This window comes from Simochromis diagramma, unplaced genomic scaffold, assembly GCF_900408965.1.
Source record: "Simochromis diagramma unplaced genomic scaffold, fSimDia1.1 OVJJ01000252.1, whole genome shotgun sequence".
In the NCBI taxonomy this organism is placed as follows: domain Eukaryota; kingdom Metazoa; phylum Chordata; class Actinopteri; order Cichliformes; family Cichlidae; genus Simochromis; species Simochromis diagramma.
The window spans coordinates 367-72,455 of NW_024386879.1; the positions used below are offsets into that span (position 1 = coordinate 367).

General features: G+C 40.6%; 4 protein-coding genes and 1 pseudogene across 5 annotated transcripts; 1 reads left to right on the forward strand and 4 right to left on the reverse strand.

Annotated features, from left to right (window-relative positions):
* Window positions 1–1,906: 1,906 nt before the first annotated feature.
* LOC120733575 (coiled-coil domain-containing protein 186-like) lies at window positions 1,907–9,026 on the forward strand. Its single transcript, XM_040031873.1, has 2 exons — window positions 1,907–1,918; window positions 7,298–9,026. Exon 2 carries the CDS (start codon window positions 7,981–7,983, stop codon window positions 8,998–9,000), a length of 1,020 nt encoding a protein of 339 aa, XP_039887807.1. The 5' UTR covers window positions 1,907–1,918; window positions 7,298–7,980; the 3' UTR covers window positions 9,001–9,026.
* A 4,181-nt stretch (window positions 9,027–13,207) lies between these two features.
* On the reverse strand, window positions 13,208–14,986 carry LOC120733573 (tripartite motif-containing protein 16-like). Its single transcript, XM_040031872.1, has one exon. The coding sequence runs from the start codon at window positions 14,984–14,986 to the stop codon at window positions 13,334–13,336; it is 1,653 nt and encodes a 550-aa protein (XP_039887806.1). The 3' UTR covers window positions 13,208–13,333.
* A 12,141-nt stretch (window positions 14,987–27,127) lies between these two features.
* LOC120733574 lies at window positions 27,128–44,661 on the reverse strand (annotated as a pseudogene).
* A 10,617-nt stretch (window positions 44,662–55,278) lies between these two features.
* Window positions 55,279–57,556, reverse strand: LOC120733577 (tripartite motif-containing protein 16-like). The gene is made up of 2 exons (XM_040031876.1): window positions 57,545–57,556; window positions 55,279–57,108 (listed from the first exon to the last, which is right to left on the reverse strand). Exons 1-2 carry the CDS (start codon window positions 57,554–57,556, stop codon window positions 55,405–55,407), a joined length of 1,716 nt encoding a protein of 571 aa, XP_039887810.1. The 3' UTR covers window positions 55,279–55,404.
* A 6,824-nt stretch (window positions 57,557–64,380) lies between these two features.
* On the reverse strand, window positions 64,381–67,748 carry LOC120733576 (tripartite motif-containing protein 16-like). Of its 2 annotated transcripts, XM_040031875.1 has the most exons (3): window positions 66,096–67,748; window positions 65,253–65,273; window positions 64,381–64,675 (listed from the first exon to the last, which is right to left on the reverse strand). In XM_040031875.1, exons 1-3 carry the CDS (start codon window positions 67,725–67,727, stop codon window positions 64,652–64,654), a joined length of 1,677 nt encoding a protein of 558 aa, XP_039887809.1. In that variant the 5' UTR covers window positions 67,728–67,748; the 3' UTR covers window positions 64,381–64,651. The 2 variants fall into 2 exon arrangements, with proteins under 2 accessions (XP_039887809.1, XP_039887808.1); XM_040031874.1 differs by lacking the exons at window positions 64,381–64,675; window positions 65,253–65,273 and having other exon boundaries at window positions 65,923–67,727.
* Window positions 67,749–72,089: the final 4,341 nt, after the last annotated feature.

Here is a 72,089-nt window from a genome sequence, read left to right on the forward strand (position 1 = left end):
GTTTCTGGTTTCTGAGAGCAGAGCTAAAAACAAAACAAACACAAAACAAACAAAAAAAAACAAGCACAACACAAAACCCCCAAAATCTAATTCAAACCATAGTCATGCACAAAACCAACCATATGTGCAAAGTTGTTGATGCTCTCTGTATGGTTGCCACTCAAACTCCTCACCGTATCTCAAAGACTGAACCCTTCAGGAGAAATTCATTTCTGCTGCTTGCATCTGTGATTTCTTCACTACTCAACGTTTCTGAGATCTGGAATGCAGATCGACTAGTAAATCAAAACGTTCACCTTCTGGCTCAGTTCTCCCGTCACCACCACAGTCTAGTGCAACACCTGAGGTGTCGGATGTCAGCTTCAAATTGCTCTTTCTCTTATAACTGAGCTTAAATTGGACTTTTCTACTAAAAAAAAACCCTGTAAAAATCACTGTCACATGACCCAGAAAAAGATTTCCGTTATCATCTAGCTTCAATGACTTTTGGACCTCATACCATTAAACACTGTTTACACTGTCTTTGTTTTAAGGAACTGAAACCAGTTGTGCTTTTGCTTTAACTGTCAGCTGCTCTGATACACAGAAAGAAAAAGGCAGGATGGAAACGTGATTTGTACAGTCTGGTCCCAGCAGGTTTTCTCTGGTGATGTGGTTTCACAGTCTTGTGACTTTCATGTTTTACATGAATTAGTCTTTTGGTTCACAAAATGCATCTATTTTAGGGCTTTAGTCAGGTTTTAAATGACTGTTAATTACCTGAAAAATAAATCTGTTAAAAGAACCAGTCACACTTTGTAATGGGACGTATCTTCAGCACAATCGTATGTACTGTGCACCTGAAACTAATATCGTTCACCATTTGGGCTTCCTTCTCACATGCCAGAGAGCTTTACAGTTACACCGCAGATGGTGTCTAAAACGATTTAACCCTCAACTTCCTCGCAGTTGCATCATTACATTATTTCAGCATTTGCAGTCATTCCAGCTGTTTTAATCCTTAACATACTTTTCATTTACTTGTTCAACTTTACAAAATGCCAGTCAAAAAAAAAAAAAACCCCAGAAAGTATACAGGACATTGACTGTCATCAAACCTGAACTTTACCCAGTATTTTCCACATAAATCAGCTAGCACCAACATTAAAACCAATTACATTTGCCACGCTGCAATGGATCCTGGTTTTTATGTGGGTGTTGTTTTCACACAGACTGCCCTACTTAATTATTACAGCCAAATTACACCTCCCAATGGCAATGGCACTCCCTGACGGCTGCAGCTTCCCTTGGAAGTCTAATGCGTCAGACTGGAGCTTAATTACTCAGGAACAACAACAACAAAAAAGATAAATCCACATATATATTAGCGTCTGAGTTGCAAGGGCCACAGTCAAGCAATCACTTTATAAGCACACTGTACCCATCTTTTGATGGCTACTTCCAGCTCAAATCATCTCAAACTGGTTTCTTGAACATGAAGATGAGTTCACTGTACTCCACTAGAGCATCTTTGGGATGAGGTGGAACGGCAGATTCAAGTCAACAATTAATAAACATGACTTCATGACGCAGTTCTGTCAGCAACAGGGTCATACCTGCTGTAAACAAGGTGTACCTAACAAAGTGACCAGTAATTGCATATATGCTGTTATGATGGTGTTATAATAAATATTAACTGAGAGAGAAAAGATACACCAAAGCTACTCTAGGTAATAACAAAACGAGGGAAATTAACAACACTACATCTAACTGTTTTGGATTCAGAACAATATTTTCAGCCTTTTGGAGGATTAAAATTTAATTCTGGATTTATTTTGGCAGCTTGTGAGGAGAAAACTATTAGGAGGTAAAGAAACACAGACTCAAAGATTTTACATGTACATGCGCGATGCCCCGACACTGCACCAACGTGTGCACTGTGTGTGTGTCACAGAGGAATCGCTCCGGGGCTCCCAGTACATTCTTTATTTATACCAAACAAGCTTTCACAGCAATAGGTGTGGCATGTATGGAACTGATAACAACTCCTTAAAAGGAGGGACCGTTAGCTTATCTGTTGAAACAGAAAAAAAGGCGTTTAACCCTTTAAGACCTACCATAGAACCAAGTCCGCCAGAGCTATATATATTTTTACATGCTGTGGAGCCATTTTTGGGAGCATTTCAAGTTGCTATACATCAATACAACAATAAGCCCAGATTTTAATAATATGTATTCATTAGTGCATAGTAATTACATAAATTGCAAAACAGTGCAATAAACTAAAAAAAATCGTTTTTGCTTGTTTAACATATATTTCTAGTTAGAGAAATTTAAGAGGCTTATCCGTCAAAACTGTAAATACAAAAAAGTTGCACAAAATAGTTTCCTAACAGGAAATTTATTTTGAGTGTCTTCAGAGTTTTTATTTTTTAAATACACCAATTTTTATACACTGCAGGAAAAACGAAAATAAATATTATACTGTATATTTGCAAAAAAGCAGCATATGCATCAAAATAAACTATTTCCAGCAGTGCAATATGAGTCCTAAGCATCCCAGAAACGACACAGAAAAGTTCATAAAGTCAAGATAACTTTTAAAAAACACCCAGTATAGGCCCGGAGGCCACTGATGGTAAAAAAAAAAACTACATTCTCCGTTAAAAAATGACGTCACCTTCCGGTTCCGGGGCAGGTAATGGCGGATATGACAAAAGTTAGCGCTGACGTCTATGCCAACGTAGAAGTGTTTGATGAAAAACTGATCGATCGCAAAGCGTGTTTCTGGAATATTATGTTTTTGTTGCTGCAAGTGCTTTTTATGCAGTTTTTTTGCAAATCTATATGTGGAAGGAAACCGTGACCGAGGACAAGCTGAATGCATAAGATGTAAGTACAACTCCTCCGGTTTCATATGCAAAAAAAATTATTGCGCTAGCTTTACGTGGTTGCAGAGCTACCGGGATTTAAAAATAGTTACGCAAAACAGAGCGTGCCCGCTCCGACCAGGCTCTAAAGGGTTAACGGTCATAGCACATATTTCTGCACACAGTGTCTCACTTCCCTTTCCTGCAGTTGTACAACTCATAAGCTCTTCTTCCTTTAAATGAAGCTACAAATAAACATAACACAAAACTCAAAATCTCCCAACACAGCTTGAACTAGTTAAAGAAGATGCTGCCTATCCTGACATTTACATGAAAAGTCAAAACTACTATTTAAAGACAAATGACGACAGACTCCAGGCAGCAATACTTAGTAAAACATGGAAATATGAAGCATCTCTGAATGGCTTCAACACAGGAAGAAGAAGGGATGGAAATGATGTATAACTAGTTGAATACTGGAATCAGGGTTTTAAGCCTGTGATGTATAAACTAGTGCTGGGAAATGAAAAAGAAAGAAGACAAATGTGTGCCCGTTTTGTGTTTTTCCCGAGTATGTGTCCGATATATTTGAAAAAAAAAACAACTATCTATCATGTACAAAACTCTTAACAGGGAATAAACCTGAAACCAATTGTTCTGCTGGGGAAGTTTCGTAAGCGGTACGAAGTATTAAAAAACAACATTCACCTGAGGGAGGCCCCCAGGAGCTCAGGTCTGACTGGTTTCAGCGACCAGAAACTGGAATGTACGGTGAGCAAACTGTGTTAAAATGCAGTGACTGATAAAAGACGGATGAGCACCATCACCATCACAATAGTTGATCAATATTCTCAAGATATAACAAAAGGCTTTCTTACAGACTGTATTATAATACAAATACAAACCACACATGGATTATTGCATGGTCCTGAAGCCAGCAGCGCCCTTGGTCATGGAGATTTGTTTTAAATGTTTGCTGTATTATTGTTTTAAATCATTGGAAATAAAGATTTTAAAAGTGTTTTATGATTACAATAGTTCGTAAAGTAGCAGAGTATTCACACATCACAGTGTCTGTGCCTAATGTCGAGTCATAGTCATGTAGTTTCTCTTTTCAGTTATTCTTGATGAAAATCACAACTTTAACCTTTGACTTTCATAAATGATGTGACAGACTTAACACCATGTTAAGTCTATTGGCAAATTCTGATCAATTATGAAGGATTATCCAGAAGTCTGACCGGCTACCTTTGATAACGCAGAAACAGAACTCTTGAGTTGTGGTATCAGGGTGCTCAGCCCACAGATATTGAACTTCACATACCCCATCTGCCTCCATTTGGGGACTGCAATGGCCTTAAAAACCCTACACATATCTTCCCTACAAGTGCAGCAGCCTTTTTTCTAATGGAATTACAATATCGGCATCTGGTCTCTGACTTCTCATCAATTGTGTGGGCGTCCTTTAGAGGACATTTCATCGGAATAAAGGCAAATACGGTGGTGCCTTATCTGCAGAAATATGTGGCCTGTAGCCAGTGGGTGGGGGCACCACATGCTCGCTCTCACTGTTAGATTGGATAGAAAAGTCTGCAGCAGGACGAGCGAATATTAATGACGTTTCTGAGTGTTTCGATTCCATCAAGAACAAAAACAAATCTTAGCTAACCAACACTCACTGGGTTTTAGTGGATTACTATATTTCACAGAAATATTACAGAAACAGTTTCTTTGGTACAATAATCCAGCTGTGCAGAAATCAGGGAGTCGGGAAGAAGCAGCTCATTAAATTCTGTGCTTGTTTAAGACTGAAGCACATATTATATTATCATAAATACCAGAGCTGAACGGGATGACTCATTCCTCATTAAATTACTTCAGATGTTATTTAAAAAAATTAATATTTTTATGCAAGTGAAGCTGCTTGTGCTGCCACCTAAACCAATCATAACGTGGCCTCAAATGTTAAAGTAACCTTATGAGCAGAATCTGATAAGAGACTATCAGTTATGGAGACAAAGATAAAGGCAAAAAAAAAACTGTATTAAATTAAATAAGCAAACTGATATGAATGAACCTTACATTTAGATAATACAAATCATCAGCAAGAATAATAAAAAACAAGCAAAAACAAATAATAAAACAACCTCAGCTAACGTGGAAGCTACACTGCAAGGTGGTCTGTTTAATAAATAAAATGTGACAGGTCACATACAGGACCACTAACATCTCTGTAAACAGAACTCAGCTCCCACAAAGCTCCAAATGAAGAAAAAAACTGCATCTGCATGCAGAGAACTGTTTTGTGGAGACATCCAGCATATCGACGCACCAGTGAGTGAATGATGAAGAACAAACCATAACGAGGGGCAGGGCTACTACACTGCATTGTGTCCATCAGGTAAAAAAAAAAAAGAAATCTGTTGGCTAATCTACACCATATCAATAAACAGCTTCCTTAAGGTTTTAAAATGCACTGCAGCTGCATTTTAAAACACATCTACAAGCAATGCCAAAGAAACACACAGGTATGAGTACAGAGGTACTATGAAGGTAGCTCACTTCTTACTGGAGTATCACCATAGTGACTTAAACTGTAGAGCAAACCTGCTTCAGAGCAGGTTTGTTTGAGATTACGGATCAACAAGTATGAAATCACCACTTAGCTACCAATCAGTTCTCTGGAAAACTGCTTTACAAACAAGTACCTGAAAGATCCCTTTGGACTGCTGTGCCATGGATTGTGGAGGATCTTTCCATTGATGACATCAGTAGTCTAATCGTTTAGATTCTTAAATTCAACTTCATTCTTTGACTTTTCCCATTTGTCTGCAGAACAATTTCACAACATTTAACAGAAAGATTTCTTGAGTATGATGAACAATGAATTTAACTCCTAAATATGACTTCCTAACACAGAATGTGATACGTCATACACTTTTGTACTTTGATGTGTGGTGATTGGAAGTGTCTGTGTGGTGCAGGCCTGGACAGACCAGACCAGCTGCACCACACAGACACTTCAAACCTCACCGAGGACAAAAAGCACAAGAACAACAACAAAAAAAGAAAGAAAACAAACATTAGAAACATGCAGGGTTACAGGAGAAGCCAGTCGTGCAGAGGTGAGCCTGTGCGAGTCTGAATTTAACTCCTATTTGGGACTTCTACCAAAGAATGATGATGGGAGAATTTCGATTGATTTCTTAACAGATTTATTACGCGTTAGTTTTATAAGTCTGTTCCACTTAAGGTCAGATTGGTGTCTATGAACCAAAATGAGTTTCACACCAAGACTAAACTCGTGTCATGGTTGCATTATGCAGTGGTTACAGTGGTGACATTTATTAGACTCTGAAGTCTGTGCACCAGTTTTTCAGGGTCCTATAGGTGCAATTGTTGCGACCACTGTAAATGTGACACCATCACAGAAAAATTGTATAAAATCAGAAGAAGAAAGAGAACTCTAATATGATGGCTGCACACCAGCTGGATCATTATAACAACATCACATCACATGAGTAACTTCAACATGACGAGACTTCAAGGACTCCAACAATGTTCATACAGTGAGGATAAATAATGTTTTTATTATTTATTATAAAAAGGACACAATATAGATATATAAATGCAGCCAGAACTCCAATAACTAACATGTCCGTTATTTTGACACGTTGGTTTATATATAATTTCTTTTTCTCTCTTAGCTTTTCAGCGCCACATTTTTGCCATTTCTTCCACACTCAACTCTTTTCTACAAGCTGAGCACACAGTGAAGGTAGGGGAGGGCTGGTGGCATTAAGAGATTTGATTGGGCAATCTAGGGGCCAGTTATGTTCTTTCCTTTGGTGAAAGTTGGGCTCTTCAATTCAGCATGGTACAACTCCATAGATTCTGCAACATCAAAACCCTCTGTCTGCTAATATTACATCCAGTTACAAGATGAGCTTCCCGACCCCCTGAACTACGGATGCCCTACATGACTGTTAGGACAACTTATGTATTGCAAGTATGCAGTACTAAGAATAACTTGATGTTTCTGACCTTGCATTATGAATTGTTTACCCACTGACAAACATTTCAAGTTCTACTAATTAAAAAACAATTTGTGGTAACCTGATTAGGATTCAAAAAGAATAATTAACAACACTTCTTGTAATGGTGTTAAAATCAGCCCAGCTTTATTTTCATATGCAAAAAGTAAAAGAAAATCAGCCAACATACTGGACACATATAATTGTCAATTATACTGTCACCATTGTTACTGGTATTGAAAGCTTATTGATAATTTGTCCAAGTAAGAATGCCCTCCCACAAATGTCATGTGACAACCTCATTGGCTTACGGAACGGTGATGTCACACACATTTAGAATCTTACCACCACTGTGATCCTTCGATCCTTTGATCCTAAAACCTATAAATAGGGGTGAGACGCAAGAACTTTTAGTCCGTTATTCGCAGCATTTATGTTTGCAGCATTCAAACGAACGTTCGCCAGAGAAGCCCTTTTTGGATCCTTTTCAGAGTCACTGTTAACAGATTCCAACATGTCTCCAAGAAAGCAGAAAAAAAGAGAAACGTAAAGCCCAGCGCTCCTCTTTGCAATCGAGAAGACGATACTCAACTGCAGAAGATGTGCTTGGAAGAAATGCATGAGGAAAATCTCATGAACAATCACAATACGCGACACCCGCCCCAGCCAGAGTACACCAATTACATCTGGGAAAGTTTTTTTAAACAACGAACGGAGATTATCTTACTGAGAGAGCACTGTGAGAGAAGGACCGCTGAAGCAGATAAACTGTTCAGACAGCTTCTCGATAAGGAAGATATTATAAAGGAGAAAGAAATGGAACTCCTAGACATGCGGGGAAGGATCTTTGAGCTCCAAGCAAAGCTCAATAAAGTACAAGAAAAACCAACAGAAGAAATCCTCCAACAGAAGAAAAACGAGAAAGAGAGGGAAAAAAAGATTCAGGAGCTGCAAGTAAAGCTGGATGAAGCTCTGCAAAAAAATCAAGAACTCCTCCAAGAGAAGAAACAACTGGTCATAAAACTCCAAGGCACTGAGATAAATGAAAAAGTGCTGAAAGGAAGGGTTGAGTTTCTTCGAAGAAAGCGCAACAGACCATGAAAAAGGAAGATATGGATTGCAAGCTTCAGGACAGCGAGAAACACAAGGAAGCCTTGCAAATAAAGCTTGAAGAAGCTCTGCGAAGAAATCAAGAACTCCTCCAAGAAAAAGAACAAATGGACATAAAGCAGCGCAAACTGCAAGGCATGGAGGGAAAGTACAAAGCACTGCAGGCGAAGCTTGATAAAACACTGAACAAAAATAAAGAGTTGCTTCAAGAAAAAAAGCAACTAGAAATTAAACAGAAAGAAACGGACTCCAAGCTTGAAGGCGTGGAGGAAAACTACACCGCGCTGAAAATAAAGCTTGATAAAACAGTGCAAAGAAATAAGGATTTCCTACAAGACAAAGAACAATGGGAAATAAAGCAGAAAGAAGAAAAACAAATTCTCCAGGACTTTGAGAGGAAAAACCAACAACTGCAAGACCGTTATAACAAACTGAACTCCAAAACAACTGAGCTGGAGGGGGAAAAGAAAAAAGTGCAAAAACAATGCTCAGAGATGCAGAGTAAGCTCAGTGACATGCTGAGAAAAAACACAGAACTGGAGAAACTTTCCAACAATTTGAAGTGCAAAAACACTGAGGTGCAGATGTTAAAGCAGCAAGTAGAGAAAACAAACAAAGACCTGCAGTGTACACTTCAAGAACTCGAGAGAAGTCAGCAGCTACAAGACGCACACAACAAATTACAACACAGTTATACAGAGATGCACGAGGCAAAGCTTATGCAGGAGGCCAAATGTAAAGAACTGAAAGAAAGGCTCGAAGGAAAACAAGCCAAATTAGAAGAAGTGGAGACAACATGCAGGAAACTTGAGAAGGAAAACACACAAACAATTGATGAGTTACGAACCCTCATCCTAGAGAAAAGAGTGCTCGTGGAAAAGATCACGGAGAAGAAGAAAAAACGCTTCCGCTTCTTCTGGAGAAAGAGCACTCCTGCTTTTTCTACTTTTTCTACTTTTCCTTCTGCTGATGTCACCCCATCTTCCTCCTCCACCGTTGCATCGTAATTTTCACCTTAACTCCTAACACCTGCCCCATCTCCCCCTCTCTCTCTCCTTCACCCTCACCCCCCAACCAGTCCCGACAGTTGACTGGCCCCTCTAGAGCCTGGTTCTGTCATAGGTTTCTTCCTTTAAAGGGAGTTGTTCCTATCCACTGTCGCACCCAGTGCTTGCTCAGAGGGCATAGTTGGGGTTCTCTCTCCTCTCTTTCCTCCTTTCTATCCATTTCCTTTACCCTCTTCTTTACACCCCACCCCTCCCCCCTTTCTATTCCCCCGCTTTTCTATTTCCTTAATAATTTAATAATAAACACAATTGGCTACATTTTAAATGTGTCTGATCAACGTCTTCATTCAAGAATGAATTGTCTTCCTCACGGAGTCATGTGTATTTTGTGTTTTCCTCGGGCTGGTGATCCCCGCGGTCGTTCAGCCCCGGAGTCCAGAGTTTTAGTGTTTTAATCACATTTAGTGTTACATTTTAGATCACCACAATAGGATATCCATAATTTAGGATTCAGGCATTTGTTTTAGTTCAATATCGTAATCATTCTATGACTGAGTAGTTTACAGAACCTTCAGTCTGCAGCAATAACTTCTGTTGGAGCTATTTGTTCTTATTTTTTATTATTTTGAAATTAGTTAAAGTTTGTTGTTAGTTTACTTATATTTTGGCGTTTATTTACAAGTTTATTTGTAGGTTAATATTTGTTTCAATGTTTTGTTTGTTTGATGTTACCTTGTTAAATTAGTCAGTAAAAGCTGTAGGGCCATTTTGTTTCTATGAATAAAGAGACTGGTATAGGACCAGCATGCACTGGGGTGAGCCTATGGTTTTTGACTAGAGCAGGAGAAGCAGCAGGACGTAACTAAAAATGGATCTTGTTATTGCTTGCCAAACTGGATAAAATAAACCATAAAAACGCAACTTTAAAGTTTGGACAGTGGACTTCTGCTGCCTGCGTACGAAATATTATCTCAGTGCAGCAGTGGCTTGTGGACTTTTAATTGTGGGATGTTTGGTTTGTCAAACAAAAGGAATTGCCACTACAAAAAGTAAAAAACCTGCCCGTGGATAAAGGAATAATCCTTCATTAATGGATATGTTGGATATATGGATTTCAAGGATCACCGTCGAACTCGAATAAAAGTTACTGGATCGTCTGTAAGTACTCCAGACGGATTTGATGTTGAAGCCTGGATCAACATGTCACTCGTTCATCAAAGCTGGTGAGTGACAATATTGTTTAAGCCGTAAAGGAAAACGGTGAAGCTATTGGAGTTTAAAGACATTATTTCACTACAAAGACTGATGAACTGAGTTTTGATGTACTAAATTTGTGCATAATAGGATCACTAATTGAAACATGCCAACGCCCTCTGTGGAAATGTTTGTTCACTGCAATCATGTTTGCGCTTTATGCTATGGATTCTCAGTGTGCTGTGCATCTTTAGAATGTTTGAAATAATCCAAGAGGACAATAAAAATGTCGGATATTAAGAGTAAACAAGAGAGTAAACAAGAGGATGACACTCAGATGCAAGCAGAGAAAAGAAGCATCAAATTTACGCCAAAAGGTTTGGATTTGTATATAAAGACATGCCAAGAAAAGCGGAGTTCAATGTGTAAGCAAGCATCTAAGTACATGGGGAAAATTTCTGCTTTAATGACCTCACATGAGAACGTTAAGGAAGTGTCTTCTGAATTTGGGAAGTTTATTAAATGCTATCAAGATGCAAATGCTTTGCAAGAATCCTTTTTAAGTTTGCCACTGCCAGAAGATGAAGTGAAAAGGCAAAGCGCACATTTTCAGTCTAAGGTGACAGCATTCTCTGTTTTTATGGACAAAGTAAAGGTTTGGTTGCAGGAAGCAGGCGAGCCGTATACTGAACAAAGCAATACTGCTCTTAATGATCAAGCTGTTGAAAGTTTGGATGAAATAAATCCTGAAGACAGTGTCTCTAATATCTCAAGTGTAAAGCCACCTTCGAAAACATTGTCACAGCAAAGTCGAATTTCATCAACATCTTCCGCACGCATTAAAGCTGCGGCTGACAAGGCAGCGCTCATGGAGCGACTCGCTGCATTAAAGAAAAACATTCTATTGAAGCGCAAGAGGAAAAACTGAGAAAAGAAAAGGAGAAATTATCCTTGGAAACAGAGTTGGCAGCAACTAAGGCAAAGCTTCGTGTCTTAAAAATAAACTCAGCTTGTAGCTCTGAGCGTTCTGATGGAATGAACTCTTATTTTGAAAGAGGGCACGTACAAGAAGCGCCTTGTGCTGATACATTTGTTCCGGCAGAAAGAGATTACTCTGGTACAAATTCTGCATCTGAATCACAAGTAATCATACCTAGACAAAGTCAAAACCAACATCAGGTGGATGAGGTGATGGTAAAAGTTGATGATTCAGCTCAAGTGACGCAGCAAACACAGCCTCAGTCTCCTACTTTGACTGAGAATTGCACGAAGGAGATTGTAAATATTATGCAAAAACAAAATGACATCACTACTTTGCTTGAAAAACAAAACTTATCTTCTGTCCTTCCAGCTAGAAACATCCCTATGTTTGATGGAGACCCTTTACAGTACAGATCATTTATGAATGCCTTTGAAAATGGAGTGGAAGCTAAAACTGATAACTGGAGCGACTGTTTGCATCTTTTAGAGCAGTTCACTAGGGGGCAGCCTAAAGACTTGGTGCATAGTTGTCAGCATTTACCTCCTGAGCAGGGCTATTCCACAGCCAAATATCTTCTTGAAGAACATTTTGGGAACGGAAATAAAATTGCCTCTGCATATATGGAGAGGATTGTGAGTTGGGCACCTATTAAAAGTGAGGATGTGAAAGGTCTACAGTCATTCTCTCTTTTTCTTCAAGGATGTTTGAATCTAACACAGCAAGTTGTTTATATGAAGGAGTTGGATTTGCCCTCAAATATGAGAATGATTGTTATGAAACTTTCATACAAATTGAGGGGAAAATGGAGAGTTGTTGCCTATGAACTGCAGGAACAAAATGGTCACAGAGCAGTGTTCACTGATCTGGTTGCCTTCATAATAAAACAGGTGAAAGTAGCATAAGATCCAGTGTTTGGCAACATCCAAGACTCACAATCTGGAAGCAGCTTTAAAGTTTCAAGTTCCACCAAGCAAAGAAAAAAGGGAAGTAGTTTTGCCACTAATGTCAGTACGGTTCCAGGAGTCAAAACTCAATCAACTGGAAGCAGAACAAATTCCACTGTTCTGCATAGTTGTTTGTTTTGTTCACACAGCAATCATTTACTAGAGAATTGTAAGCAGTTTAAAGCTAAAATGCATCGAGATAAGTTGACTTTTATCAAGGAAAGGGGAATTTGTTTTGGTTGTTTAAAAGTTGGTCACATAAGCAAAGACTGTAGGAGTCGTTTGAGACACAGCAGCTGAGCAAATGATCATTTCATGCTGAAGACATCCTCAGACAGAATTAAACACATACATAAACACAGCCTGGTGCCAATAACACAGCTAATGAAACTGCTGTATCACTGGCTTTACTGATTAAAGACCATATCTGAAGGAAATCTTTGAACACAACAGAAAGTGACCTTTTAAACCTGCGACACTGATGCTGCATTCAAGGACCATTACAAACATTTTAAAGGACTTAAGAACATGTAGAAAATGTGACTTGTTTCTCTGTAATGAAGCTGTTTTAGTGAAGAAAGTTGAAAGGTCACAGAGCGACTGCTGAATCTTCTGCTCTAAACATGAACTCTGAACTTTGTGATGCTTCAGGAGGAAAACTGCTTCAGTTATTCTCTCAGATTAGTTTCATATTTTCTGCATCAGATTTGAGTGAGATCCTGGAATGAAGACAGAAGAAAAGACTTTGTTCAAAGTTTGATTTATAGTCAAACCTTCCAGTTTATTCACACAATAAAACATCAACACAATATATGAATTCATTCATTAAAATCACACTTTTTCCTCATTTGTTTGATTATTTTGACAAAATCAAACACAAACACACACACATGGTCTGCCATACTCATGAAGAGAAATGTCGACATTTTTCAGTACAAATATTCCAGAAACATTTAGAGGATAGAGAAGTTTACATTTTCATGTGGAGAAATATTTTAGTAAATCAAAATGATGATGAGCAGTGATAGCCTCCATAAACAGTCACAGGAAAGATCTCCTTTAAAAACTCAGAAACATCAAGAGAACAACTAGAAGATGTGGAGGTACCACCCATAATGTTTGACTGACAGCTGATCTCTGTGCAGAAATGATGGAGAGAAAATAAAATGAAACTAAAATACAGATTTAAACCCACAATATGAAAGACTTCAGTCTATTTGAGCTTAATCAACTCAGCAGTGGCTCGATAATTGTAAACCCTCAGTCCAGCATAGAGCGGCTGAGTGAATGTGGTCTGGACTCTGTGGAGGAGAGTCATGGTTTCAGAGACGCTGTAGAAGGACAAAATACCTGCTCTGTGATCCAGGTACACTCCTACTCTGGAGGAACGAGGATCTGAGACACGAGTTTCAATGTTGTTGTACAAAAATGTATAACTGTTGTTGTAACAATCTAATGCCCAAGATTTGTCATTACGTCCAAATAAACATTCATAACCCCCTCCTTTTCTGCTGATATTCTTGTATGCGACTGCTACATAAACTCCCCCTCTCCACTCCACCTCCCAGTAGCAACGTCCAGTCAGACTCTCTCTACTCAGGACCTGCCACCTGTTAGTGAATCTGTCTGGATGATCAGAATAAGACTGTTGTTGTTCCACTGCTGTTACTTTTCTGTTCCCCTCTGATAATAACAGCTGTTTGTTTGCTGTGTTTGGATCCAGTGTGATTTCACATGAATATTTTAAGAATCCAGCTCTGGTCTTTGGCTCTGGTGGATCTGACAGTAAAACATCCACTTCAGTGACTGTCAGTGAGATGTTTGTCCATTCCTCTCTCAGAATGTCCTGTAGTTTATCTCTGACCTCTGACACAGCTGCTGTCACATCCTCAAAGTAGCTCAGAGGACGGATATTGATGCTGGATGAGTCTGTAGACTCACTGAGTGCTGACAGTGAGGGGTAGTTGTGTAGAAACTGGATGTGATCCTCTGTGTGTGAGAGCTGCTTCAGCTCAGCATCTTTCCTCTTCAGCTCAGTGATCTCCTGCTCCAGCTTCTCCTGAAGCTCTTTGACTCGACTCACTTCAGTTTCCTGCTGGGATCTGATCTGCTGCTTCACATCAGAGCTTCTTTTCTGGATGAGATGGATCAGCTCAGTGAAGATCTTCTCACTGTGCTCCACTGTTTGATCAGCAGACTGATTGATGGCCTCCACCTCCTGTTGAAGCAGCTTCACATCTTTCTCTCTGTCCTGGATTCTCTGCTGGATGTTTTGTCGACTCACCTCCAGCTCTCTCTGCCTCTCAGTCCTTTCTGCTGCAGCTGAGACTGTGTCGTGGCCTTTATGTTCATCCACAGAGCAGAGATAACAGATACTCTGCTGATCAGTACGGCAGAACATCTTCATCACCTCATCATGACGAGAGCAGATGTTCTCCTGGAGCTTCTTGGAGGGCTCCACCAGCTTGTGTTTCTTTAATTGAACCACATCATAATGAGTCTGAAGGTGTTTCTCACAGTAAGATGCCAGACAGAATAAACAGGACTTGAAGGCTTTCATTTTTCTCCCAGTGCAGATATCACAGGCCACATCTTCAGGTCCAGCATAGCAGTGATCAGCAGGAGCAGCTTGGAGTCCAGTCTTCTTCAGCTCCTCCACTAAATCTGCTAACATGGTGTTTTTCATCAGGACAGGCCTCGCTGTGAAAGTCTGTCTGCACTGAGGGCAGCTGTAGATTTTCTTCTTTTCCTCTCCATCCCAGAAGCTTTTAATACAGTTCATGCAGTAGCTGTGTCCACAGGGAATAGTCACCGGATCCTTCAGTAGATCCAAACAGACTGAACAGCAGAATTTTATTTGATCCATTTGATTCATGTGCTGTGCCGTTTCACCGTCTCTCAGTGACTGTCAGACAGTTTGACTTCCTCTGAACAGAAACAACCTCTGTGCTCTGAAGGGAAACAGATCTCTGCTCTTGTTCACCTCCTACAGGAAATGAGGCTCACCAGCAACTGCATTTACACCATGTTGTTTAGACCCATCCTGATACAGACACATCTGTGAAGGGAGGCACTAAAGAAATATTCTTACAGAGCAACCAAGAGCCAATCACATGATGCAGGGTGTGGTATGTTTGGCTACAACATGCAGTAACAAGTCTGACCCAGTTAAAGTTTAATAGTTTATCTTTACTTGGTGCTTTGAAATGTGACAGTCAACACTCAGTGAGTTCATTTTATATTTCAAAAAGTTCAGCAAAGTTTAGGATGCTGTGATGAATAAAAATAAATGACACTTTATATTTTGACATTTTCTAATCTTAGTTCATTCTCACACTTACAGAATGATGCATGGGAACAACTGACTCCACTAAATCAAACCTATGTTCAAATGAGATTACTGTACAAGACAGGCAGCAAGCTTGATGTCTTGATTATTTTTTTAAATAGTAAAATATATGTAAAACTATTTAAAAAACAAATACATATAGTGTTCTAATTCTACATTCTTTAGTATTTTTTCCTTTGTACCACCATGGATTTCGAAACAATACATTAATATGTGCTTTAAATGCAGACACTCAAGTATAACTCAACATTCACACTGAAGATACACAGTAGACATAAGAATCAGTTTTCATGCCCTTTGTTTATTCTTTCATTTAAAATCTTTGTGGTGAAGATCATCATAATTACACATTAACTTTCATGTACAGCTTAAATGTTTCACTACACTGTTGGCAGCAAAGATTACACAGCAAAGCCGATTAAACTAGAAGCGAAATGACTCTTCAGTCCTCTTTTGGAAGCAGTCTTTAAATGGGGACAAGCATTAACTTTTGTCATAAACTGTATAACCACCAGATGGCGATATTAGCTTGTAAGTAATAAAACGGCATCAAAACAAACCTCTAGTCCGACCTGAGACACAGCTCCTGATCGAATGATTATTTCATGGTGAGGAGATCCTCAGACAAAATGAACTTAAATACAGATTAATAACAGTTTGCTAAAGATGGAAACTCACTGCAAGGACAGAGTACTGCGTTTTTTTCACTTTAACATTTTTGTTTTCACATTGAACTTGAACATTTTTCTGTTATTTTGCAAATTCCCCTATTTTATATATTTCAATAGAAAACTGGGTACATCTCAGGCCCTCCAAAGTATGGAGGCCTATCTCCCCTCACCACACTCCCTGCCGGTGGCTGATGCCCTCAGACGTTGGTGTGTTGGTGGTTCTTGGCGTCTGGGGCTGGACGCTCATGTATGTACCGGCTCACTCCTGGTGGCCGATTGGCGGGGCCTGGCGCCTGTGGCCCGGCTGGGCCCCTTCCGGGGGGTGGGGTGCCCTCAGGCCTCTGGCCTCTGGGCCTGAAGCTCGGTCCTCTCTGGCACAGCTGGCTGCCGGCAGAGCCCACGGGCACGCCACTGCAACCCCCTCTGGCCTCTGCTCCGTAGCTGCTGGGTGACCTCTCGTTTGGGGCTCTCCTTAGCTCTTCCCAGGAGGGTGGCACGGTTCCCCCCCTTTGGTGGTCCTCCTCGGGTCCTCGTACTCTGGGGCCTCTGGATATCTGGGGCGTGGATCTCCTCCATACCTGCTTCATACCCTGGTGGACGGGGCTATGGCTCCCCACACTCCCTAGCAGATCGTTACATGGAGAAACCTTTGGAATACAAGCATGCTGATCCACACAGGTGTACACACGGGTGTTCACAGACGCGGACTACACCTTTCTTGGCTGCTGCCTCAAAGCACATTGTGCGCTGTCTATCTTGCGTGTTGCACAATAGCGTTTAATATTTAGTACGTACTGTTATCTACTGCTAGCTAGTTTATTGTGATGGTGCTGTATTTATTATGTTGCTCTTTTTTGTTTGTTTTCTCTTCTGTTTTTTTTTCTCCATACAGGTGATCCAGGTGTTTTGTTTGTTTTTCTTTCTTTCTTCCCCCCTTTCTCACCGTCTCTTTCTTTCATTCTTTCTCCCTGTCCTATCCCCCAGTCATCAATCAATCAAAGCTTTACTCGTCACATGCAGGTTGCCCTGCAGTGAAATGGGACCCCCCCCCCCCCCCCCCCCCCCCCGACCTTACACATATAGCACAAACATTACATGGGGATACAGGTCGGAGATTGGTAGAATCAGAGAAAAAACATTGAAATGTACACTACAGTGGGGAAAGTACAAGAGGAAAAAAGAGACCCCTACTCACGCTGTGCTTCCATGGTAGGACAGCATGAGAACAGGAAACAAAAAACTCCTTTGCACAAAAAAGCACATAAATGTCCACAGCAAAACATTGTGAAGACATGACTAGCCACAGGGGTGGGTGGGGGGTGAGGAGTAATCCGAAGAAACACAGCAGCCACCCTGCACAGCGCTATCATTCCAGCGCAGCACACAGACCCGCCGTGTTCCCTCGCAGGAAACAAGCATCGAAGGCGTTGGAAAGGGAGGGGGGATGAGTGAGTGCCTATCAGTGTAAGTGTATGTGTGTGCGTGTCCATAGTTCAGCTGAGACAGTGTCCTTCGGGCTATCAGGCTAAGTAAACAGTCCTCCAGCCAATCCAGGTGTCCTTGCATGGGATGGGAAGAATAGCCGTAACACAGTCGTTATCAGGGAGTGATTGTTCGGCTCCAGCCTTGGGCCTGCAGCTGGCGCGTTATGGGGGTCCATAATGTTCATGTTGATTTTGTTAATTTTCATGTGAGCAGCCCAGGAGAATTTTTCAGGCTGCTCTTTCACACTCCGACACTGGTCTCTCGATCTCCCGTTGGAGAGTTGCGAGCCTCCCCATGATGGTATCAAACTTCTGTTCCATGGTGTTATCATTCTTTTGATTCTCAGACCTCACAACTGCAGTGATCCGTTCCGCGATGTTTTCCAACTGTCGCTCAAGGGTCTCATTTTGAGCAGGCCTCTCTCTGATGTTTCCCCTCATACGCTCAATGGTGTTGTTTTGAGCCTTCACAGCAGCTGCAAGCGTCTCCAAGGTGTTGACCATATTACGTTCGTTGTGAGAGGTTGCGCCTCGTTCCATTCCGATTCCAGCGGGCAGCCTTGGGGGGGTTTGAACAGCCGGTTCCGCTCTCTTATTTCTCCGATAAACGAGGGCTAAGCCAACTCCGATCAGCATGAACCCTGTTATCACGGTTCCGAATAGATAGATATCTTCAGCGTCCTCGATCGACAGTCCCGCCAGGCACATGATCCTCCAGTTCTGCCACCCGTCCATCGTGTATCCGGCAGGGAAAGTCCCTCCAGGGCACTCAGGCTCTCCTGAGCCCAGATTTCTCGTTGAGAAAAGGGTGTCAATAGCATTCAGAGACCAGTTGATCAAATCCATAGTTCTCTTTTAGGTTTAGAGAACGACAGTGGGAGGCTATTCCAGGGAAAGTCATGTCTGTCCTGTTTGTAGCAACTGAAAATAAAATAAAAATAAATACATAATTATAATAAAGGTCAATCAAATGGACAATTATGGCAAGGCCATGATGATCCACTTGGTAAAATAAATCCGCTTGGCATCTTTCTTGGCCTTAAGACAACAATTCTGATGGCTAAAGATCCAAACGGGACAAAAAAATAAAAAAAGAAAACTGAGGAGAAATTCTTTGGTAAGTTAAACATTTTTTGGCAATAAAACTGTTTCTGAGGGCAAAGCCAAATATTCATCCAATTTCACCACCTGAGAAACATCCCCATAGCAAACAGGTTTCACAAATTCTCATTTCTCAAAAACCTCCCAAAAGTCTTTACACGTCTCTTCTGTTAATCAGTGTCTAAAAGTGAATCGACACTTTTAAGGTGTATTGCTACTCTCAAGTGTCAGTGAAATATTTAATCTATTTTTACATGTTTTTGTTTTATGAAAGTATGTTTTGTGACCTTCAGTAACTCCATATTGTGGACAAAACCTCCACCAACAGCAGGGAACAGTTTCAATAATTTAACACTGTCTTGGTCATGATGTGCTGTGCAGCAGACAGAGGCATAAACCCAACATGCAGATACTCAGATGCAGAAGTGAACCTAAAAGGCAGCTTTATTGCTGGACTTGCAGGCAACCATAGTACAAAGAACTTCACTAGGAAGCTAGACTACAACACAGACAAGACACACAGCAAGCGTGAGCGCATGACAAGGGCTGTGTCCCAATTCAGGTTCTGCAGCCTTAAAGTACGCAGCCTTAATGCTACTCAAGGTCCGCGTACTCAAAGACCGCTAAGACCGGAAGTGCGAGGCTTGTAGGCTTGTTAAAGCCTCCGTCGCGCTGCCCAGGTTGCCTAGCAACCATGATACTAACAGCTGGAAACGTTTCATTCAGCTTTGTTTGACAGAAATGAAGGAGAACATATTTTGTTCATTTGTTTCTACATGAGCTCTGTGTGATTTGATAAGTATCTGAGGCTGAGACCACAGGACTGTAAAACATGATTGTTGGGCTTCATTTCTGTACTGAACGGTCATTTTAAGATTAGCTAGTAAATAACAATTAGCTAATGTTGTTCATGAGACTAAAGTCATCTTACTTTGGTAATGTAAATATAATATGGCCAATATTATAGTTATTATATTTATCATTATTAGTTATTACAGCAGTGAGTTTGAACTCTGTGTCAAATACTGAGCTTCAGTAAAGATTCAAGTTGCAGTTATTTATATTTCCTATCACCTTAAATCTTCACTCAAAGACAAGTATCTTTGACAGTGTATATATAGATGTATCATATAAGAGACAAATATTGTTCATTTAATATGTTGGCATTACTAAATGTGGCTCAGCTATAGAAGACAAAAAACGAACAAAATAAAGCAGCAAGTGATGCACACTGAGACTCAGACATGTAAGCTTGATACTGGGGAATAAACAGACCTGGAGACAAAAGGACAAAACACAGATGATAGAGAGACAGAGAGACGACAACAGGAGAGACTAAAGACAACACAAAGATGAGACAAATACAGACTAGACATGAAAAGGGGACAAACATGAACAGAAACAAGAACCAAAACCTAGAAACATAAGCAACAAAACTCAGAGGCTCTCAAAACCTGAACATAACTATTTCATAATTCTGAAAAATGAATAAAATGTCCAACAAACTCAAAAACCTGGGTCAAATTCCCAGGAGCATGACAGTCAGACATTAACCTTTTTCATTGAAAGGTATTCTGTAAAGTTCAGTTTTCAGATTCCACTTGAAGAGTCTCTTAAAAGCACTTTGAAGGTAACTTCAGATTATCTTCCTGTTTCTAGGGCAGAATGATGGTCTTGTGTTATCAAACCTCAGGCTGGTGCCTCCAGTGTCCATGCATGCAGAAGCTTCTGGTTCATGTGTCAAACCATCCAAAACAGGAGTTTCCAAAGCTGCCGGGGTGCAGTCTGTTCAATGTTTCATGTCATCCCTGCAGAGCCAGAGCACCAGGCCTCCTATTTTCAGTCAAGGAAGGTGAGACAAGTAACCTGTAACCATAGTGCTCTGTGTCAAATATTTTCTATTCTATTGTTTCTTTTCTATTCTGTCACTGTGTGTTAACCCTGTGCAGGGTGAACGCTGCCTTTTGCCCAGTGAAACCCGAGGTTGATGGATGTTACTGAGTATTACTAATCATGTCACAGAATCTATAAGACAAACTCATTTTACACTGTGGGCCACTTACAGGTAACTTTGATCATAAGTGGGTCGGACATGTGAAGCTGCACGATTAATGTGTAAAATTACAGACAAGTTCTTTTAGTTGATTCCCCAGACTGTCCTGTAATTATAAAATATAAATTCTTTCATTAACTTAAAAATAATATCCTATTTTTCAATGATTCCACTATAAAAAAAAGACAAAGAAATAAATTACAAATTTAGTGGAAAAAAACAGGAACTTTAATTGTTTAACTGTCACCTAATGACTTTGGTGTAGTATGAATAGCAACTAATGGGGATTCTTTAAAATGTCAAGAAAACCTAAAATTGTTATTATTAGTAGTGATAAATATTAAAATTCTATGCATTTCACATTTTCCAGTTTCTGGAGGCTGATTCTGCTCCCAAGCTTTTGTTTGAAACCTTTGTTATAAGGGATGTAAATATAATAAATGAGGAATAATCATCGTCTTTATCAGAAAAAATTATATTGCTATACAACATGTGGAGGTACAATTTAATAAATTTTAAAAGATTTTTTGCAAAAATTAAGACATAAGTGAAGTGATTATATTGTATTAATAGAAAAAAATGCTTGACATGAATAGAAATTAATTACAAATATTAATTAGTTAATTCCTCCAGCCAACCTAAAAAAATACCTTGTGGATAATTTTAGGCCCCTGCAGGTCAAAAAGGATGTCGCCTTATAGGAAAGTCTTATTTGGTTAATCTGCTCTTTATTTTCTCAGTTAATCACTTCACCGGCTGGTCTAAGGAACTGATCTGTTTCATCCAACCTTCAGTGCAGTACACACTCCAACATGCACAATGAAGCAAAGCACTAAAGAAAATCTGCAGGATTGAGATTTGAGGAAGCAGAAATAGAGAAAAACTATTCAAAACTATTCAAACAATAAACTCAGTCATTAAAATTGAAGCAGATTAATTTTCTGGCTGTAAATTAACGGATTCATCTCATAATCATTTGAGCTATTCTGATGTTTTTGTTTTTATTGAATGAACTGAGTTTGACAGAGCAGGTGGATTTAAGTAAATACTTTCCATTTTCATGTATAAGCTTTAAACTGAAGATGTGCTGATAGGACTGGAGGGGAAAAGAGCTCGTCTGTAGTCTGTGGCTTCTGACTCTGACAAACTCTTTGAGCTCCAGGAAAACAAAACAGATGTTTATACCTCTGGAGTCCTCAGCAGGAACTGAAAGACTGAAGATTTGTTTCATAAAACTGAGCAGGCACTGAGTCGTCTCCAGCTACGGTACATTGCTCATCTGCTCTGAGCTGCTTCTCAAAAGCCTGCTGATGGATTAAATTTCCTTTAATTGTAGCTAAAGGCGCTGACTTTTTGTTGGATGCGACAGGCGCGATCTAAAGCGACTGTTGCCGTAAACGCCTTTATTTTCCATAAACCTGCAGACGTTGAGCTGCAGCTGTCTGCAGAGGCACGGTCATGTTAAAGCTACATCTGATAAAATGAAGCGTTCACAGCAGCAGCATGGGGATGTGCAAAAGTCTCCTCAACTTCTGCCTCAAAACTTTTAATACTCAGTGATAAAGTTTTATTGAGAAAGTGACAAACTGGGTCACGTTCTTTTCTTTTTTACTTTAAGTACAGCTGCATGAAGAAAGTTATTTATACTTTATTAAGTATATTTTACTGCTTTCTGATTGTAGCACAAAAAGAGATTAAAGATAAAAAGAGTCATTTATGGGAAATGACAGAGACAGACACCTTTTTATAGGCTCACTGTATTATTATCAGTTAAAACCCAGCAGTGCTGTCACCAAAGCACTTGCTCATAAAGGTCATATGATTGTTGGGGTTTTCTCTGTTTTCTGTATTATTGTAGGTTCTTTACTTTACAATAGAAAAGGCATTGAGGCAACTGTAGTTGTGATTTGGTGCAATATCAATAAAACTGAATTGAACTGATAATGATTTGTAAAAAAAAATCTCTTAAATAGTTTTAAACTTACTTAAAGAACATCAATCTCTAAGCACAAATTAAATTCCAGAAAGAAAGACAACATATATTCAGTCGTCTGGCTCATCGTGACAGGTTTGATGAGCCCTGTGGTGTTCAGGTGTATAACGTGGTGTGGAGGTGTGTATGCAGCAGCACCGAGGTCCTCAGCTGATTTTAATTTCAAATATGTGTCTTGGGCGTAACTTTGTTTATGACAGCCTGTGTGATTCATGCTGTATTCACCTTGCACGCTAAGGTGCTGGCCAATTAAATCACCAGGAAGGCCGATGAACACCCGCCAGGCTGCATAAAGTCTGATTAAAATCTGCTGCAGAACATAACTGTGAATTCTGACAGCCAATTTCACATGTTAGTGTTTCAGTCACTAAAGACTGGCAGTAAATGGAAATGTCAAATGATTCATTACAAGGAGCTGCCAACTTTAGAGGCTGGTTAATCGTGACAAATCTTTTCCTTCACTCAGGTTAGCTAGTAGGTTGCGGCTCAAGCAGTGAACACATGTTATCTCTATTCGGACTTTCCCAAGTGTTCTTTATTTTTTGCTCTTGCTGTTTTCTTGTCCCAGCTGTGGTTCAGGTGGTACAATTGGTACCAGTCACAGGGTCAGTGGATTGGTCCACAGTTTCCTCCAGTCCACATGCCAAAGTAACCTTGGACAAGACACTGAACCCCAAATCCATCAGCGTGTGTGAATGTTGGCTAAAGCCCTCAGGCACAGATAGAAGTGCTGCATGAACGTGTGTGACTGGGTACATGAGACATGTAGCAGAAAGTGCTGTGAGTAGACAGGACCTATGCAAGTACCACACCGTTTACAAACAACCAACACTTTTCATTTTCACTTTTTTCACTTTCATTGTGTTTTTATTTTGCCAGGGTGCATGCCTTATTTTCTCTCATCCAGTGTTATGTTGAATTATTCATCATTCAGTCTTATGTGGAGTTCAGGTCCAGAGATAATAATTGAGGCCAAACGCCACTTTTAAGATTGGATATAAAACTTTCTTTTTAAATAAAAAGGGCAGTGATGCTAAACCAGCCTTTAGTTATGCTGCTATCTCCTTAAATCTAGTGTTGCTAGCTATTTCCCAGGCTAACTGCTGCTCAGTTCCCCCAAAACAAACAACCACTGAGGCACAACTCAAGTTAAAAATGTGCTCTGATGAAATGATCAGTTTGGCTGGACTCTCTGCTGTTGCAATAAAGTAATAATGTCTTAACATCCATCCATCCAGGGTTTCTGGAGATGAGAGGATTTAGAGGTTAGCAGTGAAATAGCTCAATAAAGGAGAATCCATGTTCTAGTATTTCTGAAACAAACAAACAAAAACATGGAAAACCATCTAAACTTTGTATGAAATGTAAGGAAAGTTGTGTCTGGTCATTTATTTCTTTGTTGTAAAAATGCTTCTTGGCAGCAAATCTTATGCCAGTTTACCTAATATGACATATGTAGTAGCAAATAATAAATAAATAATAACCTGTGGTATGCTTACACTTGATCTACATGCAACTATACAAACATGTCAGGATTATTATATTGACTGCTTGATCTACTGCAGTGACAACACTGAGGCCTCAAACCTGTCACGATCCTGGATCATTGACGCAGCGTTTTGAGTTTTCTTGTGTTTTGATGTCATTTTGTATTATGTCTCATGTTTAAGTCGTCTTTGGTTAAGTTGATTCTCTAGTGCCGAGGTTGTCCCTGTTTAGATTTGTATTAGTTAGTATTTCCCCCCTTGTGTCTTTGCCCTCTGTGTCTCCCTCTGTGTGGCTGTGATTGTCTTTGTTGTGAGTTCTTGCTTCCCTCATGTTTCCTTCTGTTCCCCTTCCTGTCATGTTATCCATGTTTCCCCAGTCATGTTCTCTGGGGCTGTGTCCAAATTCAGGGGTATCATGCTTCGAAGGACCCGACCTACCCGGTCCACATAGGATGGGTCCTTCGAAGGCCGAGTAGGCCGGAAGTGAGCTGCTGTGAAATTGGACAGTCTTCTACTCTTCAGTAAAGTCTGCACTCACTTCTGTGTTTTTCCGGCCGCTAGCGCCAAAGCGTGACAACTTTAAAATGGACCCAGAAATGTCGCAGTGACTGAATGATTGCTGGTCATTCGTGCACATTTACTATATTATATAAAATATGTAAATCAAATCTCTGTGAAACTTATAGAAGAACATTTTCTATTTCTGTTTATTTTCTATTATTCATTTGATCCTGTAACTGATTTGTGTGCATAGATGGCCCTGGAGTGTCCTCAGGGAGAGAGGGAATTAGGACAGGAAGCAAATCAATACAACACAACAACTCTTAGTAATTGCATTTATTAACTTGTGTTCTTAAGGATTATCTTCTTGATATCACACATACATACTTTGTATTTTTAAGATATCCCATTTCTTTCTGGCCTGCAGGGGGTGACTTTCTCCTGCAGGCTCATCTTCTCCAGAATTGTCCTGATCACACACAACAAATAAGAGACGAGAGAAAATTGTACAACCACCAGATGGTGAAAGAGTCCCACTGCAACTTTAAGCCATGAAGGATGTGTCTTGATGTTTGCTTGTGATAAATCTGCTTTATGTGAGTCTTTTTCAGAGAGTAACAGTAATACAAATGTAAAAGGAGCCAGTTTTTATTTTATTTTTAGATGTACTCACTCAGGATCAGTTTGAAACCATTGGTTGAGACAGTATGTAGTTTAAATTTAAATATTCACCTGAAAGCTCTGAATTATTCACCTGAATGAAATAAATATGAACTCTTTAGAATACTGGCTTCTGTTTGTTTCAAAAAAAGAGCTTATGAACTTCAGATAAGGTCAAAGATAAGTTAAGGCAACTGCTGCATCACAAACACAGACATTAGAATAAATAATCATTAATAAATATTTAAAAAAGAAAAAAGAAGAAAAGATAAACCTGCAAAATTCAAGCACCCAGAAATTGCCCTCTGTACTATGATGTATTATATATAAATGAAGAAGTGCGGTTATTGTTCATCAGCTTTGAACTGATGTTCATTATATGTCTTTAATCAGTAAAGTCTCGCTTTGCTAGAAATCAATAAATAAATAATAAAATTGTAAACATGCAGCTGTATGTTAGAAGTCAAAGGGTCCTTAAGTCTTCTGTAAATTGACGGGGATCAAATGAAGGACACAAGTATCTGTTCTTACTCTAATAAATGCTGCTTTAATATCCAACAGACTATTTTCCTTCCTCATCAGCAGTAAACAGCTCGACTGCGTCTGTGCATTTGTGTCCTCCATACTTGTTTCCACAGACATCTCAGGCTTGATGCCACGATGCAGTGTAGAAACCTGACAACCCTCTGACTCATGTTCAAATGTTCAAGGACATTTCTCAGGATCATGTATGACCCCTGTTTGACATTTGGACCTTTCATTAATACTATTTGTGTTTCTGAGTCATTTTTGTGGAGACTTCTGTCCAACGTAGTGTCCAAATGAAGCCTGAAGCTTTTCTTCACCCTCTTGTCAGATGGTCAGCAACAAAACTCTGTTCCAACCAATGTCTGATAAGAGATGAGACACAGCAGCTGAGCAAATGATCATTTCATGCTGAAGACATCCTCAGACAGAATTAAATACATACATAAACACAGCCTGGTGCCAATAACACAGCTAATGACACTGCTGTATCACTGGCTTTACTGATTAAAGACCATATCTGAAGGAAATCTTTGAACACAACAGAAAGTGACCTTTTAAACCTGCGACACTGATGCTGCATTCAAGGACCATTACAAACATTTGAAAGGACTTAAGAACATGAAGAAAATGTGACTTGTTTCTCTGTAATGAAGCTGTTTTAGTGAAGAAAGTTGAAAGGTCACAGAGCAATTGCTGAATCTTCTGCTCTAAACATGAACTCTGAACTTTGTGATGCTTCAGGAGGAAAACTGCTTCAGTTATTCTCTCAGATTAGTTTCATATTTTCTGCATCAGATTTGAGTGAGATCCTGGAATGAAGACAGAAGAAAGACTTTGTTCAAAGTTTGATTTATAGTCAAACCTTCCAGTTTATTCACACAATAAAACATCAACACAATATATGAATTCATTCATTAAAATCACAGTTTTTCCTCATTTGTTTGATGATTTTGACAAAAACAAACACAAACACACACACATGGTCTGCCATACTCATGAAGAGAAATGTCGACATTTTTCAATACAAATATTCCAGAAACATTTAGAGGATAGAGAAGTTTACATTTTCATGTGGAGAAATATTTTAGTAAATCAAAATGATGATGAGCAGCGATAGCCTCCATAAACAGTCACAGGAAAGATCTCCTTTAAAAACTCAGAAACATCAAGAGAACAACTAGAAGATGTGGAGGTACCACCCATAATGTTTGACTGACAGCTGATCTCTGTGCAGAAATGATGGAGAGAAAATAAAATGAAACTAAAACACAGATTTAAACCCACAATATGAAAGACTTCAGTCTATTTGAGCTTAATCAACTCAGCTGTGGCTCCATAAACATAAATCCTCAGTCCAGCATAGAGCGGCTGAGTGAATGTGGTCTGGACTCTGTGGAGGAGAGTCATGGTTTCAGAGACGCTGTAGAAAGGACAAAATACCTGCTCTGTGATCCAGGTACACTCCTACTCTGGAGGAACGAGGACCTGAGACACGGAGTTGGATGTTGTTGTACCAAAATGTATAACTGTTGTTGTTACAATTTAATGCCCAAGATTTGTCATTATGTCCAAATTCACATTTATTACCCCCTCCTTTTCTGCTGATATTCTTGTATGCGACTGCTACACAAACTCCTCCCCCTCTCCACTCCACCTCCCAGTAACAACGCCCAGTCAGACTCTCTCTACTCAGGACCTGAAACCATCCAGTGAATCTGTCTGGATGATCAGAATAAGACTGTTGTTGTTCCACTGCTGCTGCTTTTCTGTTCCCCTCTGATAATAACAGCTCTTTGTTTGCTGTGTTTGGATCCAGTGTGATTTCACATGAATATTTTAAGAATTCAGCTCTGGTCTTTGGCTCTGGTTGTGACAGTAAAACATCCACTTCAGTGACTGTCAGTGAGATGTTTGTCCATTCCTCTCTCAGAATGTCCTGTAGTTTATCTCTGACCTCTGACACAGCTGCTGTCACATCCTCAAAGTAGCTCAGAGGACGGATATTGATGCTGGATGAGTCTGTAGACTCACTGAGTGCTGACAGTGAGGGGTAGTTGTGTAGAAACTGGATGTGATCCTCTGTGTGTGAGAGCTGCTTCAGCTCAGCATCTTTCCTCTTCAGCTCAGTGATCTCCTGCTCCAGCTTCTCCTGAAGCTCTTTGACTCGACTCACTTCAGTTTCCTGCTGGGATCTGATCTGCTGCTTCACATCAGAGCTTCTTTTCTGGATGAGATGGATCAGCTCAGTGAAGATCTTCTCACTGTGCTCCACTGTTTGATCAGCAGACTGATTGATGGCCTCCACCTCCTGTTGAAGCAGCTTCACATCTTTCTCTCTGTCCTGGATTCTCTGCTGGATGTTTTGTCGACTCACCTCCAGCTCTCTCTGCCTCTCAGTCCTTTCTGCTGCAGCTGAGACTGTGTCGTGGCCTTTATGTTCATCCACAGAGCAGAGATAACAGATACTCTGCTGATCAGTACGGCAGAAACATCTTCATCACCTCATCATGACGAGAGCAGATCTTCTCCTGGAGCTTCTTGGAGGGCTCCACCAGCTTGTGTTTCTTGAATGAAGCTGCAACAATATTATGAGTCTGAAGGTGTTTCTCACAATAAGATGCCAGACAGAATAAACAGGATTTGAAGGCTTTCATTTTTCTTCCAGTGCAGACATCACAGGCCACATCTTCAGGTCCAGCATAGCAGTGATCAGCAGGAGCGGCTTGGAGTCCAGTCTTCTTCAGCTCCTCCACTAAATCTGCTAACATGGTGTTTTTCTCCAGGACAGGCCTCGCTGTGAAAGTCCTCCGGCACTGAGGGCAGCTGTAGATTTCTTCTTTTCCTCTTCATCCCAGAAGCTTTTAATACAGTTCATGCAGTAGCTGTGTCCCACAGGGAATAGTCACCGGATCCTTCAGTAGATCCAAACAGACTGAACAGCAGAATTTTGTTTGGTCCATTTGATTCATGTGCTGTGCCGTTTCAAACCGTCTCTCAGTGACTGTCAGACAGTTTCACTTCCTCTGAACAGAAACAACCTCTGTGCTCTGAAGGGAAACAGATCTCTGCTTCTTGTTCACCTCCTACAGGAAATGAGGCTCACCAGCAACTGCATTTACACCATGTTGTTTAGACCCATCCTGATACAGACACATTCTGTGAAGGGAGGCACTAAAGAAATATTCTTACAGAGCGACAAAGAGCCAGTCACATGATGCAGGGTGTGGTATGTTTGGTTACAGCATGCAGTAACAAGTCTGACCCAGTTAAAGTTTAATAGTTTATCTTTACTTGGTGCTTGAAATGTGACATCAACACTCAGCGAGTTCATTTTATATTTCAAAAAGTTCAGCAAAGTTTAGGATGCTGTGATGAATAAAAACTTTATATTTTGACATTTTCTAATCTTAGTTCATTCTCACACTTACAGAATGATGCATGGGAACAACTGACTCCACTAAATCAAACCTATGTTCAAATGAGATTATGATCATTAAATAGTAACAAATATTTAAATTTAGCAACAACAAATGCAGATCAGTCCACAATGTTTACAAAAACAAACAAACAAACATTATTTTGTAGTTTTTCCTGTGTACACAGTCACAGTGGATTTTAAATGAAAACTTTCAAGTTTAATTCAAGGTTTTAGTAAAATTTTGCCTGAACTGTTTAGTAATTTTTCACAAAGTGTCCATGTCAGTAATTCATTCAAATGTATTTTGGTCTTAAACTGATCCAGTAAATGTAACTTTTTCTCACCTACTTAATCGAGTATTTTAGTTGTTTAACTGTCATTATAACTAAACTGAACATCCAAAGCTTTTCTCACTGCAGTTTTGTTGTGCAGTTATAGCAGCACTTTGAATCATCCACAGTTTTATAGAACTGTCTGTTGAATTGTTGTTTTGTTTGGTGCGATGGTTCATTTATTTAAACATTGATGATAATTTGATATATTTGATTATTTATTACTGGTGCAAACAATTCATTTCTTCATGGTGCAAATATATAGTAGACTCAGGAGTTTAACTCAGTTTTCTTGGCCTTTGTTTATCGTTCATTTAAAATCTTAATGGGTAAAGATCATCATAATTACATATGAAATTATATGTACAAATTATATGTTCCATTACACTATTAACAGCACAGATTATACAGCAAACATCAGATTCATGGATGGAGCCAGAGGCTAAATGACTGTTCAGTCCTCTTTAGGAAACGATCTTCATATGACGACAAACACGACAACAATCAGCTGTCAAACTGTACAAGAAGTTCACAGTAATGTAAAAGAAGTTATATCACTTTATTTTTAAATGTACGCACTCAGGGTCAGGACTGAAGGCACTGATCGAGGAAATACTCTAAATATAAATATTCACCTAAACATTCAAAATGATTCAATTGCATGAAAAGAAATATGAACTCTCTACAATACTGGCTTCTGATTGGTTGAAAAAGCAGGTGCTGAACTTCAGAAGAGCTAAACCTGCAAAACTGTGTAAACCCAGAGTGGATGCTGCCCTCTGACCTTTCAGAAGTACGATCTTTTTATGAAGACACAGAGGCAGAGTTATTATTCATCACTTTAAAGATGATATTCGTTATGTTCTTCACTCGTTGTCTAGTAAAGTCCAGAGAATGAGACACATGATTTCAAAACATGCAGCTGCATGTTAGAGATCACAGAGTTCTTCAGTCTTATGAGAACTCATGGAGACTAAATGTCAGACACATCAACAGTAAATGTCGTTCCTCCCCCCGTGAGTTTGTGTCCTCCACACTTGTTTCCACAAACATCTGAGGTTTTTTTTTTTTTTTTTTTTTTTTTTTTTTAAATGACATCAGAAACAGCAGTATGCGACATTACGTGATGGCAGAGCTTCAGTTCATCCTTTGTCATTTTTTTTTTTTTTTTTAATAAAAAAATTTTTTTTTTTAATAAATAGGACAGGGGGAATGAATGACGTCGTTGCCCACCTCTCAATTTTAAATACACTTAGTCATTGAGGGCTAGCAGGAGGGACTATGCGCCTACCTGCTGCTCCTTGGCAGGTAGCTCCATGCCCTCCTGGGTTTTAATTGCACCTTAGAACACATATGCATCAACACTACAATGAGCGGGTGGAGGGAGGTTTGGAGTCTTCTCCCACCCCCATTCTCTGCGGCCTGCTGGAGCGGGGGGGCTAGGAGGAGGAGTTGGCCGTCCGACTGCGGTCTGGGGTGTGGGGCCTCCCTGCTGCTGCGGAGTCGGGGTGGTCTGCCTCTCCCCACCGCAGGGAAAAGGGTAACACCACCTGGGTCTGGGTGCAATTCCCCCCTCCAGGGGCAAGGGTACCTAGACCCGGTTTATAGAGTACGCTTGGGGAGTGTGATTGTGTGTACAGCGTCTCTTTATGTCTGTCTCCATGTTGGTTGAGTGTGGAGTAAGTGCCTATGAGAGCATGAGGGTGGGAATGGATGTTTGTGTCTGTGTGTGCCTGTATGTCTGTGTCTATATGTCAGGTTGGGTATCAGACGCCACCTCTCTGGGGACATCTCAGGCCCTCCAAGGTTTGGAGGCCTATCTCCACCCACCACCACTTCCCCTGCCAGTGGCGGACTCCCTCAGGTGTCGGTGCGTTGGTGGTTCTTTGTGTCTGGGGGTGGGCGTCTGGGTACACACCGGCTCGCTCCTTGGCGGCCGCTTATCGGGGCCTGGAGCCTGGGGCTCGCTCGGGCCACTCCGGAGGTGGGGTGGCCCCGGCCTCTCGGCCTGGGGCTCGGTCACTCAGGCACAGCTGGCTGCCGGCGGAGCTCACGGGCGCGTCACTGCAACTCCCCCTGGCTTCTGCTCCGCGGCTGCTGAGTGAGCCCTCATCTGGGACTCTCCTCAGCTCTTACTGGGACAGTGGCGCGGCTGCCCCTCTGTTGGTCTTCCTTGGTCTCTTGTGTTCTGGGGGCCTCTGGATGTCTGGAGTCTTGATCTCCTCCATACCTGCTTCATGCCCTGGAGGACGGGGCTGTGGCTCCCCACACTCCCTAGCAGATCGTTACATGGAGAAACCTTTGGAATGCAAGCATGCTGATCCACACAGGTATGCACACAGGTGTACACACGGGTATTCACAGACGCGGACTACAGCTTTCTTGGCTGCTGCCTCAAAGCACATTGTGCGCTGTCTATCTTGCGTGCTGCACAATATCGTTTATTATTTAGTAACTATTGATATCTATGACTAGCTAGTTTATTGTGATGGTGCTTTGTTTTCTTTATTATTATGTTGCTCTTTGTTGTTTGCTGTCTCCTCTGTTTGTTTGTTTTTTGTTTGTTTTTTCTTTCTCCATACAGGTGACCCAGGAGTTTGTTTTTTTTTTTTTTGGTTTTTTTTTTTGGTTTTTTTTTTTTCTCTCTCTTCCCCCCCCTTCTCACCGTCTCTTCTCCCCTTTGGTTTTCCTCTCTTTCTCTCCCTCTCTTTCTCTCATTCAAACATCTGAGGTTTGAACAGTGTGCAAAACCACATGTTACAAAGCTGCTGAGCTACTGAATACTGGAATATTTCATTCAATATCACCATCTGACCAAAGGACAAACACAGAGAGGATTAGAGCGCCAAACTTTGTTTCAAACTGTTTCAGATTTTAGAGGCAAAAAGCAGAATTTCTACCTGGACAAAGAAATCAAAGCAGGAGAAAAACAAGCTTTTTACATTTATTCAAAGGCATTATGTGAATGTACTCTGAGCCACAGCCTCCTAAAGTAAAGACATTTGATCATCTAAACCAGACAGAGTCATGTTTTCAGCAGTGTCTGTATCCTTCATATAGACCATGCCATGGTCCACCTAGGGTGACCAGGTGTCTGACTTTATCAGAATCAGAATCAGAATCAGAATACTTTATTAATCCCTGGGGGAAATTATTTTTTGTTACAGTGCTCCATTTTAAACCAACATTAAGACAAGACAGACAATACACTAACTAAGAATAGTACAATATATACATATATACACATACATACTTCACTCATAAATAAATAGTTGGAAAAGAAACATGTGTAGCTGTAGCAGCAAACAGTGTGTTAAGTGGATGCGTTGTACAGGGAGATGGCCACAGGCAGGAATGATTTCCTGTGTCGTTCAGTGGTGCTTTTCGGTAATCTCAGTCTCTCACTGAACGTGCTCCTGTGACTGACCAGCATGCCATGGAGTGGGTGGGAGGTGTTATCCAACATTGTCTTTATCTTGGACAGCATCCGCCTCTCCGACACCACCTTGAGGGTGTCAAGCTCCATCCCCACAACATTACTGGCCTTACGGATTAGTTTATTAAGTCTGTTGGCATCTGCTACCCTCAGCCTGCTCCCCCAGCATGCAACAGCATAGAGGATCGCACTGGCCACAACAGACTCATAGAAAATCCTCAGCATTTTCTGGCATATGTTGAAGGACCTCAGTCGCCTCAAAAAATAGAGACGACTCTGGCCCTTCCTGTAAAGTGCTGTGGTGTTTTTAGCCCAGTCCAGTTTATTGTCAATGTGTACTCCAAGGTATTTATAGTCCTCCACGATGTCAACACTGACCCCCTGGATTGAAACAGGGGTCAAGTGTTTCCTGGTCTTCCTGAAGTCCACGATCAGTTCCTTGGTCTTTGCCACGTTGAGCTGCAGATGATTCTGCTCACACCACGTGACAAAGGAGTCGACCACAGCCCGGTACTCTGTCTCATCATCCCTGCTGATGCATCCAACCACCGCAGAGTCATCAGAAAACTTCTGAAGATGGCAGGTCTCTGTGCAGTGGCTGAAGTCTGTGGTGTAGAGGGTGAAGAGGAAGGGGGAGAGGACAGTCCCCTGTGGTGCCCCTGTGTTGCTGATCACCTTGTCAGACACACACTGTGGGAGACGTACATATTGTGGTCTTCCTGTCAGGTAATCAACAATCCAGGACACCAGAGAAGCATCCACCTGCATCGCTGCTAACTTATCACCCAGGAGGGTCGGCCTGATGGTGTTGAAAGCACTGGAAAAGTCAAAAAACATGACCCTCACAGTGCTCGCCGGCTGGTCCAGATGGGTGTAGACATGATTGAGCAGGTAGATGATGGCGTCCTCAGTTCCGAGACGAGGCTGATAAGCGAACTGAAGGGGATCCAGATGTGGTCTTACAATGGGTCGCAGCTGGTCCAGGATGAGCCTTTCCAGGGTCTTCATGATGTGGGAGGTCAGTGCCACGGGCCTGTAATCCTGGGGGCCACTGGGACGTGGCGTCTTTGGTACAGGGACGAGGCATGATGTCTTCCACATCACTGGGACCCTCTGCAGACTCAGACTCAGCATAAACAGTTTATGAAAGACTCCACTCAGCTGGGGGGCACAGGTCTTGAGGACAAGGGGACTCACTCCATCTGGTCCAGCAGACTTGCCTGAGTGAAGTCTCCTCATTTGCATCTCAACCTGGTATTGAGTGAAGGTGATGGGTGGGGGAGGGGTGTCAGGAATCTCAAGGGAGGCAACATGTGAAGAGAGAGGCTGGCACAGTGGTGTGGCTCTGGATTCCAGGCTGACTACAGGTGAGGTTGTGGGGGTGGGAGCAGACACTGTGGTGTCGAATCTATTGAAAAACAGATTCAACTCATTGGCTCTATTCTCACCTCCCTCAGCTCCCCTGCTGTTGGTTGGCCTGAATCCAGTGATGGTCTTCATGCCCCTCCACACCTCTCTCATGCTGTTCTGCTGGAGTTTCCACTCCAGCTTCCTCCTGTAATTGTCCTTAGCCTCTCTGATCTTGTCCTTTAGTAACACCTGGATCTTCCTCACCTCCTCTTTGTTGCCCCCTCTGAAAGCCCTCTTCTTGTTGTTGAGGAGGGCTTTGATGTCCTTAGTCACCCACGGCTTGTTATTTGGGTAACAATGAACAGTCTGAGCTGGAACAATGGAGTCGGTGCAGAAAGTTATGTAGTCTGTGATACACTCAGTAAGCCCATTGATGTCCTCGGCGTGAGGCTCACAGAGTGTTTCCCAGTCGGTCACCTCGAAACAGCCCTGTAGTTCTGCTAAGGCCTCCTCTGACCACCTCCTAACAGTCCTGGTGGTCACAGGTTCCCTCCTCACAATTGGCACATAGCGAGGGGTGAGGTGAATCAGGTTATGATCTGACCTACCAAGTGGGGGGAGGGAGGAGGAGCTGTATGCATCCTTGACGTTAGCATACAGCAAGTCTAAAGTTTTCTCTCCCCTGGTGGGACAGTCCACATATTGTTTGAATGTTGTTAGTGTATTGTCCAGTGAAACATGGTTGAAGTCACCCGAGATCACAATAAAGGCACTCGGGTGCTGAGTCTGTAACCGAGCTATGGCAGAGTGGATAGTGTCACATGCAGCTGTGGGGTTAGCAGAGGGGGGTACATAAACAGCCACCAAGATGACGTGAGAGAATTCCCTGGGTAAATAATACGGCCTGAGTCCAACAGCACACAGTTCAGTGTCCGGGCAACAAATCTTTTCTTTGATTGTTATGTTGGCAGGGTTACACCACCGGTTGTTAACTAGAACAGCAAGCCCACCTCCTTTCCGCTTACCGCTAGCGATGCTGTCCCTGTCCGCCCGAACAGTGTGGAAGCCGTTCACGGAAGTCCCACTTTATGTGGGACTACACAGCGCTCAGTCCTTGTTTCCCTGTGCCACACACACATTGAGCCAATGTCCAGTTTTTTTATTGACTCTAGTTTCTGTCGATCGGTAGGCCCACAAAAAAACCCTGTACAGGAAGTAGATTTCATCTCTCTGATAAAAGGAGTTCTAATCCCTGATCCTATGAGTCTGACCCAGTAGATAATATTGATATGATCATATTTATGCCTTTGTTGTTTCACAAAGGGTTAAAAACATTCACAGGTTGGACTGTGGTTCTCCTTTTAGCGTCTCTGCTGGAATTTTAACTGTGAACCTCTTAGATCCAAACTTCTGAACTGCTCATCTCACAGAGGACAAAAGGGAAGAACCCCGAATCTCTTCTTCACCTCACTTTTATACCTGCTCACCCTTTCTCCCCCCTTCCCTCAGTGGACGCCACATCTTCACACTTGGGCCAATCAGGTTGTTGACATTTGATCATCTGATGTCCACCCACACCTCATCTCTCTCTCTCTCTGATTTACAAGATTTAACACAAAGTTTAAACTTTAAAATCACTTCATTACATTTTCTTTGTTATTCTTAACACAGAAAATTCACATTCAAAAACTTAACACAGAATAAAACAGAGTAGCCAGTAGTGGGACATGGTTCCAGCAACTCTGATGGTGACGGCCCGTTTGAAGCTGAAGCTCCGGCACATGAGTCAAAAAATCAACACACTGCTTCAGAAACGCTGTGCTGAGGCTTGGTTTGACTGAACAGAGTCACGTGATCAATGACGTCTGAAGCTTCATTCAGCACGTCACTGCTTCAGTACCTGATTCAATGATTTATAAGGAATTGAACCATTGGTGGGATTTGTGCTGTGTTTTGGTGATTTTGTGAGAGCGAATCAGTGTGTGACATAATTATAGACATGGAGCCAGGAAGAGAGGACGCTCTGCCTGTTCCTGAATAAAAACCAGTTCATCAGCATTTCTGCTCCCAGGTCTAAAATGTACATAAGAAATATGATGTACACATAATTATAATGATATAACTTATAGTATATTATATATAAACGTACCAGTCTGCTGGTTAATTACATAATCAGGTGGAGGCAGTGACCTCACAACCTCCTATAAGCTTTAAGTTAAGGTTACTTTATTTATACCCACAGGTAAATTTGCTTTACAGAACAATGATAGCATTTGGCCTCCCTTCACAAACACACACACCTAATGAAACCTGACAAAACACATATTTAGTAATTAAACAAAATGAATCAAATCAAAAACAATTCTTCTTGAGTTCAGTGACAGCAGCAGGGACAAAGCTGTTTTTATAATGCTTTGTCCTGCATCTTGGAACTAGAAACCTCCGTCCTGAAGAAAGAAGCTAAATCCACCCCGTAGAGGATGGGAACCATTTTTAAGGATTGATTAAGCATCTGTGGTACCTGTTTAGAGTACAGGGAGTCTAAACAGGCCTGTGACTCATCTATCAGACGACTGGACCATCTCACTCACTAATTCAGTGAATGTTTCTCTGTGACAGAGGTCTGACTGAACCATGCCACCAAACAAAAAGATAAAACAGACTCAATAAAAGAACAAGAAAACAAAGTTCAAATCTTTCGCTCAATGTGGAAATGAGCAAGTTTCCTGAGGCAGTAAAGGCACTGGTGACCCTTTTTACAGACCGATTTGCAATAAAAGTTCAGTTTTTCATTGATTATGGTCCCAAGATATTTATATGATTGCACTTGCTCTATTTTCTGACCTTTAATTAAAGTGACTCTGTGCCCATTTTGTTGTTTCCTAAAATCAATAACCATATCTTTGGTTTTAGATATGTTCAATTGGAGATAAGACTCCTCCCACCACTGAACAAAGTCATCAATGATTGGACCGTGGTGAGTTTCACCCTCTTTCAGTAAGCTGACAATAACAAAGTCATCTGTAGATTTAATGATGGCCCTGTTTTCATATCTGCTCTGACACATGTTTGTAAAGAGAATGAATAATAAGGGCGATAAGAGACACCCTGGAGGAGAAGCTGTGGAGGAGAACACTGGGTCAGACAGAACCCCATTTATTCTCACTCTTTGTGACCTGTCAGTTAAAAGATCTAAAATCCAGCAAACCAGGTTTTTCCTGATTTCAAACTCTTCTAAAAGTCTTTTCATTAAAATATGGGGCTGTATTGTATTAAAAGCTGAAGAAAAATCAATGAAAAGAAGTCTTGCTAAAGTCCCTTTACTCTCTACTCGCCTCTGTCAGTGCGCCCCAGGGCAGCTGTAGCTACAATGTAGCTTGCCATCGCCAGTGTGTGAATGGGTGGACTGAATGTAGTGTGAAGCGCTTTGGGATCCTTAGGGACTAGAAAAGCGCTATACAAATGCAGGCCATTTACCATCTACATGTTTAAGAATCAGATTTAGTCCAGTCAAAAGCACGTCCTGCACTCCTCTGTTGGGCCTTTACGCAAACTGCATTGGATCCAGCTGATATTCAATCTCTTCCATAATCACATTTCTGATGATGTTTTCAAAGACTTTCATGACAACTCAGGTGAGGCAACAGGCCTGAAGTCATTCAGGACGTTTGGACGACTAGATTTAGGGACATGAACGACGACAGCTTCCTTCCAAAGCGAGGGCACATTTTGTATTTGAAAGGATTTATTAAAAATAAGCTGAAATTTAGGACTGAGCTCTTTAGCACAAGATTTAATTAGGCGGCACTAATGTTATCAGGGCCCTGGCTCTTGTTCACATTAACTGTATGAAAGGCCTTTTGGACATCGCTGAGTTCAGTGATGAAGTGTTGAGTATCTTTCAGTTTCTGTTTCAGTTCAGAAGAACTAAAACGAGCATCAAGCATATTCAAATCTCTGTCTGACTTAAAACCGTCTACAATGATCTGACTGCTGCTCTGGGGATTTTGAAACCCTGATATGGTTTTCATACAAGTCCAGGCAGACCCAAATTTTTTGCAGCAAATTTGCTTTCAAGAAGGTTTTTGTAGATCTGTTTTGCTTTCAAGAGCTGGATTTTCAAGTCTTTGGTGACTGCCTGAAAGTCAGTAACAGCCCCCTCTTTAAAAGCCTGTCTCTTTTTCCTTAAACAGGATTTGATGCATTTGGTGACCCATGGCTTATTGTTAGGGTACACTTTAGCACGCTTAAGGGGTATAATCATGTCTTTACAAAAACTGCATATGAGCTAACATCCACCAAAGCATCAAGACTGAATAAAAACTTCCCAATCTGTAAATTGAAAACATTCTTGCAAGGTAAGCACAGATTCTTCTGACCACATGATTGATTGATGATAACATAATTTTATCACCCCCCCAAAAATTCATGTTCAAAGCAACATATCAGCCCGATATCACACAGAAGTGTCACATGACATCAAACACAAGCTGTCAGCTCTGCAGAGTGGGCAATCATAATGAAGCAGTTCATTATAAGCTGCAGACTCAAGCTGCTCTTCATATATTTGTCCACCAGATGTCACCAAAGAGGACTGTGATGAAAGCTTCGAGTAATGAACCGTTTTTCATTACAAGCTTGGCCAACTGACTACAATCTACAATAAACTAATATGGCTTTTCAATCCTCTCTTCAATCACTTGGTACCACCAGGAACCTTTAAATGGGCACTCAAGCTGCCTGGAGACTGTTTTGTCGTGCACATCAGAGAAACCACAGGTAAGACAATCTTATCCAAAAGGTCAGTGTAACAGTATTGTTTTCCACCAGCTTAACCAAACTTCCCACACTAACTGAAATTTCTTTTCCCAGGCAAACATTAAACAGCAGCAGCTGGAAAACTGGAAAACCTAAAGCCAAATAATCCATAAAACATAACAAACTTTTGTATGAGTGAGTATTGATAAACTGAGCAGAATTAAACCTCAGTGAAACCACATATAAGTTCTGGTAACTGGCACATATTTATGTTTAATATGTTGTTTTATATTTTGATCAGTTTCAGGTGTTTGTGCGACTGTGTTAACCATCAGTAAAACCACATATAAATCACACTTCTGTGTTTAACAATTACAACACTTGATGCTGTTTTTCTGATTCAGGATTATGTGTGTGATGAGTTGGCCACACAGTTCTTATCTTTCTGCTTCAGACACACACAAAACTGCCGAGGTTGAAGCTTCAGTCTCTTTCTACCCCAGGTCTCACCACATTTCCAAAATGTAAACTCTGAGTCTCATAAGAAATGTGGTTCAAAAAGATGTGCTGATCTATGAATGCATCCTTACTGAAAGCTAAAGATGTCCAGCAGACAAAAACAGCAGCTGAATGAACAGTTATCATGAGCGAGTGTACAAACACTATCACAGGAAATAACAGAAATAAACTGGAGTTTCCATTTATACCTGTAGTATTTTTTCAGCTCCATGTCATCTTCCAATATGTCAAAATATGATTTCATTGTATCTTAAACAAATACAAACTTCTTTCTTTTCCCAGAATTTAGACAAATGAACAAAAAATAAATGATTATTTATTTAGGTATTAAAATAGGAAAAATCAGTTTAAATTAGAGCACCATTAAAACAAGAAATTAGCACAGAAATGCCAAAACACAAAAACAGAACAATAAAGTGTCTTTAAAAATGATTCAAAAACAGTTGTAGGAGCAGTTTTATGAACCATGTTCTGTTAATATACTGACTAACCAGCAGCAACACTCTGACTCAGTGTTTCCATCTGTGTTTGTTTCCATCTTTACAGTCAGGCAGAAACATCTCACAGCAGCTGGAAAAACCAGTGAGCACACTTTAGAGGAAAAAAGTGAAAGTTTATGTTCAACTGTAAAATATTCTCTGTAATGTAAATTGTTCTGCTCTCTGACAAACCATCAGAGGTGCAGCACGTGTATCATTTGGTGTTTGAAGCAGAAACAAAAGCAAAGAGTTAAAGGAAGACACATTTGAAGAAGAAGGAAAATGAAAACAAGACGTCACTGAGCAACAACCTGACAGAACGAGAGCCAACAGTTTACTATCAGAACTGAGGCTGATCATTAACAGGGAGCAGCAGGTAACAAGGTCATCAGCAGTGGAGGAAAGTATGGAAGTAATACTCAGCTTCATATTTGAAGATACTCGAGTATCTTAGCTGCAGGTCTGGAACAATGGTTTTATTTCCTTTCCCATTAAACATCTCACACAGCCCCTCATCTGTGACCCTTAGCAAACCCACTGGATATCTACCTGCACATAAAGGAGATCAGATCAGTTCCATCTAGACCAGCTGTAACAGGAAAATGCTGCTTACACTTTGATGCATCACTTTCAGTTTGTCATATAAGACAATATATCAGATTGAGGCATTATTTTCCTGCAGTGAGTAAATCTACTTTGTACTTTACTCTTTTCTTTTAGGTAAAGGCTCTAAACAGCACTTGTACACTGTGGAAATCCCATAAGAACGTCTCCTGAACTCTGAAAAATAACAAAACAAAGACTAAAAGGAGGTCATGGGTGCTGATGATGATGATGATGATGACGAGGAGGAGTAGCGTGCATTTAAAAAGTGACTGATGTCCTAGTATACAACAGAACAGTGTCTCTACAAACTTATGAAAACATGACAGTCTTGCATTAGTTTGTATTCTTATGATTTCAAAAAACGAGGGAAAAATCTCCTTGAAATCCACAATTCCTTTTTGTTATTTCTTAGTGTGTGACGTATTTTATTGGCTTTATGATTGGTGCAAACAGTTTCCTGATTCATAATGGAAATAGATTTTAGACACAGGAGGAACACGCAGTGATCAGCAGGAGCAGCTTGGAGTCCAGTCTTCTTCACACTGAGGAGGGACATATATGCAGGAACAGTTGTCATAACTGTTACAACCACCAGATGGCGAAAGAGTCCCACTGCAACTTTAAGCCATGAAGGATGTGTCTTGATGTTTGCTTGTGATAAATCTGCTTTATGTGAGTCTTTTTCAGAGAGTAACAGTAATATGTCTGATTATATGTCTTTAATCAGTAAAGTCTCGCTTTGCTAGAAATAAATAAATAATAAAATTGTAAACATGCAGCTGTATGTTAGAAGTCAAAGGGTCCTTAAGTCTTCTGTAAATTGACGGGGATCAAATGAAGGACACAAGTATCTGTTCTTACTCTAATAAATGCTGCTTTAATATCCAACAGACTATTTTCCTTCCTCATCAGCAGTAAACAGCTCGACTGCGTCTGTGCATTTGTGTCCTCCATACTTGTTTCCACAGACATCTCAGGCTTGATGCCACGATGCAGTGTAGAAACCTGACAACCCTCTGACTCATGTTCAAATGTTCAAGGACATTTCTCAGGATCATGTATGACCCCTTTTTGACATTTGGACTTTCATTAATAATATTTGTGTTTCTGAGTCATTTTTGTGGAGACTTCTGTCCAACGTAGTGTCCAAATGAAGCCTGAAGCTTTTCTTCACCCTCTTGTCAGATGGTCAGCAACAAAACTCTGTTCCAACCAATGTCTGATAAGAGATGAGACACAGCAGCTGAGCAAATGATCATTTCATGCTGAAGACATCCTCAGACAGAATTAAACACATACATAAACACAGCCTGGTGCCAATAACACAGCTAATGACACTGCTGTATCACTGGCTTTACTGATTAAAGACCATATCTGAAGGAAATCTTTGAACACAACAGAAAGTGACCTTTTAAACCTGCGACACTGATGCTGCATTCAAGGACCATTACAAACATCTGAAAGGACTTAAGAACATGAAGAAAATGTGACTTGTTTCTCTGTAATGAAGCTGTTTTAGTGAAGAAAGTTGAAAGGTCACAGAGCGACTGCTGAATCTTCTGCTCTAAACATGAACTCTGAACTTTGTGATGCTTCAGGAGGAAAACTGCTTCAGTTATTCTCTCAGATTAGTTTCATATTTTCTGCATCAGATTTGAGTGAGATCCTGGAATGAAGACAGAAGAAAAGACTTTGTTCAAAGTTTGATTTATAGTCAAACCTTCCAGTTTATTCACACAATAAAACATCAACACAATATATGAATTCATTCATTAAAATCACAGTTTTTCCTCATTTGTTTGATGATTTTGACAAAAACAAACACAAACACACACACGGTCTGCCATACTCATGAAGAGAAATGTCGACATTTTTCAATACAAATATTCCAGAAACATTTAGAGGATAGAGAAGTTTACATTTTCATGTGGAGAAATATTTTAGTGAATCAAAATGATGATGAGCAGTGATAGCCTCCATAAACAGTCACAGGAAAGATCTCCTTTAAAAACTCAGAAACATCAAGAGAACAACTAGAAGATGTGGAGGTACCACCCATAATGTTTGACTGACAGCTGATCTCTGTGCAGAAATGATGGAGAGAAAATAAAATGAAACTAAAACACAGATTTAAACCCACAATATGAAAGACTTCAGTCTATTTCACTTTAATCAACTCAGCAGTGTCTCCATATTTATAGTAAAACCAGAGTCCAGCATAGAGCGGCTGAGTGAATGTGGTCTGGACTCTGTGGAGGAGAGTCATGGTTTCAGAGACGCTGTAGAAGGACAAAATACCTGCTCTGTGATCCAGGTACACTCCTACTCTGGAGGAACGAGGACCTGAGACACGAGTTTGGATGTTGTTGTACCAAAATGTATAACTGTTGTTGTAATACTCTAATGACCAAGATTTGTCATTACGTCCAAATCCACATTCATTACCCCCTCCTTTTCTGCTGATATTCTTGTATGCGACTGCTACTCGAATTCCTCCCCCTCTGCACTCCACCTCCCAGTAACAACGTCCAGTCAGACTCTCTCTACTCAGGACCTTCCACCAGTAAGTGAATCTGTCTGGATGATCAGAATAAGACTGTTGTTGATTCATTAATGTTACTTTTCTGTTCCCCTCTGATAATAACAGCTCTTTGTATGCTGTGTTTGGATCCAGTGTGATTTCACATGAATATTTTAAGAATCCAGCTCTGGTCTTTGGCTCTGGTGGATCTGACAGTAAAACATCCACTTCAGTGACTGTCAGTGAGATGTTTGTCCATTCCTCTCTCAGAATGTCCTGTAGTTTATCTCTGACCTCTGACACAGCTGCTGTCACATCCTCAAAGTAGCTCAGAGGACGGATATTGATGCTGGATGAGTCTGTAGACTCACTGAGTGCTGACAGTGAGGGGTAGTTGTGTAGAAACTGGATGTGATCCTCTGTGTGTGAGAGCTGCTTCAGCTCAGCATCTTTCCTCTTCAGCTCAGTGATCTCCTGCTCCAGCTTCTCCTGAAGCTCTTTGACTCGACTCACTTCAGTTTCCTGCTGGGATCTGATCTGCTGCTTCACATCAGAGCTTCTTTTCTGGATGAGATGGATCAGCTCAGTGAAGATCTTCTCACTGTGCTCCACTGTTTGATCAGCAGACTGATTGATGGCCTCCACCTCCTGTTGAAGCAGCTTCACATCTTTCTCTCTGTCCTGGATTCTCTGCTGGATGTTTTGTCGACTCACCTCCAGCTCTCTCTGCCTCTCAGTCCTTTCTGCTGCAGCTGAGACTGTGTCGTGGCCTTTATGTTCATCCACAGAGCAGAGATAACAGATACTCTGCTGATCAGTACGGCAGAACATCTTCATCACCTCATCATGACGAGAGCAGATGTTCTCCTGGAGCTTCTTGGAGGGCTCCACCAGCTTGTGTTTCTTGAATGAGCTGCTACATAATGAGGCTGAAGGTGTTTCTCACAGTAAGATGCCAGACAGACTAAACAGGACTTGAAGGCTTTCATTTTTCTTCCAGTGCAGACATCACAGGCCACATCTTCAGGTCCAGCATAGCAGTGATCAGCAGGAGCAGCTTGGAGTCCAGTCTTCTTCAGCTCCTCCACTAAATCTGCTAACATGGTGTTTTTCACCAGGACAGGCCTCGCTGTGAAAGTCTGTCTGCACTGAGGGCAGCTGTAGATTTTCTTCTTTTCCTCTTCATCCCAGAAGCTTTTAATACAGTTCATGCAGTAGCTGTGTCCACAGGGAATAGTCACCGGATCCTTCAGTAGATCCAAACAGACTGAACAGCAGAATTTTGTTTGATCCATTTGATTCATGTGCTGTGCCGTTTCACCGTCTCTCAGTGACTGTCAGACAGTTTCACTTCCTCTGAACAGAAACAACCTCTGTGCTCTGAAGGGAAACAGATCTCTGCTCTTGTTCACCTCCTACAGGAAATGAGGCTCACCAGCAACTGCATTTACACCATGTTGTTTAGACCCATCCTGATACAGACACATCTGTGAAGGGAGGCACTAAAGAAATATTCTTACAGAGCGACCAAGAGCCAATCACATGATGCAGGGTGTGGTATGTTTGGTTACAGCATGCAGTAACAAGTCTGACCCAGTTAAAGTTTAATAGTTTATCTTTACTTGGATGTTTGAAATGTGACAGTCAACACTCAGCGAGTTCATTTTATATTTCAAAAAGTTCAGCAAAGTTTAGGATGCTGTGATGAATAAAATAAATCAAACTTTATATTTTGACATTTTCTAATCTTAGTTCATTCTCACACTTACAGAATGATGCATGGGAACAACTGACTCCACTAAATCAAACCTATGTTCAAATGAGATTATGATCATTAAATAGTAACAAATATTTAAATTTAGCAACAACAAATGCAGATCGCTCCACAGTGTTTACAAAAACAAACAAACAAACATTATTTTGTAGTCTTTCCTGTGTACACAGTCACAGTGGAGTTTAAATGCAAACTTTCAAGTTTAATTCAAGGTTTTAGTAAAATTTTGCCTGAACTGTTTAGTAATTTTTCAGAAAGTGTCCATGTCAGTAATTCATTCAAATGTATTTTGGTCTTAAACTGATCCAGTAAATGTAACTTTTTCTCACCTACTTAATCGAGTATTTTAGTTGTTTAACTGTCATTATAACTAAACTGAACATCCAAAGCTTTTCTCACTGCAGTTTTGTTGTGCAGTTATAGCAGCACTTTGAATCATCCACAGTTTTATAGAACTGTCTGTTGAATTGTTGTTTTGTTTGGTGCAATGCTTGCTTTTATTTGAACATTGATGATAATTTGATATATTTGATTATTTATTACTGGTGCAAACAATTCATTTCTTCATGGTGCAAATATATAGTAGACTCAGGAGTTTAACTCAGTTTTCTTGGCCTTTGTTTATCATTCATTTAAAATCTTAATGGGTAAAGATCATCATAATTACATATGAAATTATATGTACAAATTATATGTTCCATTACACTATTAACAGCACAGATTATACAGCAAACATCAGACTCATGGATGGAGCCAGAGGCTAAATGACTGTTCAGTCCTCTTTAGGAAACGATCTTCATATGACGACAAACACGACAACAATCAGCTGTCAAACTGTACAAGAAGTTCACAGTAATGTAAAAGAAGTTATATCACTTTATTTTTAAATGTACGCACTCAGGGTCAGGACTGAAGACACTGATCGAGAAAATACTCTAAATATAAATATTCACCTAAACATTCAAAATTATTCAATTGCATGAAAAGAAATATGAACTCTCTACAATACTGGCTTCTGATTGGCTGAAAAAGCAGGTGCTGAACTTCAGAAGAGCTAAAGCTGCAAAACTGTGTAAACCCAGAGTGGATGCTGCCCTCTGACCTTTCAGAAGTACGATCTTTTTATGAAGACACAGAGGCAGAGTTATTATTCATCACTTTAAAGATGATATTCGTTACATGTTCTTCACTCGTTGTCTAGTAAAGTCCAGAGAATGAGACACATGATTTGAAAACATACAGCTGCATGTTAGAGATCACAGAGTTCTTCAGTCTTATGAGAACTCATGGAGACTAAATGTCAGACACATCAACAGTAAATGTCGTTCCTCCCCCCGTGAGTTTGTGTCCTCCACACTTGTTTACACAAACATCTGAGGTTTGAACAGTGTGCAAAACCACATGTTACAAAGCTGCTGAGCTACTGAATACTGGAATATTTCATTCAATATCACCATCTGACCAAAGGACAAACACAGAGAGGATTAGAGCGCCAAACTTTGTTTCAAACTGTTTCAGATTTTAGAGGCAAAAAGCAGAATTTCTACCTGGACAAAGAAATCAAAGCAGGAGCAAAACAAGCTTTTTACATTTATTCAAAGGCATTATGTGAATGTACTCTGAGCCACAGCCTCCTAAAGTAAAGACATTTGATCATCTAAACCAGACAGAGTCATGTTTTCAGCAGTGTCTGTATCCTCCATATAGACCATGCCATGGTCCACCTAGGGTGAGCAGGTGTCTGAGTTTATGTGGGACTACACAGCGCTCAGTCCTTGTTTGCCTGTGCCACACACACATTGAGCCAATGTCCAGTTTTTTTATTGACTCTAGTTTCTGTCGATCGGTAGGCCCACAAAAAAACCCTGTACAGGAAGTAGATTTCATCTCTCTGATAAAAGGAGTTCTAATCCCTGATCCTATGAGTCTGACCCAGTAGATAATATTGATATGATCATATTTATGCCTTTGTTGTTTCACAAAGGGTTAAAAACATTCACAGGTTGGACTGTGGTTCTCCTTTTAGCGTCTCTGCTGGAATTTTAACTGTGAACCTCTTAGATCCAAACTTCTGAACTGCTCATCTCACAGAGGACAAAAGGGAAGAACCCCGAATCTCTTCTTCACCTCACTTTTATACCTGCTCACCCTTTCTCCCCCCTTCCCTCTGTGGACGTCACATCTTCACACTTGGGCCAATCAGGTTGTTGATATTTGATCATCTGATGTCCACCCACACCTCATCTCTCTCTGACTCACAAGATTTAACACAAAGTTTAAACTTTAAAATCACTTCATTACATTTTCTTTGTTATTCTTAACACAGAAAATTCACATTCAAAAACTTAACACAGAATAAAACAGAGTAGCCAGTAGTGGGACATGGTTCCAGCAACTCTGATGGTGACGGCCCGTTTGAAGCTGAAGCTCCGGCACGTGTGTCAAAAAATCAACACACTGCTTCAGAAACGCTGTGCTGAGGCTTGGTTTGACTGAACAGAGTCACGTGATCAATGACGTCTGAAGCTTCATTCAGCACGTCACTGCTTCAGTACCTGATTCAATGATTTATAAGGAGTTGAACCATTGGTGGGATTTGTGCTGTGTTTTGGTGATTTTGTGAGAGCGAATCAGTGTGTGACATAATTATAGACATGGAGCCAGGAAGAGAGGACGCTCTGCCTGTTCCTGAATAAAAACCAGTTCATCAGCATTTCTGCTCCCAGGTCTAAAATGTACATAAGAAATATGATGTACACATAATTATAATGATATAACTTATAGTATATTATATATAAACGTACCAGTCTGCTGGTTAATTACATAATCAGGTGGAGGCAGTGACCTCACAGCACAATACTCACAGCTATTATAATATTGTGCTTTACATTGTTATATTTAGTGTATTTTTTATTACTAACAAACTACAAGAAGTCACAAGCAACAGGAGAACACACCATGGCACATGTTTACACAAGAACGTTTTATTCATCTAAATTATTTATTATTAAAATCGACATAACAGAATTTTTTTCACGTAAAACAAATACATGTTCAAAGCACCATATCAGCCCGATATCAGACACAACTGTCACGTGACATTAAAGAGAAGCTGTCAGTTCATCTCTGCAGAGTGGGCAATCATAATGAAGCAGTTCATTATAAGCTGTAGATTCAAGCTGCGCTTCATAGTTTTGTCCACCAGATGTCACCAAACAGGACTGTGTTGAAAAGCTTCGAGTAATGAACCGTTTTTCAATCCAAGCTTCAGAAAGCTTCATTTGGACATCAGAGGCCGTCTGATGTTAACTGGCAGCCCTTTATAGACTGCTGCTACTTTACCCTGAAGCCAAACCACTATCTGGGGTTACACACTGAACTAAGCTACACACACATTTCACACACAATCAAGAGAAACCACAGGTAAGACAATCGTATCCAAAATTCTTGTCTGCAAGCAAAATACAAAAACATAAGAACAAGCAAAATATAAGAACGGGTAAATCTGAGGATTATAAACAAACATTCAATAAAACATAACAAACTTTTGTTTGAGTTAAATATCAATATTAAAACCACCCATGTGTGTTTATATGGTTAAGTAATGAAGACGACCTTCATTATACCCTCACACACACACACACACACACACACACACACACACACACACACACACACACACGGTCAGATTCTTGGTGAGGTCTGTTATTAAAATCACTGTTACTCTATTTTCTGATTCATTATACTGGTTAACAAGGCAGTACTCCAGGAGGATTTCACAAAGCTTCAGTCACAGCTGAGACACTCGGAGGCTGTGACAAGGAATACAGACCATCACAGACTACAAGCCCACTCTGCAGACTGTTGTTGGTGTCATGTAATTAATGTATTCGCAGTGCTTATTTTCTTATTATATTGTTTTATGTATTTTAATAAGAGAGGCTTTTAGAAACTAAGCTCAGACGAGACAAAAACAAGGTTAGAGGGTGACAGGTTGCCCTGGCAACAGACTTTAGAAAGAGGAAGTTTAGTGCAGAGCTGCACCGGAAATCTGACGCAAAAAGAAAGAGGAACTAACTGAGTGTGTGTGTGACGTGCTGCAGAAATATAACCATGCTGGCTGCTACTGCTTTCAGACCTGAGCGTGTGTGTTGGTGTGTTCAGGTCTCCGTCTCCGGAAATGTAAAATAAAGATCATTTTTTGAGCTTTGACCACTCTGAGTACAGTCTTTTTCTGCCGCCAAAAGAATTCAAAAGAACTGAATTTAATATTGGTTTCATGTCTTTACCGGATGAGCTAAACAAATTCTTCGCTCGCTTTGAGGCACAGACCTTCACCCCCGCACAGAGGACCCCCCCAACGATCGGGTGGTGAGACTATCCCCAGACAGTGTGTGGACGTCCCTTGCTAGGATCACTCAAAGCCCCAGGTCCTGACAACATCCCGGGACGAGCACTGAAGAACTGTGCTGCAGAACTCACAGATGTCTTCACAGACATCTTTAATACATCACTGAGCCAGACTGTCGTTCCCACATGCCTCAAAGCCTCCACCATCATTGCTGTACCGAAGAAGTCATCTCCCTCCTGCTTTCATGACTACTGTCTGGTCACACTTACCTCCATCATTATGAAGCAATTTTAACCGCCCTTCACTCAGCCTTCACACATCTGGACACTAGAGACTCATATGTTAGCCTCCAGCACAAGAACACTGAGTACAGGGGCCCCGTAAGGATGTGTGTTGAGCCCCCTTCTCTTCACTCTGCTGAACCACGACTGCACACCATCACACAGCTCCAACCTTTTTATCAAGTTTGCAGACGACACAACTGTGGTAGGTCCCATCAGCAACAACTATGAGCCCTACTACAGCTGTGAAGTTTACTATCTGTCCGAGTGGTGCAGTAACAACAACCTGTCCCTGAATGTGGAGAAGACTAAGGAGATCTTCATAGACTTCAAGAAAACTCAAACCCTGCACACCCCACTAACCATCACTGGTGCTGCTGTGGAGAGGGTAAGCAGCTGCACCAAGTTCCTGGGTGTGCACATCTCAGAAGATCTCTCCTGGTCAAAAAACACAGCACCACTGATCAGTAAAGCCCAACAGTGACTCTACCTCCTCCGCAAACTGAGTAGAATGAGAGCATCAACCCCCATTATGAGCACAGAGGCACTGTTGAGAGTATCCTCACCAGCTGCATCACTGTGTGGTATGGCTCCTGCACTGGGTCCTGCTGGAAAACGTTACAACAGGTAGTGAGCAGAGGTGGGACCAAGTCATTGTTTTGCAAGTCTCAAGTCTTTATCCTCAAGTCTCAAGTCAAGTCTCAAGTAATGTCAGGCAAGTCAGAGTCGAGTCTCAAGTCTGAAATTTTGAATTTCAAGTCCTTTCGAGTCTTTAAAAAAAACACGAAAAAAAGAATGTTGCAGTTATGCTAAATGTAAATATTAGACCATGTAATTTTTAAATCTCTGTTTTTCTCAACACATGACAAAATAGTGAACTTAGAAAATATACACAAATTGTGAAATTGCACCTCTTTAAAATGCAGCTCAATTAAACCTAGCTCCAAGAATAATTTTCACCGACAGTTCTGAGATAAGCTGCATGTTATTCTTGGATGCGCTTGTAGGACCGGCTTTATAACCGTATGATATTTATAATCATACGGTTCTTGGAGTGAGTGCATACACTCATGAAGTTTAGTAACTTCAGGTCACTGCAACAAGCCCAGGTACAGTTTACCGACGGATGGGTGCAGGACCTTGAAATGCACCGTGTAGAAAGTAAAGACCATCGTACGTATCATAAGTTTACCAGTCTCACAAATCGTCGTCATAAATACACAATCGTTAACCGTTTATTTATAGGACCTTTGAGCTCAATGGTAATTAATTAGCAGTGGAAATAATTTCTGGTAGCATCACAGAAATGTAGCAGTGACAATAATATTGTATGCTGTAATCGTACTGGGCAATTAGTGATACAAAAAACCTGTTTTATCCTGTGAATAAAAGTATATGTTTTTGTCAATGTACCATAATAACAGAAGCGAAACACAATATTGTGTCAGGACAATTCACTATTTATGCACAATAAACAAAGGAGCATAGCGCGACAATTTCTGTTCAGCGCCAGACTTGCTTGTAACCTATATCACCAATTATGTTATGAAAATGACGCATTAACTACAAGAGCAGACTGACCTGTGTGGAAATGCTTGGAGCAGACTAACCTGTGAGCTGGAGTGTTCTGGGACGTTATATTTGGTCTTTGAATGGCTGCAATCCAGTCGGCTCTTTGTTACTTCGGAAACATGGCTCGAACAATTTCTCTTCAACGACGTAATCCGATAACAACCGATCTCTTTACCCGTCGGCTTCCCGTGGCTGCCATGCGACCGGCTATTGCAGTTAATAATACAACAGCTTCTTGACATTTTTGTGTTTCTTTTTATCGCTGTATAACTGATTTTAATTGAAAGCCTGCGTGCGCTAGTACCGCTTGCCACGAGTTCCCAGAATCCTTTGCGGTTTTACCCCTGAATGACGTCACATTTTCAATCTCTATATAATATGCATGTTAAATTTTATATTTGGGGTAAAATATCAAGTCTTTTCAAGTAAACCGGTTCAAGTCCAATTCAAGTCCCAAGTCATTGTTGTAAAAGTCCAAGTCAAGTCACAAGTCTTAGAACATTTTTTCAAGTCAAGTCTAAAGTCATAAAATTAATGACTCGAGTCTGACTCGAGTCCAAGTCATGTGACTCGAGTCCACACCTCTGGTAGTGAGAGCAGCGGAGAGGATCATGGGTACTTCTCTTCCCTCCCTCCAGGACATCTACTGCACCCCCCTCACCTGGAAAGCCCTCTGCATCACAGGTGACTCCACTCATCCATCCAACACCTTCTTCAGTTTGCTGCCATCAGGAAGGAGACTGAACAGCCTTCGGGCCAGAACCAGCAGACTGAGCGACAGCTTCATCCATCAGGCTGTCAGGATGCTGAATTCACTCCCTGCTCTCACACACGAACTCCAGACCTGCATTAACCTCTTTCCTCTGAACCCCCCACCCCCCAAACATATGAACTCTGACCCAACACTATTACTTTTTCACTGACCGCCCCACCCCCACTTGCACACAAACTTGTCCACAATCACTATGATTGTGTTGGACACTGCTGTTTAAATAACTGTATAGTATTGTATTGTGTTGTGCATAAAACTTTTATTTTATTTTAATCCTTTTATCTTTATATTGTTTTAGTGTACACTGGGGGCCATGGGAGGATTGCAATTTCAAATTCTTGTGTATGACTGTACGTATATGGTCCTTGACAATAAAGCTGACTTTGATATAAATCACACTTCTGTGTTTAACAATTACAACACTTGATGCTGTTTTTCTGATTCAGGATTATGTGTGTGATGAGTTGGCCACACAGTTCTTATCTTTCTGCTTCAGACACACACAAAACTGCTGAGGTTGAAGCTTCAGTCTCTTTCTACCCCAGGTCTCACCACATTTCCAAAATGTAAACTCTGAGTCTCATAAGAAATGTGGTTCAAAAAGATGTGCTGATCTATGAATGCATCCTTACTGAAAGCTAAAGATGTCCAGCAGACAAAAACAGCAGCTGAATGAACAGTTATCATGAGCGAGTGTACAAACACTATCACAGGAAATAACAGAAATAAACTGGAGTTTCCATTTATACCTGTAGTATTTTTTCAGCTCCATGTCATCTTCCAATATGTCAAAATATGATTTCATTGTATCTTAAACAAATACAAACTTCTTTCTTCCCCCCAGAGAGCCAACAGTTTACTATCAGAACTGAGGCTGATCATTAACAGGGAGCAGCAGGTAACAAGGTCATCAGCAGTGGAGGAAAGTATGGAAGTAATACTCAGCTTCATATTTGAAGATACTCGAGTATCTTAGCTGCAGGTCTGGAACAATGGTTTTATTTCCTTTCCCATTAAACATCTCACACAGCCCCTCATCTGTGACCCTTAGCAAACCCACTGGATATCTACCTGCACATAAAGGAGATCAGATCAGTTCCATCTAGACCAGCTGTAACAGGAAAATGCTGCTTACACTTTGATGCATCACTTTCAGTTTGTCATATAAGACAATATATCAGATTGAGGCATTATTTTCCTGCAGTGAGTAAATCTACTTTGTACTTTACTCTTTTCTTTTAGGTAAAGGCTCTAAACAGCACTTGTACACTGTGGAAATCCCATAAGAACGTCTCCTGAACTCTGAAAAATAACAAAACAAAGACTAAAAGGAGGTCATGGGTGCTGATGATGATGATGATGATGATGAGGAGGAGCAGCATGCATTTAAAAGGTGACTGATGTCCTAGAATACAACAGAACAGTGTCTCTACAAACTTATGAAAACATGACAGTCTTGCATTAGTTTGTATTCTTATGATTTCAAAAAACGAGGGAAAAATCACCTTGAAATGCACAATTCCTTTTTGTTATTTCTTAGTGTGTGACGTATTTTATTGGCTTTATGATTGGTGCAAACAGTTTCCTGATTCATAATGGAAATAGATTTTAGACACAGGAGGAACACGCAGTGATCAGCAGGAGCAGCTTGGAGTCCAGTCTTCTTCACACTGAGGAGGGACATATATGCAGGAACAGTTGTCATAACTGTTACAACCACCAGATGGCGAAAGAGTCCCACTGCAACTTTAAGCCATGAAGGATGTGTCTTGATGTTTGCTTGTGATAAATCTGCTTTGTGTGAGTCTTTTTCAGAGAGTAACAGTAATATGTCTGATTATATGTCTTTAATCAGTAAAGTCTTGCTTTGCTAGAAATAAATAAATAATAAAATTGTAAACATGCAGCTGTATGTTAGAAGTCAAAGGGTCCTTAAGTCTTCTGTAAATTGACGGGGATCAAATGAAGGACACAAGTATCTGTTCTTACTCTAATAAATGCTGCTTTAATATCCAACAGACTATTTTCCTTCCTCATCAGCAGTAAACAGCTCGACTGCGTCTGTGCATTTGTGTCCTCCATACTTGTTTCCACAGACATCTCAGGCTTGATGCCACGATGCAGTGTAGAAACCTGACAACCCTCTGACTCATGTTCAAATGTTCAAGGACATTTCTCAGGATCATGTATGACCCCTGTTTGACATTTGGACTTTCATTAATACTATTTGTGTTTCTGAGTCATTTTTGTGGAGACTTCTGTCCAACGTAGTGTCCAAATGAAGCCTGAAGCTTTTCTTCACCCTCTTGTCAGATGGTCAGCAACAAAACTCTGTTCCAACCAATGTCTGATAAGAGATGAGACACAGCAGCTGAGCAAATGATCATTTCATGCTGAAGACATCCTCAGACAGAATTAAATACATACATAAACACAGCCTGGTGCCAATAACACAGCTAATGACACTGCTGTATCACTGGCTTTACTGATTAAAGACCATATCTGAAGGAAATCTTTGAACACAACAGAAAGTGACCTTTTAAACCTGCGACACTGATGCTGCATTCAAGGACCATTACAAACATTTGAAAGGACTTAAGAACATGAAGAAAATGTGACTTGTTTCTCTGTAATGAAGCTGTTTCAGTGAAGAAAGTTGAAAGGTCACAGAGCGACTGCTGAATCTTCTGCTCTAAACATGAACTCTGAACTTTGTGATGCTTCAGGAGGAAAACTGCTTCAGTTATTCTCTCAGATTAGTTTCATATTTTCTGCATCAGATTTGAGTGAGATCCTGGAATGAAGACAGAAGAAAAGACTTTGTTCAAAGTTTGATTTATAGTCAAACCTTCCAGTTTATTCACACAATAAAACATCAACACAATATATGAATTCATTCATTAAAATCACAGTTTTTCCTCATTTGTTTGATGATTTTGACAAAAACAAACACAAACACACACACATGGTCTGCCATACTCATAAAGAGAAATGTCGACATTTTTCAAGACAAATATTCCAGAAACATTTAGAGGATAGAGAAGTTTACATTTTCATGTGGAGAAATATTTTAGTAAATCAAAATGATGATGAGCAGTGATAGCCTCCATAAACAGTCACAGGAAAGATCTCCTTTAAAAACTCAGAAACATCAAGAGAACAACTAGAAGATGTGGAGGTACCACCCATAATGTTTGACTGACAGCTGATCTCTGTGCAGAAATGATGGAGAGAAAATAAAATGAAACTAAAATACAGATTTAAACCCACAATATGAAAGACTTCAGTCTATTTCAATTTGATCAACTCAGCATCTGTTTTATAATTACCCAATATATCTGTGTAAACCATCAGTCCAGCATAGAGCGGCTGAGTGAATGTGGTCTGGACTCTGTGGAGGAGAGTCATGGTTTCAGAGACGCTGTAGAAGGACAAAATACCTGCTCTGTGATCCAGGTACACTCCTACTCTGGAGGAACGAGGACCTGAGACACGAGTTTGGATGTTGTTGTACCAAAATGTAAAACTGTTGTTGTTACAATCTAATGACCAAGATTTGTCATTATGTCCAAATCCACATTCATCTCCTTTTCTGCTGATATTCTTGTATGCGGCTGCTACATAAGCTCCTCCCCCTCTCCACTCCACCTCCCAGTAACAACGTCCAGTCAGACTCTCTCTACTCAGGACCTGTTTATACGAAGTGAATCTTTCTGGATGATCAGAATAAGACTGTTGTTTATTCATTAATGTTGCTTTTCTGTTCTCCTCTGATAATAACAGCTGTTTGTGTGCTGTGTTTGGATCCAGTGTGATTTCACATGAATATTTTAAGAATCCAGCTCTGGTCTTTGGCTCTGCTGGATCTGACAGTAAAACATCCACTTCAGTGACTGTCAGTGAGATGTTTGTCCATTCCTCTCTCAGAATGTCCTGTAGTTTATCTCTGACCTCTGACACAGCTGCTGTCACATCCTCAAAGTAGCTCAGAGGACGGATATTGATGCTGGATGAGTCTGTAGACTCACTGAGTGCTGACAGTGAGGGGTAGTTGTGTAGAAACTGGATGTGATCCTCTGTGTGTGAGAGCTGCTTCAGCTCAGCATCTTTCCTCTTCAGCTCAGTGATCTCCTGCTCCAGCTTCTCCTGAAGCTCTTTGACTCGACTCACTTCAGTTTCCTGCTGGGATCTGATCTGCTGCTTCACATCAGAGCTTCTTTTCTGGATGAGATGGATCAGCTCAGTGAAGATCTTCTCACTGTGCTCCACTGTTTGATCAGCAGACTGATTGATGGCCTCCACCTCCTGTTGAAGCAGCTTCACATCTTTCTCTCTCTCCTGGATTCTCTGCTGGATGTTTTGTCGACTCACCTCCAGCTCTCTCTGCCTCTCAGTCCTTTCTGCTGCAGCTGAGACTGTGTCGTGGCCTTTATGTTCATCCACAGAGCAGAGATAACAGATACTCTGCTGATCAGTACGGCAGAACATCTTCATCACCTCATCATGACGAGAGCAGATCTTCTCCTGGAGCTTCTTGGAGGGCTCCACCAGCTTGTGTTTCTTTAATGGAGCCACATCATAATGACGCTGAAGGTGTTTCTCACAGTAAGATGCCAGACAGACTAAACAGGACTTGAAGGCTTTCATTTTTCTTCCAGTGCAGACATCACAGGCCACATCTTCAGGTCCAGCATAGCAGTGATCAGCAGGAGCAGCTTGGAGTCCAGTCTTCTTCAGCTCCTCCACTAAATCTGCTAACATGGTGTTTTTCACCAGGACAGGCCTCGCTGTGAAAGTCCTCCGGCACTGAGGGCAGCTGTAGATTTTCTTCTTTTCCTCTTCATCCCAGAAGCTTTTAATACAGTTCATGCAGTAGCTGTGTCCACAGGGAATAGTCACCGGATCCTTCAGTAGATCCAAACAGACTGAACAGCAGAATTTTGTTTGATCCATTTGATTCATGTGCTGTGCCGTTTCACCGTCTCTCAGTGACTGTCAGACAGTTTCACTTCCTCTGAACAGAAACAACCTCTGTGCTCTGAAGGGAAACAGATCTCTGCTCTTGTTCACCTCCTACAGGAAATGAGGCTCACCAGCAACTGCATTTACACCATGTTGTTTAGACCCATCCTGATACAGACACATCTGTGAAGGGAGGCACTAAAGAAATATTCTTACAGAGCGACCAAGAGCCAATCACATGATGCAGGGTGTGGTATGTTTGGTTACAACATGCAGTAACAAGTCTGACCCAGTTAAAGTTTAATAGTTTATCTTTACTTGGATGTTTGAAATGTGACAGTCAACACTCAGCGAGTTCATTCTATATTTCAAAAAGTTCAGCAAAGTTTAGGATGCTGTGATGAATAAAAATAAATGACACTTTATATTTTGACATTTTCTAATCTTAGTTCATTCTCACACTTACAGAATGATGCATGGGAACAACTGACTCCACTAAATCAAACCTATGTTCAAATGAGATTATGATCATTAAATAGTAACAAATATTTAAATTCAGCAATAACAAATGCAGATCGGTCCACAGTGTTCACAAAAACAAACAAACAAACAAACATTATTTTGTAGTTTTTCCTGTGTACACAGTCACAGTGGAATTTAAAAGAAAACATCAAGATGTGCTTGAAAGGAAAACTTTCAAGTTTAATTCAAAGGTTTTAGTCAAATTTTTTCATGAACTGTTTAGTAATTTTTGTTTTTTACAAAGTGTCCATGTCAGTAATTCATTTGAATGTATTTTGGTCTTAAACTGATCCAGTAAATGTAACTTTGCCTCACCTACTTAACCGAGTATTTTATTAAATATCAGTATTTTTTATTCAGGTTTGGGAAAAATACTTAAGAGTACACACTCCAGGACCGTTAAAATGAAGGTGGTGAGGAGATGTGCTGGATTAATCCCTGGCCAAAGGTATCATTCTTAATTCAGACTACTGGACGAGCTCCATCAGCCTTTTGTGAGGTCTGTTTAAAGTTGACTCAAAAAAATTGACAGCAGCTTCCTGCAGTGGACTGTATGCACAGAAACACATGGTCATATATGCAGCTGTAGCAAGCTTGCAGTCATTTTAAACAGACTTGTTACTCTAATGTCTGTCTCTGTTAGTGCTGCGACAGACTGGTGACCTGTCCAGGTGTACTCTACCTATAATCACTTGGACAGGCCCTAGTCCCCACCCACCCACCAACCCTCCCACTGTGACCCTGAATTAAATATAAAAAAGAAAATGGATCGATAGGCTGACATTTTTTTAAAAATTGTTCAAGAAATCTGAGCTGTTGCTTTGTCCTTGGATTTTGTGGTATTAATATTAGAGCAACCTTTCTCACAGAATTCCTACAATAAGCCATGTTACCTGAGATTATTCCTGTATTTACCTGAAGGCCCTGACAAATGTGCTGTGTACATGAAGGATGGGAATCAAATCACTACAGTTAAGGAACCTGTTCATATTTATTTGATGAACCAATGATTGTCTATAAGTTTGTGATCCATCTTTGATTACTGATTCCAAGATGGTCTTTACGGAAATCCTGTTTGGCTTTTTAAATTTTATTTCCCTTTTTCAGTTTGCCAGGGCAGCTCTCCACAGTCACTGTCCACATGGGTCACTGGGAACTAGAAGCACTCTGCTAATGTGTGTGACCAGCAACCTCCAGCATCCACCCAGTCAGCATTTACCATCGCCCTGCTGGATATTTGTTTTTGTCTGTGACTGGAGGGTCAGATTTTTTTTGAGGTTGGAGGAACAGCCTCACACTTGCAGAGGTGAGTCAGTTTTCAGAGGTCATCTAAAATCCTCCCACCCTGGTTTTTATGAAGTAGATCTTATTATGTGAAACAATAATATTTCTCTTCCTCTTCCCCCTCTACACATCTGACTTCAGGTACAAGTCTCAGTCATGTCATCTGCAGAAATTCTCGGATGACTCTGCCATTGTGGGTTGTATCAGGGATGGTCAGGAGGAGGAGCGCGGGAGTGTGGTGGACAGCTTTGTCGAGTGGTGTGAGCTAAACCACCTACAACTTAACATCACAAAGACAAAAGAACTGATCATGGACTTTAGGAAGCATGCTCCTCCTCCTACCGCAGTCACCATCAGAGGGGGCTGATGTAGAGATCGTTGTAACAGTTGGTGAAATGTTATTATTTGACCACAAGGCGGAGCTCTTGTAATGATAATGTAATTAACGCATTTTATTTTGTATGTTTTATTTTTGTGTTGAGCATGTTAACATTTTCCTTTTTTTTGCCTACCGGATTGGTGTACAGTTAATTTGGTACATGGAAAATAACCGGTTAATTTTGTAAGTATAAGGTAAGGGCAGAGGTCACTTCCTGTTTTGGGAAGTAAGGTCAGAGAAGCTGCTCATGTTGACGGTCTAGCCGTGTGAATGTTAAAGAAGAAATAAGCCCTAAGTTCCAATTACACCGGTTTGTCTACTTGCAGGCCAAAGTGGTATGTTTGTTTATATTTTGTGAATTTTATATTGTAATATGTTTAATGCTGAAATATAATTTTCTTGTACATTTGTATTCACCAGTTCTACGGTGTACCTGTGTACGTTAAGAGAAGCACAGTAAACATCAGTAAAGAAGAACTCTCGTGTCTCTCGTGTATGTGTACAAGCCGGCATAATCGTGGAGGACTACCAGTACCTGGGGGTACACTTGGACTGTAAACTGGACTGGACCAAGAGCACCAATGCTGTCTTTAAAAAAGGGCAGATTCGGCTTTTCCTACTGAGGCGGCTCAGGTCCTTTAATGCTTGCAGGAAAATGCTGACCATGTTCTATCACTCTGTGGTAGAGAGCGCTGTGTTCTTTGCAGCTGTGTGCTGGGGCAGTGGGGTGAAGACAGCTGATGCCAACAGACTGAACAAAGTGATTAAAAAGGCTGGTTCTGTCCTGTGTCACGTCCTGAGACTATTACCAATGTTATTCTGTTTCCCTTCCAGACCGTGCAATATTACCCAACAGTACCTTATTGAATATTTGTTTCATCCCTCCATCATATGCTGCTACTCCCTTTATTCAATTGCACAATAATATGTCACTTTATAGAATCGCCTGCACTGATAGTTAAGTTATTTATTCTCCAGGATATAGTTATATATATTACTTCGTTAGAGTTATTTGATACTATGTCTTGCACTATCCTACTGTATATTACTGTACACTACTGTTCTTATTGTATATATTGTATATCTTATTCATCTGTTCCTCTGTCTCTCCTGCTGCTTTGAGCATGTACACGACAAAAGAATTTCCTGATGATGGGACCACATCCTCAGCATCTCTGAGTTTGTTTCTTGGTTATTATTCATACACAGTAATGTGATGTATGATGATATCTAGTATAATTGGACCAACCTTGTGCTCTTCATTGATGAAAGCTGTTTGAGTCTGAATGTTTGACCTTGTGTATCTTGTGTTCTCTGGGCTTTGCTGACCTCAATCTTTTTAGAGGATCAGAAAACAAAACCAGGATTACTGTAAATGTTTCTTCTCCAGGTGGATGATGATACGACTGTGTGACACAGGATGCCATCTTTAGTCTAGAGGAAGCAAAGCTCAGAAAGAAGTGTGATATTATATGGTACCCACATGTGTGCTGCTGAGGAGGATGTTCAGGGACGCCTGCAACCAAATCCAAGCCTCCTCAGGTTAGTCGTAGTTGCAGAACGCTATAGAAGGACTGAGACAGCTGAGGTTTAAAATGTTTGGTTAAACGGATGAAAAAGAGATTTTCTTCACTATAATTATCACTTTTTGAAAATTTTGGCAATTTCAAGTTTGTCAAATTACTTTGACACCTGAATTGACATGATATGATATATGATATCAGAAGATGCTCCACCATGCAACATCTCATTGGCTGTAATTTTGATATATAACACCAAACTGTCCTCTAATCTCCTGTCTGTTCATGTTTCAGCAACATGTGGCAAACGCTGTTCCTGCGATTCATGGTGACGTCACCAGAGACAGCCCCGCCCACCTCAGGACCTCCCCCTGTCATATGTTGATCATGATGATTATGAAGATGACAGTGAGCACAACTAAGACTGTAAAAATCCACGACCAGGATGTTTAGATGTTTTCTAATTATTAATGAATATTAAGAACCTGTTTGTGTTGTTTATCTTTGTTTTTGTGTCAGTTGTTATTAACAAATCTCACAAACTCAGACAGTTTACATTCTGTGTGTGTTTTCATCTTTACCAGCCACACTTTAACTGCAATTAAGAAAACAAACGATAGAAACTGTTGACTCAGTGACTTTATAAAATATTTAAGTGGTTCAGGTAGAGCCAGCTGTTGGATTCCCGTGAACACTTACCATATTGTACCTGTACAGCATGTTTTTGTATGAGACAGATTTGTAACAGAGGCCTTGCTCTCAGTAAGTTTGAAGTCATTTCCTGATTTGTTTTGTAATCTCTGCTCTTTCTGTATTCTGCTCAGTTTGAATGCTTTGTCAGCAAAACAGACAACAAGTGAACAATTTTGAATAACAAACTGTAGCATGCACTAATATTACACATCTCCAAACAACAATCCACTGAGACCATGAACTCCACTTCTTTGAAGCAATCTTCTTCTTTTTGGCATGAAAAAGAAAGCAGAAACAGCACGAGCTGCTTTGATCTACCAAAAGGAAAAAACAAGATATCTGAGGTGAAATCAGTCAGGTGAAATAATTAAGATATAAACAATAATTCAATGCAATGTCTCAGGTAGCTTATTCTGCTAACAACTGTTGATAAAAACTAAACAAATTAACACAGTGTCAGGGAACTGTTGTGTGGGAACTAGTGGCTTTTATGTCTGCAGTCATTTAACTTCCATCTATTCATTTAACTTAGGGGGAAGAAATGTCAGGTTGGTGCAGGCTGGTTAGGTGCATTTGGTCCTCTGTTGTTGTAATTAGATGAGTTGGTTCACTTTGTGGCTCAGCTGTATGTGGGGTTATATCTTGGGCTGGGTATCGATTTTGATTTCTACAATCATTTTGATTCCAATTCACAAGGTCCCGATTCGATTCAATCACCATTTCGATCCAATTTTGACTCAGCATATGAAGATTACGTGATGCTGCTGAAGTGAAGCAGAGCAAAGGTACAGAGGTTTTACTAGAGACACAGCTAAGCGTTTTGCAATTTAGCATCATTTTAAAAAGTTTGGATTTTTTCAGTATTGAACAGCCGAAATGAGGCTTTTTTGTCAGAGGTTATTTTATAAAAACAGCACCTGACAGCGCTGTACACAACGGTAGACTGGTGCATAATAAGCAAGTGAATAATGCAGAGAACAGATTTGAGATGGGAAACTGTTCTTGAAGTACACTGAGAGAGAGAGCTGTGCAGGAAGTGTGATTTTACACTGGTGGAACCAAAACAGCAAAGGTAGGAGGGATTTTATGATGATGTTCATCAAATGTGAAGCAGTTTTGATCTTCTTTGCTGCTCGTTCTGTGAATTTTGGTCAGAGAGTGACAAAACCTGCAGCTTCAGAAAATGTGAGGTGTCAGCATTCAGCCCCAACAATGTGTCTGTGTACGTGCCATCGGGTGAACGATCCACGCTTTGTGTTTACATCTTTGTGCTGAATCTGTTTAGCTGCTCTCACTTGCTGTAGGTTGCCTCCCCAAGTGGCCGGTCTCCACCATCACTGCAGTGAAGCCTGTTCATTTAATTAATGTTTGCTAATAAAGTGTTTTCATTCACGGTTCTGTGTTGACAGCCCTGCTGTCTAAGGAGTTTCTTTTCTGCAGCTCTACATTTGCAGTTATTTTGTCTAAACTTTGTTTTATGAAACTGACCTTCCTCACCTCTGACCTTTCACACATAGTGGTCACTACAGTGGACAGCTATTCAAAGGCTGTTTTCTTGTATTTGTGTCAGTGTTGATGATATACTTGCACATAACCACAACACACAGTGTCAAATTCACAAGTTGAAACATATGTTGTCCACCTAAGTGGACATGTGAAAAACTCTTTGAAAACGACGTTTAAAAAACTCAAGTTCAAAAATCTTTTTTTCATGACTAAAGATGAATAAAAATACTCAAGAAAACAATCCTGAGTGAGGTTGTCATAATTCATCCATGGTAAATGGCCTGTATTTGTATAGCGCTTTACTAGTTCCTAAGGACCCCAAAGCACTTTACACTACATTCAGTCATCCACCCATTCACACACTGGTGATGGCAGCTACATTGTAGCCACAGCCACCCTGGGGCGCACTGACAGAGGCGAGGCTGCCGGACACTGGCGCCACCGGGCCCTCTGACCACCACCAGTAGGCAACGGGTGAAGTGTCTTGCCCAAGGACACAACGACCGAACGGAATCGGAAGGTTTGCTCGAACCGGCAACCTTCCGATTACAAGGCGAACTCCCAACTCTTGAGCCACGATCGCCCCCATCATCCATGAAAGGATTAATAACGAGCCCGTGTGCCTTTTGTAACTGTTACGTTTGCACTGGCTATTGTAACCTCTCCTGGGGTGTAACTTCCTCCCCAGGTGGCGCTGTCAACACCATCTAGTTGCCTTTACCTGTTTTCCACCTTTGTGCCACCACATTTGCATATATCTCTATCAATTAAGTCTGATTTGAGGTCTGCCATATTTTAAATGACAAATCTGTTATACTGTCACTGTTTAGTGCAAATGACTCATTGGGACATATAAAATTACAAATTTTAAATTTTTATTAAATCGCATCACCTGATATTGAGTGTCCAAGAATATCAAACCTGTAAAAATTGTTTACGGTCAGAATTTATAAAAACTAATTGTAAGTAAATTCAAACACGTGAGCTTTTCTTTGTGTTGAATATCAACACTTAAGACTGTGAGCTTTACTTTAGAACAACCAACAACTGAGTTGAGTTTGCTTTATGTTACATTGTAAATATGTTAGGTTCTGGTGTTTAGTATTAGTTAGGGTTTAGTTGAGATTTCACCTAGTTTATGTTTCTCCTTCGTCTCCTTGTTTGAGTCTCTTTCTGTTTTTTTCCATGTGTTATCTCCTCGTCTGTAGGTTCCCTTTGTGTCTCGCTCCCTCTGTCTCGTGTCAAGCTTGCGTGTCCCAGTTCATGTCTCAATGTTTCCTGTTTTATTGTGGATTCTGTTCCATAATCAATGTGTTTAGTTGTACTTTCCCTGTGGCGTTCAGGTACATTTGTGTCAGCTGTGTTTCCACTTCCCTCATTACCCTTCTGTGTATTCATGTCCTCTGCCTTCCCCTGTTCTTTGTCAGGTTGTGTGTTTTCTCCATGTCAAGTCACGTCTGGTCACAGCGTTTTATTTCTACTTCTCAGGTTCATGCTCATGTTTTTTTTCTTCATGTTCCGGTTCAGTTTCATGTTTCAGTCATCATAGTAATTTAGCTGCTCCCAGTTTAGTTTGTAGTTTAGTTTGTCCCAGGACGTTTTGCCCTAATTGTTTTCCATTTTTGACTTCAGCCCAAAAGAAACGGTTCACCTTTTTTACATTTTTTTTTTATACTTTGATTTTCTCCTTTGTCTGCGTTTTCGGTCCACGTCATAACACTGTCATTCCAAATGTCTATTGATAACAAGAAAACTCTTTAGTACACAATCTAGATTTCTCCCCAACTTTAGAATCTGTCGGCTTTGTCTGCTGGTCTGAAGTCAATAAACCACAAGAAAGATGATTTTAGTCATTTTATTTGCATCGTGCAGTTTGACTGTGTCCATTCAATTAAACTTTATTTATATAGCGTCAAATCACAACAAAAGTTGCCTCAAGGTGCTTTATATTGTAAGGTAAACCCTACAATAATAAATACAGCGAAAAACCCAACAATCATATGACCTCCTATGAGCAAGCACTTAGGGAACAGTGGGAAGGAAAAACTCCCTTTTAATACGAAGAAACCTCCGGCAGAACCAGGCTCAGGGAGGGGCGGGGCCATCTGCTATGACCAATGACATTCCAACCAATGTCTGATAAGAGATGAGACACAGCAGCTGAGCAAATGATCATTTCATGCTGAAGACATCCTCAGACAGAATTAAACACATACATAAACACAGCCTGGTGCCAATAACACAGCTAATGACACTGCTGTATCACTGGCTTTACTGATTAAAGACCATATCTGAAGGAAATCTTTGAACACAACAGAAAGTGACCTTTTAAACCTGCGACACTGATGCTGCATTCAAGGACCATTAAACACATTTTAAAGGACTTAAGAACATGAAGAAAATGTGACTTGTTTCTCTGTAATGAAGCTGTTTTAGTGAAGAAAGTTGAAAGGTCACAGAGCGACTGCTGAATCTTCTGCTCTAAACATGAACTCTGAACTTTGTGATGCTTCAGGAGGAAAACTGCTTCAGTTATTCTCTCAGATTAGTTTCATATTTTCTGCATCAGATTTGAGTGAGATCCTGGAATGAAGACAGAAGAAAAGACTTTGTTCAAAGTTTGATTTATAGTCAAACCTTCCAGTTTATTCACACAATAAAACATCAACACAATATATGAATTCATTCATTACAATCACAGTTTTTCCTCATTTGTTTGATGATTTTGACAAAAACAAACACAAACACACACACATGGTCTGCCATACTCATAAAGAGAAATGTCGACATTTTTCAATACAAATATTCCAGAAACATTTAGAGGATAGAGAAGTTTACATTTTCATGTGGAGAAATATTTTAGTAAATCAAAATGATGATGAGCAGTGATAGCCTCCATAAACAGTCACAGGAAAGATCTCCTTTAAAAACTCAGAAACATCAAGAGAACAACTAGAAGATGTGGAGGTACCACCCATAATGTTTGACTGACAGCTGATCTCTGTGCAGAAATGATGGAGAGAAAATAAAATGAAACTAAAATGCAGATTTAAACCCACAATATGAAAGACTTCAGTCTATTTGAGCTTAATCAACTCAGCAGAGACTCCAACTGCATTGTAGTAAAATGTCAGTCCAGCATAGAGCGGCTGAGTGAATGTGGTCTGGACTCTGTGGAGGAGAGTCATGGTTTCAGAGACGCTGTAGAAGGACAAAATACCTGCTCTGTGATCCAGGTACACTCCTACTCTGGAGGAACGAGGACCTGAGACAGGAGTTTGGATGTTGTTGTACCGAAATGTAAAACTGTTGTTGTTACAAACTAATGACCAAGATTTGTCATTTTGTCCAAATCCACATTCTTTACCCCATCCTTTTCTGCTGATATTCTTGTATGCGACTGCTACATTAACTCCTCTCCCTCTCCACTCCACCTCCCAGTAACAACGTCCAGTCAGACTCTCTCCACTCAGGACCTGAGACCTTTTAGTGAATCTGTCTGGATGATCAGAATAAGACTGTTGTTGATTCATAAATGTTGCTTTTCTGTTCCCCTCTGATAATAACAGCCATGAGTGTGCTGTGTTTGGTTCCAGTGTGATTTCACATGAATATTTTAAGAATCCAGCTCTGGTCTTTGGCTCTGGTTGTGACAGTAAAACATCCACTTCAGTGACTGTCAGTGAGATGTTTGTCCATTCCTCTCTCAGAATGTCCTGTAGTTTATCTCTGACCTCTGACACAGCTGCTGTCACATCCTCAAAGTAGCTCAGAGGACAGATATTGATGCTGGATGAGTCTGTAGACTCACTGAGTGCTGACAGTGAGGGGTAGTTGTGTAGAAACTGGATGTGATCCTCTGTGTGTGAGAGCTGCTTCAGCTCAGCATCTTTCCTCTTCAGCTCAGTGATCTCCTGCTCCAGCTTCTCCTGAAGCTCTTTGACTCGACTCACTTCAGTTTCCTGCTGGGATCTGATCTGCTGCTTCACATCAGAGCTTCTTTTCTGGATGAGATGGATCAGCTCAGTGAAGATCTTCTCACTGTGCTCCACTGTTTGATCAGCAGACTGATTGATGGCCTCCACCTCCTGTTGAAGCAGCTTCACATCTTTCTCTCTGTCCTGGATTCTCTGCTGGATGTTTTGTCGACTCACCTCCAGCTCTCTCTGCCTCTCAGTCCTTTCTGCTGCAGCTGAGACTGTGTCGTGGCCTTTATGTTCATCCACAGAGCAGAGATAACAGATACTCTGCTGATCAGTACGGCAGAACATCTTCATCACCTCATCATGACGAGAGCAGATGTTCTCCTGGAGCTTCTTGGAGGGCTCCACCAGCTTGTGTTTCTTGAATGTAGGTGAATCATAATGAGGCTGAAGGTGTTTCTCACAGTAAGATGCCAGACAGACTAAACAGGACTTGAAGGCTTTCATTTTTCTCCCAGTGCAGACATCACAGGCCACATCTTCAGGTCCAGCATAGCAGTGATCAGCAGGAGCAGCTTGGAGTCCAGTCTTCTTCAGCTCCTCCACTAAATCTGCTAACATGGTGTTTTTCACCAGGACAGGCCTCGCTGTGAAAGTCTGTCTGCACTGAGGGCAGCTGTAGATTTTCTTCTTTTCCTCTTCATCCCAGAAGCTTTTAATACAGTTCATGCAGTAGCTGTGTCCACAGGGAATAGTCACCGGATCCTTCAGTAGATCCAAACAGACTGAACAGCAGAATTTTGTTTGATCCATTTGATTCATGTGCTGTGCCGTTTCACCGTCTCTCAGTGACTGTCAGACAGTTTCACTTCCTCTGAACAGAAACAACCTCTGTGCTCTGAAGGGAAACAGATCTCTGCTCTTGTTCACCTCCTACAGGAAATGAGGCTCACCAGCAACTGCATTTACACCATGTTGTTTAGACCCATCCTGATACAGACACATCTGTGAAGGGAGGCGCTAAAGAAATATCCTGGCAGTGACAAGAGCGAGGTTGTGGTTTGTTTATTACAAAGTATTAGAGCCTCCTTAAGATAAAACTACTTAAGTTCACATTTTTTTCCAGGAAATAGTTGAAATATATGGCGATTACAGTTGTTGGTTCAAGATACTATGGAACGCCAGGACTGCCATAATGAATTAATTAAATACACCATTAAATAATTAATTAAATGTGTCAATAATTAATTAAAATTGGAATTAATTAATTAAATAAATAGTTATGACACATGTAATTAATTAATTATTGACACATTTAATTAATTATTTATGTATTTCACATTTTAATTAATTATTGACACATTTATGAGAAGAGACGGTGAGAAGGGGGGGGAAGAGAGAGAAAAAAAAAAAAAAAAAAACTCCTGGGTCACCTGTATGGAGAAAGAAAAAACAAACAAAAAACAAACAAACAGAGGAGACAGCAAACAACAAAGAGCAACATAATAATAAAGAAAAAAAGCACCATCAAAATAAACTAGCTAGTCATAGATATCAATAGTTACTAAATATAAACGATATTGTGCAGCACGCAAGATAGACAGCGCACAATGTGCTTTGAGGCAGCAGCCAAGAAAGCTGTAGTCCGCGTCTGTGAATACCCGTGTGTACACCTGTGTGCATACCTGTGTGGATCAGCATGCTTGCATTCCAAAGGTTTCTCCATGTAACGATCTGCTAGGGAGTGTGGGGAGCCACAGCCCCGTCCTCCAGGGCATGAAGCAGGTATGGAGGAGATCAAGACTCCAGACATCCAGAGGCCCCCAAACACAAGAGACCAAGGAAGACCAACAGAGGGGCAGCCGCGAATAATATTTAATTAATTATATGACACATTTAATTAATTATTATGTATTCACATTTTAATTAATTATTGACACATTTAATTAATTATTTAATGATATATTTATTTATTTCATTTTGGCAGTCCTGGCGCCTGGCTCTCATCATGAAATAATTTTATCTGTCAGCCTCACCCATCAAACTCAGGGGGCGGGGTTAACGCTGATCGAGTCAAAACCATTGCTTTGGCCTGGTGGCCATTGTTTCTAGCACACAACAACCGGCACGTGGAAGCTAACAGAACTGAACTTTGAAAAACCCTGTTTTTGTGTCACCAATACCGTTTTAATATTTTTTTAGCCGAGAATGTAGTGGTTTAATCTTCATGTGTCTGGTCGGTTGTCAAGATACAGCCTCTTTGCAAAAGTGCTTCGATGATTTCGGAGATGTCTGCCCAGTCTCACGGCAAAGCGTGGGATAGACCCGCTCGCCTCGCAAGCAATCCCACCGACCAAAGCGCAGGCCCCGGTACACAGCTGTAGTAACCCCCGCTGACTTCTTTTACTGAGGTTATATTTATCGGTGTTTTATTTCCTGATGTTCTTATGTGTCCTACGTGTTTCAGTCGCCAATTCTGAATTATAACTAACATTAAAACATGTTTAAGGAGGAGAGAGAGCAAAAAAATCTGTTTAACATCTGATCTTTGGGTTTTTGTTCAGTAATCAGCGTGACCTGTGTATAAACGCATAAAATAGATAACGTTGGTGTTTCTGTCATGTAGTAACTGCTGGCTTTAACTGTACAAAGGTTGTTCGACACTATGAAACACATACAGACTTTATGATGTTCGGCTAATATTTTTATTGTGAATATTAATCATGCTGACCTCGCTCTGTACACCACGCAGCGAGGTCAGCATATCCACGATATCCTCAGCTCCATGAGTAACACAAAGTTTCCCAGCTGACTATCTAACTGCCAACTATTCCAGAGACGTGAAAATATACAGCATAAAGAAAAGTGTAAGAGACTCAGCAGCAGATTAGAACTACAGTTATACATTTAATAAATCACCAAATGAATCCAAGAAACGAGCAAACCTGCTTCCGACAATTTGAGTTTGTATTCCCTCAGCTGCAGACTCGCTGCTGTTTTTAAATGTTTGAAAGGAAGATTAGATATAAAAAACGTCAAACATAGACTCAGTCTGCCTTCACATTTGATATGAGGCCAGCACGTATAGTGGCTGTGTCCTGTTTTTAAGATCATACATGTAAAATTGTGTCTGACCTCCGTCGATCCAGCCGCCTCAGAGTCCGTGGTACCATGGTTACTGCATAAGCAGCTATAATGTTAACAGCTGGCACTGAGGAAACCTACCGGCAGCATGGGTGTTTATGTTTTTTATTGCAAAAGAACCGTCTGAATGATTAACTGAAGTTAACTTGGATAAATTATAGTTAAGGAGTATCACAGATAACGCCTACGTGAGCTGTGTGACTGTTCACCACTACACTGAAATCAGCAGGCTATTACTGAAATACACGTGCTATATCATAAACTATGATATAAATAGGGAGGGTCCTATTAACATGTTTAGTTTTAAAGGACACCTTCCTGCCTTTAGTCTCCTTCATGAGCAGTATTAGTTTTCTTCTAACATCCAGAAGTCTGCACGATGTGTTTCATAGTTTGTAACAAGCCTTTGACAGGTAAACATAACATGACCGAAAAAGCAAAAAAAAAAAAAAAAAGAGAGAGAGAGTGTGTTGACATAAGAAGAGAAAATGCTCTCAATTATGGAGACAGGCAAATGGTTCATTTATGTTTGATGTGTGTTTATTCCTCCCTAAATATCGTCGGTGAAGTTTGCCATGCACGTCAGATTTTCCTGCGCATTTTTTATACCTCTGGCCAACAGAGAGAAAAAAAATCACATTCTAACAGACAGCTGGTGCTTAGAATACAGTTGAATAACTATTAAAAAACAGATGATATTTAGATGATAGTTCAGTCTAACACATGTGCCAGTGAACCATTAAACGTCTGTGAAACTATGCAGTTATGAAACGTAACTTTAACCTCAGCCAAAACCGATTTGCTCAGTTGTAAATAAAACAGCGAAGTAAACGTGACCCGACAGACAGAACCTGAGTGAATGAAGTCCAGCGTTTAACCACTGAGAGCTAAAACTCAGCTGAGGTTCAAAGCTGTTGTGCCGGTGATTGGACATCAGCCGCTGATGAAGCTGTTCGCCTATAAAGTGCTCTGTAAGGAAACAAGCTCCAGCAGCTCTGCGCTCGGGGAAAACACTATATTTACTTATCTTGTGCAGAAAAATGTCAGCTCGTTCTTTATGTTACAGAAGCACAGAGACACAAGACCAGGCGGAAAAGAGACGATCGTTCGGTGAAAATGAGAATCTGCGAATGGCAACATGTGGAACACGGAGAGTGGAATATGTAAACAAACTGGTTAACGTAACCCCCTCGGTGCACTCTGCATGCTAATTGTTAGCAGAGCTAGTGAAATCTCTGAAAACATCTGAGCACTTTTGCAAAACATGTTCTATGTTGACAACCTGACCAGACATACGTCGCGACATTCGCGGCTAAAACACTGTTAAAAGTGTAGCTGGTGACAGAAAAAACGGGGTATTTTAAAACTACACCACCACCATTGCTGCCTGTGATTTGATCTGCATTCTGGGATACCTGGCTGCCCCAAGTCTACACAAGCAATCGATATCTAGGATCGACCTGTTTTGACTTACTTTGCACGGCAACCAATCAAATGTTAGAGAAGCTGCATGGGCAGCGTTAACCCCGCCCCCTGAGTTTGATGGGTGAGGCTGACAGATAAAATTATTTCATGATGAGAGCCAGGCGCCATGACTGCCAAAATGAAATAAATAAATATATCATTAAATAATTAATTAAATGTGTCAATAATTAATTAAAATGTGAAATACATAAATAATTAACTCATTCACTGCCATTGACGTCTATAGACGTCAATTGAAAAACTTACGTTGACTGCCATTGACGTCTGTAGACGTCAATTACGTTTTTCAATGGGAGGGGCTAGAATACGTATGTACATTTTATTTTTTCATATATTTGTAAATAAATTGTTTTGATAAAACATAACCCTTTCTCAGTGTTATTTCTATTTATAGAAGTGAAAACTATTTTATCTGTTAGAGGTGTCTCAAAGCAAGAAATATTAGTGACAAAGGCACTTTTCTGCTTGAAATGTATTTTTCACAAAAAGCTCGTTTTTCTCCCTTTTTTTGGTCAAAACAGGCATTTTTTGGTGGAACCCACCTCTCTTCTACAG

Bases quoted from the DNA above. Each gene is read 5' to 3' on its own strand.
- LOC120733575 (XM_040031873.1), top strand. From the start codon at position 7,981: ATGAAAAAGGAAGATATGGATTGCAAGCTTCAGGACAGCGAGAAACAC.
- LOC120733573 (XM_040031872.1), bottom strand. From the start codon at position 14,986: ATGGATCAAATAAAATTCTGCTGTTCAGTCTGTTTGGATCTACTGAAG.
- LOC120733576 (XM_040031875.1), bottom strand. From the start codon at position 67,727: ATGAATCAAATGGATCAAACAAAATTCTGCTGTTCAGTCTGTTTGGAT. The intron at 65,274-66,095 runs GTTGGAGTCTCT...GATTTCCTTCAG, and splicing joins TGACATTTTACTACAATGCA to ATATGGTCTTTAATCAGTAA. The intron at 64,676-65,252 runs GCCAGTGATACA...CCGAAAACGCAG, and splicing joins TATGGTCTTTAATCAGTAAA to ACAAAGGAGAAAATCAAAGT.